Source organism: Gymnoscopelus braueri (genome assembly GCF_963280865.1).
Source record: "Gymnoscopelus braueri genome assembly, chromosome: 18".
In the NCBI taxonomy this organism is placed as follows: domain Eukaryota; kingdom Metazoa; phylum Chordata; class Actinopteri; order Myctophiformes; family Myctophidae; genus Gymnoscopelus; species Gymnoscopelus braueri.
Genome location: NC_137618.1, coordinates 23680388 through 23752476, shown reverse-complemented (window position 1 = coordinate 23752476; position 72089 = coordinate 23680388). Strand labels below are relative to the sequence as shown.

The following is a 72089-nucleotide window of genomic DNA, read 5'->3' as shown; positions in this document are numbered from 1 at the left end:
TTGAAATATTGTGTAGGACGTATGGTTAGGGACACAGTACTGTACAGTTTAGTTAACGCGCAATGTAAACAATAAACATAATACATTAAAACCATAAGATTAAAAAGGAACCATATGTCTTGGTGAAGCTAAATGACTTTAACAGTGAGTTAGTTCCTGAGTCACGTATATGGGTGGCCCGTCATGTGATGGGCTTCAAACTCAGTAGTTCCTCTTCACAAACATGTCTCTCTTGTCACGAGATTAAAGCCTTCATTCAGACCTATGGGTAGGCTATTTGTTGACCAAGATGGTATTATTAGCTGTTTCTGCTCATTAACAAGTTAGTGTTAGAAAACGCCAACACTGTAGTGACATAAAAGATCATGACTTCTCTCTCCCTCTCCCTCCTTCATCCAAGTACAGTGGTGGTCAGAGCAGCATATGACTACAGTTAGGACAACCACCCTGTCTAACCACCAGTAATACTAAATATGAAGATATATGCTGTGGAAATACCAAATCTGATTCACTACACTTTATCTTATATATACCTATTCTATGATGTAGAGCTAGTATCACTGCCACACACTTCATCGTGCAAAATGAGAGTGACTTCATACTGATGGGTCCCTTTTTAATGAGAAGTCAAAATCTAGAACAGTGGTTCTCAAAGTGGGATCCGGGGACCCCCAGGGCTCCTAGAGGGGGTTCCAGGGGTCCCCAGCTAAATGAGAGGTATTTGGGGGGGAGTCTGTGGCCCTAATGCGTTGTAAACTGGGGGTCCTTGAAATGGAAGAGTTTGAGAATCACTGCTCTAGTACTTACAGTCTGTCTGTTATGTTTTTTCCCTTGGGGATTCATTTCATGCCCACTTCTCCAAAAGAACTGCTCACAGTTAAAATATATATTTGTACACTACACATAATATATTTCTCAACCGTACCAAGAAGAATATGAGGACCTGAATGTTAAGCCTATATGTTTATTCATTCTGTATTCATGCAACCTAATGAGTTTATTTGATTTTGCTTTCCCCAGGTGTCAAAGGGGACAGCTTAACAATATTACAAGCCCCAGAGTTTGTGAACTTCCAGAAAGGAGACTGGCCAATCTCTGGAGAGAAGATCCCAGACCTGGTGGCTCTGACAATGGGTTTTTCTATCCAGGAGGTACTGTACAGTATATTATTTAACAAATTCCTTCCTTTTGTAAGTAATCTGTGTTGCAAATATCTCAATGTGTTATTCTGTTGTGATAATCACATAAGCAAATCTATTAATGTCACAGACTTAGCTTAAAAGGTGAAAATTAATCTGAACTAGTGATTACATTTTAAAACGCATTAAATGTAAAAAGATAATAATTGTGAATGCAAGCAGGATATTACATGGATATAGCAGAAAAGGTAAAACTATAAGTCAAGAAATGTCTGCAGGAATGTGGCACTAACAAAATAGTAGCATGCAAACTACAACAAAGCAAATTTAGACACTTGCAGATTAAACAAAAGACCTTACAAATGCATACTGAATGGCATTTAACCCATTGGTTATGATTCTCTTGGCATTTTAAAATATGCTTCTTTGTTCAGGATCTCGCTTGGCCAGGTCTTTTGGCTTCTCCATTGTTCCAGCGTCCCAGGGCTAATGTGCTGGTTGTGGTGAGAGGAGTTGATAGCCTGGACCTGCCTCGGGTTAAGGCCTCCTACCCACTGGAGAATGTGAGTCAAACTGCGTTTTGGGGTTGTGATGATAACATACTGAAATGCCATGCAATACGTTTCAACATGGAATTTCACATTCTTCCTAATGGCAGACAGGCTTATTATGTACACTGTAATACACTGTAGTAGAGCCAGACCGATTTTGGTGAGTTCTAGACCACCGATTACCGATGTTTTGACCGATATTTTGTCCAAAATTGCAAAGATTTTTTTAATCAATTTGAAAAACATAGATTTGATAAAAGGTTTCCATTTGAGAATAATTCACTTATAAGCAAACGAATACACAAAACACAAATAACCACTTAAGCCTTATTCAAACATTTCAAAAATAGACGATCTACAACCACACAACGTGTTTCATTGAAAGCTTGTAGATCGGCTATTTTTGCAAATGTTTGAAAATTATCACATAATGATTTGGACATATCGGCTGCATAATTAAAGATACTGATGTCATTAAAAAAGTCAAATAATGGCCAATATATCGGTCGGGCTCTAGTCTACACTGTAGTACATCTTGTCAAATGCTTGCTGCAAACTGTATGCATGATTTTGAAGACTGATCTGATTCAAGGGGTTGGTTGTTTTTTTTGTCAATGGCTGATTTTCTACCTACTAGCCGGTGCCCTTTACCCTGGACAGTGTTGCAGAGACGGTACATTCTCTGTTTGCTGAAGACACACCTGTGGTGCTGCAGCTGGCCCCTAGTGAGGAGGTAAGGCGGGCTGTACTTTAAGGGTGTAATCGTTTATAAAAAAATATACATTTCAATAAAAAAATTGATTTTTGAAAACATCTTTTTCATAATTAGCGGAAATAGTCGTACTGTACTTATGACCAGGGGATAGTCCCCATCAGTGTAAATGTGTGTTAGAATTTATGGAATGAGCCTTGTGTTAAACGTGCATCTCTAATTGGTGACCATCACTGTGGGTTTTTAGAGGCTGTACATGCTGGGCAAGGCGAATGCTGTGTTTGAGGACCTCCCCGTTACCCTTCAGCAGATCCGCGCTCGTCTGTCCCAGGATGGCTCTGTGCTCACCTCCCTGCCTCTTAACAGTCTCAGTCGCAATGCAGAGGTCAGCTCCTTTCAACACCATCATAACACATTTTTGTGTCTGAAATTAAAGGCGCTTTATTTGCTGATACAAATGTCTTTGTAAGAGCACAGTGAAAAAAAGTAACATTTCCTCACATTATACCTTTACCTTTTAGCTTAAAAGTTTGTTTGTTTGTTTTTCCTCTTATATACATGTTGTACCTGTGGACAATCAGCAGAAGAAAGCGTTATGAAATTATGTTCATGTTTGTGTTCATCATTTTGAAGACTTTGGCAGATCTTTTCCGAAGTCTCTTTTGTTTGATGTTTTTTTTTGTTTTTTTTTATTTAATAGGCTGATTTGCTCTTCCTGTCCGAGGTTCAAGTGCTGCATGACATCACAGCTCTGGTAAGGGTGTCTAAGTAGATGGCAACCAAAACCAGTAATTTGTATCCATTATAAGTGGTATCTCTTAGTGTTCGTGTCTCACTCTTGTGATTTTTGTCGTGTTTGTAGCTGCAAAGACACAGGCATCTGGCCAAGGACCACTCCCCAGACTTGTACTCCTTGGAGCTGTCTGGCCTGGAGGAATTGAGCAAGCGCTATGGCCAGGACTCACCCCAGTACCGTGATGCTGTTGCCATCCTGGCAACAGTCCTCCAGAAGGTAAGGCGGTAGACTCATTCATCTTAACCTCCTCAGTCAACCACTTTAAAACGAGCTTAAACGACACCGAACCGGTACATCACTGCCACCCGGTGAGTGCACAGTGTGATGTAGGACTACTCTAGACGTGCGGAGGAGTACAGTGGAAATGGGGAGATTGCTTATTTATTTATTTATATTTCCTTTGTGTTGCAGTTTGGGGAAGATGTGCATGGTCTCTATGGCAACAGTTCCGTTGTGGAGGTTGTAACTGTGAAGAGCTTTGAAGTTCCTTTGACTAGGAAGTCCCGTTCCATCCTGCAGTCCAAACAGATTGTAAGTGTGTGGTGCACATGGCTGTTTATTTACATACCAGTCTGGTGAATTTAGCACGACATAGTAACTCTAGTGCCTGTCTCATTATTTTTCTATTTATCCCTGCAGAGTAACCCAAACAGCCCTTATAACCTAGCCTACAAGTACAACTTCAACTACTCTGTGATCTTCAACATTGTGCTGTGGCTGATGATTGCTCTGGCCCTCGCCGTCATCGTTGTCTCATACAACCTGTGGAACATGGACCCAGGATACGACAGCATTATCTACAGGATGACCAATCAGAAGATCAGGATGGACTAAGTCCTGACCATTACCACTCGGATCCCCCCGTCTAGTGAATGTTTGTAGTTTTTTTTTGTGGTTTCTTGTTTTGGTGAGCAAACTTAAAGTTGTGGGGTTGATGGGGTGGGCATGATACCAGATTATCCCCATGCCCCTTATTGCTGTGGTTTTGAACAAAAATGGCATCCTAACTGCAGTATTAACCATATCAGGGGCTAGGAGATGGACTGATATTGGTAGCAGTAGGGCATAAGACTGCAGGGCTCTTAAGATCTTGATCAATATGTACTGCGGTGTGAACTCTTAAAGTTCACCTTGGTGTGGAGGTTACTAGTTTACTGTCTTCCATATGTTAGATCCACATGTGGTACATGAAGGTCCTACACCTTGCTTCAAGGTGTTATAAGGTAAAACATTCTTAAGAAGGTCCACCCTTCAACCCTACTGATTACATCATTCCTTTTGATGGAGCTCTAGCTTTTGTTTCATTTAGTTCCCTGGTCATTGACGTTTTATTTTTTATTGTGAAAATGATGGTTATTGTCATGCTTTGTAAGGATGAGAATTGTGTGGCCTGTGTGTGTGGTTCTTGTGCTTGTCTTGCTGTATGAAATTGTTTTAAGTTAAATGAAATCTATGTGTATATATTGAAGATAAAACTACAACTGTTGAAGAAACTGCTGTATTGGTATTGTGATAAGACTTGTGCAATGTTTATGCCAGGTAGGTTTAAGCCCTGCATGGACTGATTCAAAATGGTGAAATGCAATACTGGATGAATACACATGATCAAGTTGTTAAGATTGGATAAGCAGAAATACTATGCTGTAAATTGCAACAAAACAATAAATTATTAAATGGATCACCCCTTATTTTGTCCTTTTAAGCAGCACTGGCATAGGGAATGTTATTTTGTATATGCTACAGGGAAAAGGCTTTATTGTGAGCATATACATTTAGCCAGACATTAGACATTTGGAGAGATGTTACTTGATTTGTGGTCTTTACATGATGTTGATCTTAAAACTGTAGGGCAGTGCTTCTCAAAGTGGGGTCTGGGGACCCCCAGGGGTCCTTTAGGGGGTTTCAAGGATCCAGCTAAATTAGTTTATATAGAGGGCATCAAAACCTGTTTAACCACTTTCATCGTATTCTGTACTTCGGCTATTACAAAATAGCAGAGCTTGTAGATCTGCTATTTTCGATTTTAAAAAAAACTTTTAACAAGACTAAGTTTCTCTTATGGCTTATGGCAAAAAAATATTTTGAGGTGGAGGGGGGTCCATGGCCAAATAACAATGTTGGGGTCCTTGACATGAAAATGTTTTAGAACCACTGCTGCAGGGGATGTGTTGTGGGTCGGTAGCCATGGTTCACATGACGCTTAAGCGTCATGTGTATGACAGTCATGTTTCAGGGCTAGTGGGTCGGTAAATTGTTAAGGACTAATAGTTTAACAACGGCAACGTTGAATAACAGGTGATCCTATTTCGAGTCGCATTATTTTCTTTTTTCTTGTAACAGGCTATTCCTATTTGACATGCTTTGTTGTGCAACAGCTATTTAAGCCAATCAGGCTTTGGATGTGGAGACTTAAGGCCCACCCACCCAGAGCTGATCTGCTTTCATAACTGTTGGTATTATAAGAGGTTTCACACGCAGATCGACTTTACTCAGAAGAGGAGGTTAGAACAACAAAAGAAGATGGTATGACTGCTGATTAAAGGTAGGCTTTATATTGAATTTAAACAGCCTTGTATCCTTATCGTATAACTTGATCACGCCCGTACAGATGATAGACGGTCAATGTTAGTTTGTCACTGCGCCTCTCGAGGAACATGTTACAATGCTAATATTACAGTAAAAGGACAAAATATCTTTGAAAGATCTTCGGTCAAATTTTAAAGGGATGACGTCGTTGTTTCTGTAGCACCACTCAATGTCACAGATCAAGCCTTTGTTGTCACTCTAAAGTGATTTTCAGGCATAGGCTAGGCTACTGATGTAGGCATATACCATTGTAAAGATTCTTGTTTAAGATCTCATTTGATCAAAGTGCTTTTTATGTTGACTGTACGTTTGGGTTTGAAACGGTGCATTTTCCCCTATTTGTTTAGTGTTTATCGTCTTTCCTTTTTCTTGTCTCTGTCAGCTAGCATCTATGTGGTAAGGAAGATTCGGGCTTCCATTGCTGAAGGAGAGCAATCGGAAAAGCCCATCCTCACACCATGTAGTGCTGCTATTGGTAAGTAAGACTATAATGACAATTCCACCATGTGCTTAGCCAGCTTACTTTCTAAATAAGCAACAAATTCAATTCAAGATATGGAATAACATTCATAATATCATATTGTTAATTACCAAGTAGGCTACAAAAATCCATTAAGATGACAAAAAAATACTAATATACTGTAACACATGTATATTGATATACAGACATACAACATCTATTTTGTTGGCGGTCTGCAGCAACTGTTTCTTTCTTTAAAGGGGAATTTTGGACTAAAGTTTTCTTACCTTTTCTATGACGTTATGATATCTTAGGATGAATGGTACAGTAGAAGTTTTTCATAACTCCACCCCTGAGCCGCCACAGCTTAAAAGGTGCGCGGATAGGCCTTAGGTTAGATCACATATTTTAATAGCTTTTTTTGAATATTTTTTTGATGAGATCTGACGTTCATAGTGACTGAACACTATATAACCAAAAAAAAAAAAACAGAAGTCTCGCTAGACGAGATTGAAATCTCGAGATTTCAATCTCGTCTAGCGAGACTTCTGTTTTTTATTTATTTTTTTTATTTTTTTGGGACATTGTTCTGTCACTATGAACGTCAGATCTCATCAAAAAAATATTCAAAAAAAGCTATTAAAATATGTGATCTAACCTAAGGCCTATCCGCGCACCTTTTAAGCTGTGGCGGCTCAGGGGTGGAGTAATGAAAAATTTCTACTGTACCATTCATCCTAAGATATCATAACGTCATAGAAAAGGTAAGAAAACTTTAGTCCAAAATTCTCCTTTAAGCCTACGTCATTTTCTCTACAGCTGAAACAAATAGCCCAACACGATGACAGCCTTGTTTAAACAAATTTACTGTAGGTTCTGAGGAATAATGATGATTCTAGTGGCTGGTTTATTGACTTTGGTTTTCAAGAGAACATGACACATTTGTTAAGGGTAACTGTGCCTGATTACTAATTACATTTCTTCCATTCATATTGTGCTGCACAGCTGGTTACAGATGAGCCAAACTGTAATCCATTTGTTTCTAGCTAATGTTGTCATTATCATTTAAAGAAGTCTTTTCATTATATGCTTGATTGAAGCTGATCCAGTTTCTAAATAGCTGCTCAGTCCTTAGAACTGAAGACGCTGGAGATTGTGTGGCGGGTTCTTAACCTTCCTGTCTATCATGTCATAGAGTGAACCCATCAGATTATTGATAAGTGTAAGTTGTGGACATTACACCTGTATCCTATATACAGTATATAAATGTAACTGACTTTGTACACATTTCTCTTTTATACTTAGCTGGGAGGAGAGATGAACATGGACCAGGGGCCATTTTGACGCCTGGCCCTGATGAACAGGTCATGGAGGCAGACGGTCCTAGGACACCCGCAGATGGAGCCGTGGAGAAATGTGGCTCTGGCTCCTGACGACGTTAAAAATCACACAGAAAGATTGGGCTAGGACGACTCCACAGGAAACACAATAGCACAGTAATTTCCAATCTGTGGGCTGGGACCCACTGGTGGGCTGCGAGGGTATCCCAAGTGAGCCCCCAAATAATTGGCAAAACACAAAGATTTCAATGATAATATAATATTAATAACAAATTAAAAACAACAATGTTAAAAAATAACATGATATTTGTTTTCGCCCACCCATCTGATCACTTATCGGCGGTATCGGCTGCCGTGTTAAGCGGTCAGATGTGTGGGCCGCGAACGCTCGCTTTAAAGATTTTCAAGTGGCAGCACTAGCCCATATCATGTGATTGTGGACATGGTCAAAATTGTCCAGATCCTCCTGACCACAAATGTACTGTACATTTACTTGCTGCAGTGTTTGAAGGCATGCTCACAAACCCCTCACACAAGGGCCTGAGTAAGCTTGATGTCTGTGCTGCAGCTACACTGTCAACCAATAAAAAAAAACTGTTAAAAACAGTTATTGTATGTGTCTAAATATTTTCAAAAATAAATGTAGGATTGCATAAATGTATGTATGTATGTATCAGAGCTCCATATTCCACACATTGGTAGGACATAAACCCATTAAGACCTACCTGAAGCCAATTCTACAAATGTTTTCTATATCCCAACAGTTTTCTGAAATCAGTGGTTCTCAAACTTTTTCATGTCAAGGACCCTAAAAAATGATATGTATTTGGCAGCCGACCCCCATCTCAAAATGTTTTGTTCCAGGGACCCCCAGAAGCAAAGAAAATGTTCGCTTTAAACAATATATGTTTTACCATTTTTCAAAAATAGCAGATCTACAAGCTCGTAGCACGGCACTCGGTGCCGCGCTATGAGCTTGTATATCTGCCATTTTTGAATAGCCAAAGTGTAAAATAATGCTTTTTAGCTCAAATGAAAAAGTGACACAGATGCGTTCCAGGTCTTAATGGGTTAAGAGATGATGATATATATATTTTTAAATATACTATGGTTTTAAATTTTTCACATATATCTGTATTTATTACATTGTCTTTCACTCATGCATCAACACAAATTGCATATTAGAAATTAATGGAGGTGTATGTTCTTCCGGTATATGTAATTCGTGGTGGACAAAGTACTCAACCCCAGTACTTGAGTCAAAGTATAGATACTCCAGTTCAAAAAAAGACTCCAAGTGAACATTGCTCAGTCAAATTTGTACTTGAGTTCAAGTACTGGAGTACTTGTTTTAAAAAAATACTTAAAGGAACACTCCTCATTAATGCTCATTATAAGATGGCACCTTTTCTGTCTACCCTGTGTCTCAGAGGAGGGCTGTGGACAGTTTAGAAACCGGCCAACCAGTGACATCATCAGTAGGCATGTTTGGTCATTTTAAACAAGATTTCATTTTTATTTCTTATTAATAAAAGAGTAATGGCTTATATTTCAGTGTACTAACTTTCCAGGAAGAGAAAGGTTGTAGTTTCTGTTAGCTTGGAATCTCCATCGATGATGTCACTGTTAGGTTAGGTTTCTGAACTGTCCTTAGCCCACCAATGAGACACAGAGTGAGTGGACAGAAATAGTGCTATGTTATAATGATGAGCATTAGTGAGGACCAATTATATGAAGATATTGAAAATGGGTGAAGTGTTCCTTTAAGTATTCAAAAGTACATGCTCAAAAATACCTAAGTCCAGAGTAACAGTGCAGTTTGCGTGTCAGGAGGAACAGTCCGTCTGCACATTTGAAAGATTATGACCTCTCAGGCTTCAAGCGGACAAGTTGCCATACTTCGCCTCATACGCAACCTCTTCATCAAAGTGAGTATGACAGTGAGGAAGAGGAGGGTGCTGATGGCAGTGAGCGACTGGGCGTTCAATCTCATCAGTCAGGAGGAGTTCCACTTCCTTTATCCAGAGCAGACTGTGAAGGAGCAGTGGCGCAAGGAGAGAGAGTCAGGTCAACACGGAAGACCGAAGATCAATACGGAGAAAGCAGCTCTGCTTCAGGAGTTGGAAGAGCTAAAGCAGCAAAATGAGAGACTTTGCTGTAAGAGAAAACATGAAAAGTTTAAACTGGAGCGACTTAACCGTCGTCAGAGTTCCCCTTATACTCACCAGCTCCGTGAGCAGGTAGAACACTTTGGAGCTCTAGTATGTCAGCTGCACGTAAGTGACTTTGCTGCTTCACCCACGACACCCAGTTCCCACCAGACTGAGCAACAGCCACCGAGCTCGGAACCCCAGTCAAGAGGCGCTATTAATTGCTGACTCTTAAAGCCACTTGCGTCATTCTTTTACTGACACCATGGCAGCTCTCAACCTGCAATATGGAGAGCCTCATCAGCTGGCCTTACAGCGGATCACTGAATTAATGGATTAAGGGTAATTAAGGTTCCCAGTGGTAACAGCCAAGCCTTACGGATGTTTGCCCTCTGCACTCTTTAGTTAGCATGTTGGAGCAATTGGGAAGAAAAGGCAATATTGAACTGGAGTGTGGCTCCCATGTGTCAACAGTTTTCACCATTTCATTCATCTCCTCAGGGTGCCTGTGCCGTCCCTCCTCGATCTAGCAGACTGGTTAGACTAGAGTATGAGCTCCAAGTGCAGGAAGATAACATCCGGTACAGCAGCAGTTCTCGGAGGGAGGGCATAACCAAAAGGCATTGAAAGATGTAACTGTTCTAATGAGCACAGCAGCCATGCCTCAGAAGGAGGCAGGTTCCCTACAGTGACATAACAAGCCAACACTGGGCCCTAACATGGTCAATGTGCCCCCCCCTCCCCCCAGCTGATGACAAATTCCAATGATGAAACACAGACCAAACCTCTACATAAAGTAGAAACGCTAATAAAATTCTAATAGCAAACTCTGATTTTAAATGCAGATTAATCATGTTTGCATAATGCATGAACACAAATAAGATTGTTATTTGAATATTATATTTAGGATGATTTGGCCTTAAAAATGGAGACAGAACCCTGGCTGCCTATGCTATATGGATGTGCTGCCATGGCACAATGAAAAAGGCCTGTACACCAGGACAGACGCTCTAGCTCTGCTGGATAGCAGAACAATAAGAGTGGAGATGGATGGTGTACAGCGATACGCTACCCCAAACAACATGCCCCAACTCAAGGCCCCAAAGGAGTCAGTCCTCCCTCAGTGAAACTAGCAGTTTATAGTGCTGAGATTACGAAACTCACCACAGCAGGCAAGAAGTTGGAACCAGGAGAGGAAGACACCCCAATAACTGGTATATTCCCCATCACATCATCACATGGTGGCGCACAATGGGAAGAACAGGGTGGTCTTTGATTGCTCGTTTGAATTCAAGGCTGAAAATCTAAACCGGCTCCTGATCCCTGGACCAACCTTGGGCGCCTCCCTAGTGGCTGTGCTATTGAGATTCCGAGAGCATGCAGTCGCTATTAGCAGCGACATGCGTGCCATGTTTCATCAAGTCAGATTCTTGAAGAGCAGCACATATGAATGGAGAGTGCTTCCATTTGGCATGACCAGTTCTCCCTGTTGTACAACATTTTCCCTCCAGAAATACGTAACTGATCGCAGCTGTAAGGGTGATGACATCAGAGAGGCTGTCTTCGTCTTGAAGTCATTCTTTGTGGACAAATGCCTGTGAAGTATGCCATCAGAGGAGTAGGCAAAGAGCCTCCACTGGCCACTGGAGGCTTTGAACTAATACCCAGTAGTCACCATACTTATCATATCATAAGGTGCTCACTAAACAATATTATCCCCTGGGGTTTATTGTTCCTTTTACCACTAGAACCAACATGGTGGCAACGACTGTGAGACAAGAAGAGGAACTGGGATCACCCCTCACTCCCTGAAGAGCTTCTTCACGTCTGACAGGAGTGGGAGAGTGAGCTCCCAGCCCTGTACTGCAAACCATCAGCCTTCCAATGAGCTACGGAGGGAGTTGCACAAGAGGATGGACTCTGAAAGCATCCACAGAGAAGTCCACATCCTCTGTGATGCCTCAGAGGGAGCTTGAAGACTGCTTTTCTCACTGCTAGATCCTGTGTAGCCCCAAAAAGGCAACAGTCTATCCCTCACGTCGAACTATGCACAGCACAAACAGGGGTACAGATGTTCAAGGTGTTAAAAGAGGAGCCCACCCTTCATGTTCACCAGACCACCTTTGGACTGACTCACCTAGCTGTATTCAGATGCAAATAACCCAACAGATGATATCACCTGTGGCAAACACCTCCAAGAATTGATAATAGTTGCTGGTTCCAAGGTCCTGCCTTCCTGTGAAAGAGCTCAGACTAGTGGCCAAAACAGTCACACACTATGATCCTTGATTCTGAGGCCCTGCATCCAATTGTCCTGTGTGATCGGATAGGATCACACAGCTCCTCTTTAAACACTATGATGACCATGTTTTTTCGGAACTGAGGCAAAAATATTGGATCCCCTGAGGAAGGGAGGCAGCGTCATTGTGCCGAATCCAGGAAGTGGCAAGGGAAACCACAGGTACCCCGAATGGCAGATCTTCCCCCAGCCCGGCTACCTCTCCATTATTCTGCCTTTTATTCGACCTGGGTTTATTGCTTTGGTCCCTACAACATAAAGATTGGCAGAAGAACTGAGAAGAGATGGGGATCATCTTCAAGTGCATGACCACCAGAGCGGTCTACTTGGATCTGCTATCAAGTATCGACACAGACTCGTTTCTGATGGCTCTGAAAAGGTTGGTAGCTCACCGTGGCAAGCCCTTTGAGTTATTCTCTGAACTTCAAGGGAGAAATATGGTCCTTAAAGCAAGTGCTCCAAGTCACCATTGGCACACAGTCCGTCAGAAGCCAGTGCATACTTAATTCGAAGCCACTGGGCTACTCTTCTTCAGACGGGCAGACCCTGATTCCATCACACCCCAACATCCTGCTGATGGGGTGGCGGGATGCATCACTGCCGCAAGTGGTGTACCCAGAGTCACAACTCCACAGCAGACGGAAGTGGCACCACAGCCAACTCCTGGCTGATCACTTTTTGGAGCACATTTGTTTCTACCTACCTGGGCTTCAGACCACAGAAGTGGTCACCCAGACAGTTCCTGCACCTGATGGCAGCGTAAGGACCGCTGAAGCGAAAGTACGAGATCACTCTTACACCCAGCCGATATCCCGAATAGTCGGCCTTCCTAGCTACCAGACTCTTAAGACTGTTATAAAGTAGCCCATGTTTGCTGGCCTTTTGGTTTTGTTGTAGTAACACATTTCTTACAGACATCTATGAGGGTAGCTATTCAAAATGCCAGTTGGTACATGTCCCCCTCCCCCCTACTAGTGGTAGATTCTGCCAGCAGGTGGAGCTAATTTAGATAAATTATCTAAATCAGCTCCACCTGCTGGCAGAATAAAGCCAAACTGTGTGTCACTACAATTCACTGTGCAGAGTTGGTTAAAAATTCAGATACTTCCATTTGAATGTTTAATATTTCTTCACCCATTTAACAGCTGCACTTCTAATGTAGTAATGTAGTATTATGCCTCTGTTTTTGTTTTGTTTTAACACTGCTATTGTTTGAGGAAGTCCTAGCCTAGACATGTGAAATAGATAGGCTAGGCCTAACGTGTTTTGATTTCACACAGTGATCTAACAGTGGGTGGATTATTTGAGCCTACTGTTATTCACTTCACCCCAACAGTACTCAAATAAACAGTGGTGCGTGTAAACTAAGTAACTTAGTACATTTACTCAAGTACTGTACTTGAAGTATTTTTTACTTTACGGGAGTATTTCCAATTTTCAGTACTTTTACTACTCCACTACATCTCAGAGGCAAATATTGTACTTTTACTTCACTACAATTATTTGAAAACTTTAGTTACTAGTTACTTTGTAGATTTTGATTATTATTACAAAACATACATTACCATTACCCACTTTAGCCATTATACATTTCGGCCATTTGAAAATAGCCGATCTACAAGCTCGGGATGCGAGCTTGTAGATCTGCTATTTTCAAAAGTTTAAAAAACAACAACATTTTATACATTTGAAAACTTGTGAAATGTGACCTTCTGCATAATGAGTACTTTATACTTTTGGTACTTTTAAGTACATTTTGATACCAATACTTTTGTACTTTTACTCAAGTAAATTTTGAATTCTGGACTTTTACTTGTAACAGAGTATGTCTACATTGCAGAGTATTGATACTTTTACTTAAACAAAGAACGCGCGTACTTTTTCCACCACCACTGCAAAGTACTTTCGTTATTGTCCACCACCCTCCACAACCACAACTTTCACCGGAAGTTCCTCACGAACCCGGAAGCGCCAGTTTATAAATATTACAAAAGCGTTACTACCCACAGCGTGCGTTTATTATTATGCTTTTACCTTTATCTCTATCGTGCTCAGCTCACCGCCGGGATTTAACGAGGCCGACTGTCAATGTGAAGATGACTTACTGATAGCATTTGAGGATCGTGTTTTGCGCAATCAGTAAGTTAGCTTTTGTTGGACAATGTATGCAGCTTCTTCTTTAAGCTAATGCTAAATCTGGACTGGTACAGCATTGTGTCTGTCTTTCTATAAACACTGTGAGGGGAAAACATGGACCATCATTGTGGTTTGCGTGATGCAGGTGCCTTTATAACTGGACTGCATTGGTGTGTAGACCATGTATATTAATTAAATAAACAATGGCATCAAAACACATTTTTGTGTGTCCTCAATGCTACCGACTAGCTTAGCATTTTAGCTAGAGAGATGTCAAGTCAGCCATTTATGCACACGAACACAATGCAAACTACACTTGTTTTTGATTCTGAAGTGATGTGGAGAGTTGAATTGAACTGCAAATGAAATGCCAAGCTTATGATGAGCATAGCTTGGTTCAATGCCACAATCGGAGTAGCCCAAATGAACAGAGGTCCATTTGGTTCCATTTGTAGGCTATGCTCTGCTCACTTGAGAACCACTGCTTTAACACAGGGAGCACTTTTCAGCATTGATTCATTCTAATCTTTGGGCTGTCAATAGCCTTGGATCAAGACTATCATAGATGTCTTTTATCGAGTCTGACTTATACTTTCGTATCTATGATATGCAAATGACAAAATCGATAAAATACATCCATGATAGTCTTGATCTAGCTGTAGAATACAACTCTCGTAGACGTATTTATGATTCTGACGTTTTCAATCTACGAGAGTTGTAGGGTTCACGCCCCATGGAGACAGGGACTTTCTGCACTATGCCCCGTAGACACCCCAAACATGTTCAAATTGAAAATAAAGGTGCTTACCCCCAAGCCCCAAATTCTAACTGTCTCTACGCGGTATTAGTTTAATGTAATAATCCATATCTTTCAATAAAGAAGTGTTTTAATACCGTCTGTGGCCGATTCTGTCGGAAGTTCCCAATGGGCGGTATTGATGGGTAGTGACGGGGCGCATCCGGTGAAACCCGGAATTACACTAAATGTAAACAGGAAGTAAACGAGGGTGAAAAAATGGCGTTCGGCCACAGACGGCATTAAAACACTTATTTATTGAAATATATGGATTATTACATTAAACTACTACCGCGTAGAGACAGTTAACATTTGGGGCTTGGGGGTAAGCACCTTTCTCCATGGGGCGTGAACCCTACAACTCTCGTAGATTGAAAACGTCAGAATCATAAATACGTCTACGAGAGTTGTATTCTACAGCTAGTCTTGATCCAAGGCTAGACTGTCAACCTCTTTGTTGGCTAGTTGGCCTTTAAGCATAGTTAGTAGTGTCTGCCACCACAACACCCATGCTGCCAGTATGATTGTCACGATTGATTGGTTGCTTATTTAACCAACACAGTGATAAGCATTTTATAACTTGTTTTGAGTTACACAGGGGTGCTTTTATCTTCTTCAAAACACCCTTTCCATTAAGACGAGAGCAAATTCTGCTGGTTTGACTTCAGGGTGCAACATTTAATCAAACTAATCCATTTAATTGTATCAAATAATTTATTTTAATCAAATTAATAATAAAAAAAAGGAAGCCTATTTACAAGGTCACAATACATCACATTGTGTTGCAAGCTTGTAGTTCAACTACCTTCACTATGTGCATGACACTGTGAAGTACATACCAGATAAGAATGTTTGTAAACAAACCTGTATTTCCGGCTAGGATGTCTATTGGATGTTTCCACAATATAAAATTAAGTGTCCAAAACATTAGCTATGTCTAGTTTGTCAACCTGTGGATATTTATAACAAAAATAAATAATATATTTCTAAAGGTCAATTACAATATCTTAAGTGTTGTTCTTCCAGAAATAAGGTTAATGAATAATACTGCTCCAATGCTACGCTGCCGGAGTTATCAACCCGGAAATACATTTTTGGTTGTGGTGATGAAACAATGATTCCGCTTAAGTGGTTAATCAGACAAATCTATTTAATCGATTGTAAACAATTATCTATAAGAAATGTTCACGTTAATATATAAAGACATAAAAACACACTTGAAGATTATTCGAAAAATGTATAGATAGAATCATTGATATTTGCAGCCCTAGGTTGACATGCTTGTCATATTGTTCGTCAAATGTGACCGCTATTACATGTTATGTGATCATCTTGCAGAGTCTTCCTTGCTGTGCCCTGCCCAACCTTGAACTATGATGACGTCGCATAGAAAAGCCTTAACCATCTCACTTGCTGTTGACAAAGATAAATCGATGGTAGGTATGGTTTTATCCTAGTCTTCCAGCAGCTTCATCAATATATGTTGAATGCTGTATGTATACATACGATTAGAACAAAGAAAAGCCCCTATGTACAGGTCAGTTCATGTTTTTGAATCTCTGCATCTAATAGTAGGGTGAACAGCATAGGCCCATTTATGCTCCTGTAAAGTTTGTATGGGGGGGGGCGCAGCCATCCGTGCTTTATACAGGTCCGCTGTATCAAGCCCAGAGCTTAGAGCATAGTAATGTCTGCAGATCACGGAGGGCCCCTTCTGTGTCCGCCTCTAAACTTTGCAGAGGTATAAATTCGCCGTAGGATGTGTATTTCCACAAAACCATTCTGTAGTAATCCCCCTTGTGATTTTGTAGATGGGAAGTCCTCTCAGAATCCCCAAGATGCATCTCTCACCAGGGTGTGGTGAGATGGAGACACAGGTCACCATTGCATGACTACTCTTTTTACGCTCGGCTTGTGTTCTGATCTGGTGACATGCTTTTGTCAGAACTTGGCAATGCTGTAGAAGGGGCTGTTGCCATGAAGGAACTTCCCCTGCAGTGATTTAGTGTGTCTCACACCATTCTTTTGGTTTTTGCAAATTAGTCCCGATTTTAGCGCTATATAAATAAGCTTTATCGTTAGGCTATTGTATTACTGTGTCTAAATTGGCTGGCCCTCCCTTTTCTTACGGGTGAAAGCCAAACTGGCTTACAAAAATGTTTCATTTGGGGGAGGAAAATATTGCTGCAGCTTTATTTAAATTTCTCCCTACAGAAGTCTATGATAGAAAACAAAATGTGTCAAATTTCACTAACTGAAACTGCATCCGTAATCATTTGTTGTCTGTTGTCTGCTTCCACCATGCTGAAACACACTATCTCCTATGCACAACTGAACTTTAAAGGACAAGTCCGGACTAAAATAACATAGCCTTTTTTCCTACTTATATTGATCCCAAATGACTGGCCATGAGGTCTATAATATTGCAGAATTGCCCCTGTCGTCCAGTTTCCCCAGCAGCCTCCATAGCATAGAGTGGAGCCCATAAGCATATATTATTTTAGTCCGGCTTGTACTTTAAGACATAGTTAAAAAATTCATATCTTCGGTGTAGCATTGCCTCACTCACTGTTTTTTTCATGGACCCCAAGAAGAAACGGGAGGTTTTTGTTACAAAACTAGGGAAATTAAATAGATTTTGTGGTTGATTATCTTTTTTATTTGGACCTGACATTAAAGGAATTAATGTTATGATACTGAATGATTGTATAAAAACTGACTTTACATGATCAGCTGATGTGATCTAACAGTCGTGAAACAGTGGAGGACTGGAGGAAGTAATGTAGTTGTGTGACTTTTAGGTTTACAGTTTAGGCCAATACTTATGTACTTTTACTCAAGTAAATTTTGAATTCTGGACTTTTACTTGTAACAGAGTATGTCTACATTGCAGTATTGATACTTTTACTTAAACAAAGAACGCGAGTACTTTTTCCACCACTGCAATGTACTTTCGTTATTGTCCACCACCCTCCACAACCACAACTTTCACTGGAAGTTTATTTAGCAGACGCTCTTAATCCAGAGCGACTTACAGTAAGCAAGGACACATCATATTACATCAATAATACATCAAATGCATAGAAATAGTAATCTAATAATAAAGTAATACATAAGTAAACAAATAATCTAATAACTAATACATTACAGGTGAAAGTATTTGAAGATTCAGAATTGTTTTGGACCAAAATCAAATGACACACCATTTATTTGATGAAGAAATGGCATTCAATACACACTCTTTGAATTGCAAAACAAGAAGAGCCTAGTCTCATGAAAAATAAAAAAGTGAAAACGTGAACATAGCTGTAATGGTGGTTGTTTGCCATCCCCTGTGGTTGGCACAGTTTTTCATTATTTTGTTTTTTGCGACAGCTCTAGCTGTATGAGTGTGGATGGAACCTTACTCTGGTCCTCTTTCCAGCAGATTCACTGGACCAAGATCACAAAACACCAAACCCGATACCGTCATTCACAACACAACAAGAATGGTCTTAACCAGGACGCTATGATGCGAATTGCAAGGTAAGAAATGAAAGTTTAGAGCATAGTAATGTCTGCAGATCACGGAGGGCCCCTTCCCCTGTCTGTCTCCCTATCCAAACGTTGCGGGAGTATGCATTGGCCTTATGATGTGTATTTCCACAAAAGCATTCTGTAGTAATCCCCCTTGTGATTTGTAGATGGGAAGTCTTCTCAGAATCCCCAAGATACGTCTTTCACCAGGGTGTGGTGAGACAAACTGAAAAGAAACATGTGGAGAAAAAACCCCAATATATATACACATTGCATAAAAAAACATTAGGTATGTAAGTGAGGTTAGACATAAGGTGCAATCAGGGATGAGCTGTAGGGGGTGCTATGGTTATTAGTTCTGGCGCTGGCTGGGGGGCTGGGAGCTCCACATGCACGCGCGAGCACGCACCGTCAGCTGCGGTCTTAACACCTTAAAGTTTAAACAATAGCCTCTCAAGGTTCGCGCCGTCAGCAGCGAGCCGTTCTCAATAGCGTGTATAACATTAGGCTACTCGAAAAAAGCCATGGACTTGAATTGAATGTGTACATTCCTCTCACAATGAGAGACAACAGACAGTCTCTGCACTGCAGAGTGTGAAGGGGATCGCTTAGAAGACAAAGACAAGTTGTCTGATTATTTTAAGTACTTATGTGTGGGTGAGTCTATGTAAAGGGCTTTTATATAAAACTAAAAGGAAAATAAAATAATTAATTAATTGAAACAAAAATAAAAACAACAAATTAACAATGCAACTAAATAATAAGATATAATTACATTAAAAATCACATGTTGAATACAGTATTTCAACTAGCACTGAGCTGATTGGCTATGTGCACATGCGCGTGCACGTGACGTCAGAAAATATAGCCCCCCTAGTTCAAAAATCCACAGCTCATCACTGGGTGCAATAGAGTAGCAACTCATCGGTAGGTCCACATAGCAGCAGTTATGTACCGACACGTGAAGTTCGCCATGAGTTGCAAAAAGTAGAAGCAGAAGGGCAGGTCCACATAAAAAAGTAGTCCGCATATGAGCATTTGAATAGATTCTTGATCATATTTTTGCTTAGATGTTTTTCATTTTTGTATTTTTGAATTCATCATAAAGTAAAGTAATGTTATACAAACAGAAATTCTCCTTGTGTTCAAGCCAGTAAATGATAGAAAAAAGTGTCAAGTTTAGGATTGAATTGAAGTACTCTTTAAATGTGCCGGTCAGTGTTATATGTTAAGTCTAAATATCAGCCTGTGTACATCTTTATGAAGGATCACCAGCTAGCTTCTCAGAAATAATAAATGATTTAATGTAACTAGTTTATCAGTAATTCCATTGTGGTGTTTACTGGCACAACTCATTGCAGTTTCTTTAACCACAAGATGGAATAGAATGTGTTCTCAGAAATGAATGATTTATAAGTAGGTTATCAGTAATTCCATGGTAGTGTTTACTGGCACAACTTAGTGCAGTTTCTTTAACCATCACAAGATGGAGCACTCTACCATAGTATTTATTTTCTCACATATGTGACATACAGGTAATGTTCATTATAACATTTCAGAGCTCAGAATAAAGTAAAATAACTTGAGTACTGCTGTGTGCCAAATGTACAGTGTAGACGTAAAGTTTTTCACTTAAACAGTGGTTGGTTTGATCATTTAAGTTGAAGAACTCTAATAATTAACCTTTCAGAATTCGTAACCACTATAATGTATTTTTTTCTTGTGATCATATCAAAGTAGGCCTACATTTCACTGTCAGGGTGAGTTATTATCTAAAGTGTTTTTTCCCAACTGAAGACATAATAATAAATAACGTGGTTGTTCAATGAATGTGCCAAACAGTGTTATTTGCCCTTCTCAAGGCCAAATACGGATAACTGTATGAACAGTGGTCGAGGGCAATTTTGTTTCACTCCAACTCCTTTTACTTAGCTTTAAACCAAGTCATTTTGTCAACTGGTCAGAGGGAAAGTAGCCTGCTACCAGTTTGCTTTTCTCCACACGCATTAAGTCTACATTTTTTGTTTCATTTTATAAAATTAGGGTAGAAGCTGGAAAAATAGCATTTCAACATTTTGTGTTTTAACACATTGGGTGCCAGAGGTTTATTAAAATATTATACTTTGAGTGCCAGGACTTTTTAAACATTTTGAACCTTTTTCAAGTAGTCACAAAATATTTTCAGTGATCACCGTCCTCACGGTGATCCCCTCATTACACACATACAGGTCTCGTACAATCGGGGGGAAAAAATTTAAAACATTCGGAAATCCATTCCATAGTTGCAGCCAGTTCAAAATAGTTAAATTAACATTGTAAAAAAAAAAAGTGCACAGGAGCCGAGATACAGGTTTTTGAAGTCATAAGTTAACCAGGAGGTGGATTGGAGTCTAAATCTTGTAGGAGTGATATTTCCTGTTGCTTTTTTCAAAAACCGTATATATACGGTTTTGGCACTCAACGTTAGTATGCGCAAAACCGTATATATACGGTTTTGGCACCCAATGTGTTAAAACCATACCTCTGCTCTAGTGTAGTACACAAGAAATGGTTTAAAACCAAGTTCCAAATTCAATTTAAGGTAAGACAAATTCAGTTTAAAGTGATATAGAGAGGTGCCGTGTAGAGTAGAATCAATCAACTCCACCAATTTTAAAAGGTGTCGGGTCCTTTAAAAATATATAGATATACAGTTGCCGTCATTTCCCAGATTTTCAAATCTGGCAATGTTATATTATAATAACTTAATTTGTCTAAAACTTTCTTTTCTGCTTAGCGCTCCACACTGCCCTACTTTAAGAGGACATTGTTTACTAGTCTCACTGCTCCTCCTCACCAAGCTTATCATGTCCACACACAGAGCACATTACTTATCTGCCCCACTCCACTCCCCCCCCCCCCCCCCCCTCTCTGCCCTGACAGTCACCGTCTCGCTATTGGACACTAGGAGTTAATACATAGCATGATCAGACATGGCAGGGGTGATAGGAGTCAGAATATCTTCAAGGGCTGCAATGAGGCGACGGGGGAACCATATCGTGAAGCTTTCGACCCACTCTGTCTCTCCCCTTATCCACAGCAGGAAGCCCTGTCTGGTCCTTACGGATGTTCTGAAGACAGAGAAGGGCAGAGCGTTTCTGGATAGCCAGAGGTGGAGCCGGGAAAGTAAGAAAAGCGGACAGACGACAATGACTGGTGCTCAAAGGGTCAGTGGCGGGAAGAGAGTGTCTCAGAGCTGCCGAGACAGATCGGGTGGGAGAGAGGCCAGGACCATGGGGTCAGCACGGAAGAGCTCAAGAAGACTCAACCAGGAAACTCTCTCCACTCCCAAACGCAACCTGGAGAGACTCTCTCTGTGCTCCCGAAGGTAAACAGCTTTCTGAACTTAGACAGTGGCAAAGTCTCTCCCGACGACCCACAATGCCCTGCAAAAATCACAAGGTGACTCCCAGGTAGTTGGCTGTGGAACAGTCGATAGGACTCTAGTCATTAAACACCAGACTGCGAATAATGAGCTGGAAAATGATCCACAGTCACCCAAGAAACACGTCGGTTCATTTCATTTCAGAAAATGTGTTTTGAGTGGAACCGTGTCTCTTTAATCTTTTTGAGTTTAAGACAGCGTGGTGGGTTTTCACTCCTCAGACCAGAGAATAATGACTAAAAATAGCCATAAAAAACTCTAGGAGGTACACTTTTATTAAGGGTATTTCTGCTGTTTGTTTTAGATGTTTTGCAAGAAACGACCTTTTAATGGCGTTTGGCTTGGCCAACAATGCCGCGGGCTCTCCACTTTTTCCAGGCAGAAAAGTTGAGTGATTTTATTTGGAATAATACCACACAGTAGGGGTTCGCAACTCTAGAAATGCTAGGTCGACTCTTCGTTTTGTGAGATTTGTTTATCTGTTAAATCTTTCTTTTCCATAACCAGTTTCCTTATAATTAAGTACCCTTTTACTATATAAAGTTCTACTCACTGAACTTACTACGTTTGGCATAGCCAATCAGGGTGTTGTAATAATATGACGGATCATTACGTTAATTCTTGTTTTTCTTTGAGGTTAAACGTTGAGACTGGTTCAGCAGAGGAGAACGACAAAGAGGGAGATGCTGAAGAACTGGAGGTGGTATTAGATGAAGACCGTTTTGAAGATCAAATGTACACAGCAGATGGAGATCATTTATCAGACGACGAAGAGAGAGATGCTGTAGAAGAGTTGGAGGTGGTATTAGATGAAGACATTGGAGAGGACTGCAAATACACAGCGGTTGTAGGTGGGTTTGCACAGTGGTTTTCAACTTGGGGTCCAGGGACCCCCAGTGGTCCTTGAGGGAATCTCAGGTGGTCCTCAGTCCCCAGTATTTTTGTTTCACTAGAATTGTATTCACTTGAAAATATTACAATACCAAACAATATAAGCAAGGCTATTCTAACATTGTTTCAATATCACCACGATGAATCAATTTCTCAAGTACAAAAATTATGACAAAACATATGTTTTTGGCTTTTCTGCCTTTTATTGATAGTTTTTTATTTGAAGACGGACAGGAAAGAGGGTGAGGGAGACGGGATTCGAACCCACAGCATGCTATCAGAGCCTAAGTGCCGAACTTGTGGCTAGGCCAGCGGTCCGGGCCAACAAAACATATTTTCATATGAGGATCCATAGGATGGAATACATTTTGGGGGTCCTAATGAAAGTAAATTTGGTGTTTTGTGATAAAGTTTGAAAACTCCCTAGGTTAGCTTGTATGAAAACACAAACATGCACATGTACACAGGTATTGGCAGCCACAGCTGTCTTTCCTTCTTTCACCTATATGCCTGCCCTTGACCACTAATGGGCTCAATTGTGTGGTTCGTATTTCCCAGCCAAAACTGCTGCTGAGACAGAGGGAGTGGGTAATGTGTGTAGGGAGCGCTCGTTTAGTTTAATGTGATAACCTATACCATCCACCACAGCTTGCCAACTCAGACGGCGTGGCCATTAGCTGCTAACTCGGGAGCATCTCGCTAGCCTCAAGGCCTCACTGTCAGCATGCCTTGCCTGGTTCCCAAGTGATTTGAAAACTCATGCATTTGTTGTAAAACCTTCCACATATGCGAGACATTGCGTGAACCAAAACTCCCCCCAAAGTTTCTCTTGGCAATGACATGCACACAGTTCTGACTACATTGTTTTCCTTTTGGGGACATCATTAAAGTCCTGGAGATGAATCCCCATCTCCACCATCCTTCTTATAGGGTTCTTCCCTGCCCTCTGCCCCTCATTCAACAAGCTCTCCTACTTGGGAGAGGTATAGTGACACTCTTGGCCTCACTCCCAGGGTAAATAAACAAAAGAAATGCTGCACTTTATAGTGCCGTAAAACCTAAATGTGCTGAATTTATTCTGCTTTCCCCCCCGGACACCTATGGCCTCATCTGAACTTTTGGGCATTTTGTTTTTCCACTGCTGTGTTCGTTGTTTGTGCAGTAGATTAATAATGGTGTGTGCTTCTGCAGACTGTGGGTTGATGGTGAATTCGGGGCCAGTACAAGACCCAGTTGGACATGTGCCCTCAGTACACAGCACCAAGTTGAAAGACCCTGGAGATGAGGAATTCCGTGGCAAGGTGGGTTCTATGCATGGAAACGGGAAACGATGATCAGATTAAAATGGTACAGCATGGCATTTGACTCAGTTCCAGCATTATGTAGGCATTTAGTAGATATTCTTATCCAGAGTAGGGCTGTGCATAGGCAATATGATGCGTGCCACTGTGCAGGGGTTATGATTCAATATGTTGAGATATATTGTGATTCTGTAAGCAGGGTGATGTATAGTGATTAAAAGAGAATATTTCAGGAAAACCCATATTATTAAAACGCACTATATTCATAAATGGGAAAGTAAAGGAAAGTTAACTTTTTAATGTGATCAGAACAGTGGGATGGGCATTTGTATTTAGATCAGTCCCTGTAACATCTAACATTTGCATATACAGTATTAGTAGTAATGCCGCCCAGTCTTACAATCCTGTCTGTTTATTCTCATTATGTGTCTTAAATCTCTTTCAACTTCATCATGTGGTGTCGTCTCAAAAGAAGAGGAAAAAGGAGTCTCCGGAGCTCAACTGCAATGGCAGAAACACCCCTAAACGCAGCAGGGAGAGCGTGTTACGCCTCTCTGGGGAGGTGAACGGAGCTGAAGGACCAGCCAATAAACCTCTCTGTCCGGAAGACAGCGGGGGAGACGGCGAGTCTGAGACTCCGGAAAGCGGGTTCGTGCAGATCACAGTAGAGGCAGCGGAAGGTGGTCTACACCCAGTCGGCAGTCCTGTTTTGGCGGCCAGAAAGAGTAGAGGAAGCCTTGGGCTTTGCCCCTCCCCCAGCCAGGATGATGTGGTCAGAACTGGTCACTCTGAACCAAGTGAGTATAAGTCTAATTGTTGATTTCACTTCAATCATGCACAATTAAAATGTGATTTTAAATACCTGCTGCTATTTTTGGGCGGTGAAACCGCCCCTATATGTGAGGTTTGGATTTTGCACCCCCCCAACCCTGCGCTGTGATTGGCCACCAGTGTACCCCCCTAACCCTGCACCGTGATCACAGTCTATTCAGGACTGTGATTGGCTAGTGAAACATGACACATGTGCATAGCCCTATAAATGGGACTATGCACTTAAAAAAAACACATTTATTGTTTTTTTTTTTTTAAAAACACATTTATTGTTTTTTTTAAGTTAGGGGTGTACAATGGTACAATAAAAAAAAAAAAAACACATTTATGTTTTTTTTTAAGTTAGGGGTGTACAGTGGTTGGTCCACAATATTACTTTTCTTTAAGTGAACTTCCATCACTGTGATGACCACTGTGACCACACCGCCCACTTCACACTGGGTGTGATTTTTATATGCTGGATATGTTTTCCATCTGCACAAGAAGCATTTGTGCCTTCCGTAGTGCTATTTATCTGCTATTATGTTTTTTTATCATGCACCTTTTGTACATTGAACTTTTGTATTTTATTTGACTGTGCCTTCCTGTTATTTGACTTGTTCTGTGTTCCCTTCTTCTCTTTTCACTCTTTCCCTATTCTAACTTTCCAACTTCCTTGTAACGGCAAATGTTGAGCTTGCACAAAAAATGGAGAAATGGCGGCTTAACATTTTTCATTATAGATACAAATTCTCAGTGTTAATTTACGGTAACTCTTGAGAGTGCATCAGTGGAACCAAATGGTCCCAAAAAGGCATGTGTGTGTGTAATTCTAAAATGAGCAAGTGTGTGTGGACGTGTGTGGACAGTGCTTCCTGCCTTTAGCGCACCCATGTGCCCGTCAAGGCTTACTGTCCTTTGCTCTCATTCCAAGCCCGTTAATCCTCAGTCATGCAGTAACATATACGAGGATGTCTCTGCTTCTGTGTGTGTGTGTGTGTTATCTTGAGAAGGAGCAATATAGCACCAGAGTGTGAGAGGCACGCAACAAGCTTAAAGTGTGCTTTATCTGTTTTTCAGTTGTGCTGTCCAGTGACGATGAGGAGGGCGGTGCAGAGTGCCAGCGCCACAGTGCGGTCTTCTACCCTCCGATTAGCACTGACAAAGACCCAGATATGGTCAGAGCCAAAGAGACTCCGACAGAGCTCACACAGGAAGATATGTCCACACAGGAGCTACATTCTGACATGGACGAGGTGGGAGGAAGATCACCTGTGTGCTCCTTTTTCACCTGTATTGTCCAAACACAGACATGGTGTAGTTCATAATTATTCTGAGCTACACCTTGTCTGTGTTTGGGTAAGGATCCTATTAAATAGATAAAACATCTATTTATCACCAGAGTAGGGCTGTACAAAATATTGATATATTGATATTGTGATTTTGGATATCATTATACTGTTATATCATAACAGTATGTTAATCAAAAGATGTCCATACTTTAAACACTTTTCAAAAATAGCAGCTACAAGCCAAGAATGCGTCACAGTGCACCGCGTTTTGAGCTTGTAGGCAATTTTTGGGGGGCAAAGTTTACCAGAATTATATCGTCGCAATATTGATATTTGGTTCAAATATTGTGATATTTTATCCCTATCGCCCAGGCCTACGTCAGAGTACCAGTGTTTTCAATATTTTAGCGCTAAAACTGAGGAAATGTGTGTCTGCAGATTTGTCTACTCCACTGACCTGGCATTTCTGACCCCGAGTTCAGTTTGGCATACTTGGCCTGACTCTGTTGCTTGTGTGTGTGTTGCAGGTGGTGCGTGTGGTGATCGAAGACCCTAATGTGGTGGTTCCAGTCCTCACAGAGCCCCACACTTCCAGTCCATACTCCCCATTGCCCTTCTCTGCCTTGCACTGTGGAGGTTGTCGGGCGGAGGCTAATGGAGACTTCATGGTAACCCACAGAAATGGCAGTCCTGTGCAGTGTACTCAAAGTGTCACAAATGGTGGTGGTGTGTAACACGTTGTTTTATCCCCTATAGGCATCAGACCAAAGAATCCTCATACCTTTGAAAGGTAATGTTAATATTTTTTTCAATCAGAACTGACAATACTTGAACAAACCATGTGCCCAGACTAACTCGCACTATTTCCCTCGCACTAGTTTCCTCTGGGAGATGTTTTTTTAACCTGCTAAGCTGCCAAGAGTATGCTTGATTTAGCAAGTGACCTGTCTGTAACCTTTAGTGTGAGCTTTATAAACTCTGACCCTAGATAACTCCTCAGCTCATTCTGTTGTAAGAACAGTGTCTGCAAACTATCCCCTCACTGAAACGGTACCAAACAGTTATGTCAACGTGTGTGTGTGGATTAGACCCTCAGGGTCTTAGTTCACTTGTTCAACCTTGAGCACCTGAAATCTTCCTGTAAGGTGCTTAGTGTGTGACCTATGATTTACGGTGTAAATATGAAATGAATGGTTATCTGTGTATGGAACTAAGCTACATCTAATGTTACAAGGTAGGGGACCTTGTAACATCTTGTACTGACTGAGAATTCATGTGTACAAGTACCTTTTCATTAGTTTTTACGATTTTGAACGTAATAAAATAAAAGTCAGTTATGAGCTGAACATCTGAAGCAGGCCCACTTACAATTTTTGTTTTAAAGATGCATACTTTTACCTCCTTACGGGAAGTGGGAACCCATTGAATGTCTTTATGCTAAACGTATAAAGGCTGCAGTATACCTAAAAAGAAGTCAACATTTTTTGGGGGGTTGCTGTTCTCTGAGTACAAACCGCTTTGAGTGCTGAATGTTAGACCCCACTATATACAGTGCTGGAACAGTGATTTTGACACCTGGATCTGATAGTGGAAATAAAACAAAATAAATGGCAAGCATCTTGATTTTCTGACCAATGTTCACATTGGTGTCTCTGTGGTGATGTTTGGCTAGTCTATTCAAGCTATTCTTGGAGGTGCAAGAACTGCAAAAATGAACTTCGGCAAGGCAGTGCGTTTGTTCATTTTCTCCGCAATGATGTAATTCTGTTCTTATTAGCACACCAAACGTCTTTTAGGCAAGAAGTATGCAGTCCTATTACTAGGAAAGAGAGTGGAAAAAAAACTCACAAGCAACTAAGCATCAGATTGCTGGATGACAGCAGTTGTAAAATTCAGCTTGTTGCCTTCTAAGCAGTTCTCCGCTTGTAAGTACAGTAATCCTAGTCTTCATAATTACAGTTCTCATTTTGGGTTAACAAAATGTACATATTCTGAAATGTGTATTTGAAAATGCAACATTTTGAAAATGTAATAATTGAGCTTCAGCTATGTCTGACAAGTTCCTTTCATCTAGTGGTAAAAACATTGAGATGGAGAACACTGGATGGTTGTGATGCATGAATGAGTTTAGGCCGTTTACAGTTTCCGTAGCAACGGTATTGTCGCAGTCTCTCTGGGATATGGGATATAAACAGCAGACTGGGCCGTCCCTAAAACTGGACAGTGTCTGACATCAACAGGTGCATCAAGGTGACGAGTGGAGATCATTTACCGTTTCCATAGCACATCAACCTATTATATTATACTGTATATTTTGTGTACTCGTATTCGTATATAGAAATGTTAAATAGCTATACCCTCTCCATTACTTTACTATTATACTCTATTTTTCTCTCTCCCTCTCCCAGGCAAGTGGGTATGGGTAAAAAAAAGAAAACAAAAAAGATGGACCCACGCATCACTACTACTAGACTGGGAATTTGTATGTGTGAGAGATCGAGGGAGGGGGGGCAACATGTGCATAACATTACAATGGCAGATTCATATGAACATGTGTTGCAACTTGTTGCTTGAGGTTAGACAAGTTGAATCTCTTGCAACTCTGTCAGACAGCATCAGCCAACCTACAGCGGTGTGATTCAGGCCGCCACAATGGTTGTTCACAACCGGGGGAGTTAGCCTAGGCTAAATGTGCCTCCTCTTGTCCACAGATGTGAGTGGTGAGGTCGAGGTGATGCTGACCCTGCAGTGCGAGGAGCTACTGCAGTATAGTGTGTGGGATCCTCTGGATCTGATGGCCCTGGGGCTGGAATTTGAAGACAAGGGGCCCCCTCCTGCTGCTTTCCTCTTGCTGTATGTGACAGACTCTCTGGCCAGCACCATAGAGAGTGACATGCGAAAGCTATCAGGAGAACAGCAGGAAACCTTTTCCACTGGTAAGACTCGCCGCAAAGGTTACACAGATCAAACACCTTTTGTTACTAAATTTTGGACTGGTGTGATCTATCTATCGCACAGTGGCACATGCACTTTTAATGCACATCAGACCTCATTCTAAGCAGTCTTATGTGTGTATATATTTTGTTTTCTTCAGGCGAAGCCAGCCCATTCCTCCTCCTGTGCCTGAAAGATCCTTTGGTGGGTTTGCAGGGTTCCATCCTGCGTTCCATCCTGGACATTGTGTGTCTCAACAGCCTTGCACAGCTAAGTGGCCCCACAGAGTTTGAGGACATCCACACACCTCTACTTTCTCTGGATGACAGTCTGCAGCTGATCAGAAGAACAGGACTAGATCCCCATTTGCTCTGCCTAGTAGGTCAGGACAGGAAGGAGCCTGCAGCCAGCATGGCCTTGGACGGGGACGTAACTGGGCTAAAGATGGAATCGGTGCCAGAACCAGACGCAGTGCCTCATGACAAGCCAGACGAGGATGAGAAAATAGGACAGAAGGAACATTCTGCTGAGGTGAGGGGTGTGTGTGTGTCACCAGTTGGAAGAATGTGATCACAATGCGAGTGTTGCTTCAGAAGCAAACCATCTTTCCTGACACAAATTTCCTCCACCCAGGAGAGCAGTGCGGAGCCCATACCCATATACACTGTGTGCCATCGGAGGACCAGAGGGTCCTACTCTGTGTCCCTCTCCACACCTGACTCCAGCTGGACTAAATATAAACACCAGGGGCTGGCCCGCAGGCATGTAACCATAATGCTGTTGTCGTTACCCACATTCAGCTTCTCTATGAGTATGACCTCCAAATCTGGTACTGGAGGCTGTGATTTTGTTCCTTTTGAAGATTTGGTCATTAAAGCTGCACTATGCAAGATTTTGAACCCAAAACGTATTTTTTATGATCTTGTAGGGGGTTGAAAACTTAAAATCAGCCCGTCGCCTCTCATGAAATCCTTTGACATTTACAGCAATGTCTGGTCTTCTACGACTAGTCTGTGCAACACCCCCCCCCCCCCAAAGAGTTGCCTCTCAACGTACACAACGTGTGAAAATTCTAGAGTGCAGCTTTAAATTCAATTATTATTTTAAAGCTTTAATTATGACAAATCTACTCATTAACCAGCACACACATTTCTGCTACCAGTTGCACATAAAAAAAGCTACTTATATAATTTATTACATTCTCCTTGTCACTGCTGGTGACATGGTTAAACTCACAGCTCGGGACGGCTATTACCACAGCTGTTAATACTGGCTCAGAACAGGATGTTATAATATGAATATAATCGCTTATGAGTCAGAGGCAATATTTTGCACATTGCGCAACAAAAAAAAATGTATGTTTCAGACTTACACGGTAAGCCTTTGTACCTTCATTCGTAAATGCAGATCAAATCAAATCAAACTTTATTTATAAAGCACATTTACAACAATCGAAACTGACCAAAGTGCTGTACATGGTGAGACAAAAAACATCAAACAGGAAAGTAAGTGAGTGTGACAACAACAAAGTCACACATCACATACAACGGACAGGTGAATCCGCTCATGTCTGAAATTCTGAAAATGTATCTACACCATCCCCTTTGAATTTATTCTTCTTATAACTTCGGCCTTGTTGGGTCACAACTGACAGCTTCATAGTGTTCCCCCTCAGTCTATAAACATTTTGTGTGGCCTTTTAACATCGCAGTGTTAATTCAATAGGCGGTCAGTGATTTTCATATGTTGAGGAATGTCCCCTACATTAATGGTAGTTGAGCTTGTTTCTCTTCCTTCACTCCTCAGGTTAATCCAATTTCCTCCTCCGCCTTCAAAAGGAGGAATCACCGTGACAATGGAGGACCTGCAGTGTCTCGACAGTGGACAGTTCCTCAACGATGTCATCATCGATTTCTACCTCAAGTGAGTGGCGTCATTTCGTAGACAGGAAGCAGGGGTTTCATCGGGTTCTGGAACAACATCAATATTGACCTGACCGTATGGATACTGGTAGTAAATAAGAATAATTGTAATGCATTTCATTCATTAATTTATTGTACTGATTTTTCCATCAGGCAAGAACTCTCATGTCAGTCAGGTTTTAAAAAAACGTTTCAAAGGTCGTGGACATGTGTGTTTCTTAATCAGATACCTGATCCAGAATGCCCCTGCCGAGGTTGCCGAGCGCTCGCACATCTTCAGCAGTTTCTTCTACAAGCAGCTGACGCGCAGAGACAACGCCAGCGAGGACGGCACCAGTGCCTCGTGAGTAGTGGCCCATCTGTCTTTCCCACATTTGCTGATAAGAGAGAGAGAGGAGTGTATTTTGAAGGTGTTCTTGTTAACCACATGAACCCTACGGTAATGTCATAATAGGTGAATATTCAGCAAAAATTGTAGATCTACAAGCTCACATCATGTTGCGACATGTGATGAGTTGTGAGCTTGTAGATCGGCTATATTCGCTATTTGACATACAACAAAGTATGTAGGGTTTAAAGACGCGATGACACAGCCAGAAGTCAATATATCTGATTCTGCATATCGCGTGATTGACAGCCTGTCAACCGGTGTCAATGGTTGTCTGCTATTGAAGTATATAAAAAGTGAAGCACAAGAAATTGATACAAATAAAATGTAATCATTGATTTATTATGTCATAATGTCTATAGATGATTAATGTTTGAACTGTCGTTTTGCTTTCCACCTGCACTCAGAAGTCAGAGACAGCGGCGTCACCAACGAGTGAAGACCTGGACGCGACATGTCGACATCTTCAAAAAGGACTTCCTGTTTGTGCCTGTCAATCAGGAGTGAGTGCTCATGCACAGTACAGTATGTTAACACACTCAGAACTTACGCTTAAACCACTTGATGATTCATTTGCCTCTCGTTCTTGATACAGGTCTCATTGGTATTTGGTAGTTATTTGCTTCCCTGGCTTGGAGGCACCCCGCTATGAACTCCAGATGAGCCCAGCCTCTCCTAAAGGAGTGCAGGACGGCATGTTTGCCGAGCCCCAGGCCGAAGAGGAGACCCATGAGTCTAAAAAGTCAAATGGTGTCACGGAGGCATTGCACGGATCAAGTCTCACAGAAAACCAAGACACTCAGTCTGGTATGTGCGTCTTTAATGCTATACGCCTTAACATTTGTCTGCTCTGAGATGAATGCAGTTGTTTGTGTTGAGGATAATTTACATTTTTTTTTGCACAATCAAGCAGTTTTTTGAATCACAGTAGGATGATGATGGGCGGTGACTGTTGGGCTCATGACGTGATTATACATTTTTTCAAAGGTGTTCCTGAAAATCAAGAAGACTCTACCAAAGAGCCACCACCCGGCCCACTGGTAGGATCTCCTGAATCTTCACTGTCTGTCCACAAATTGTATTATTATTATTCTTGTGGCCACTAGAGCGAATACAATACAATACATGGGGCTCTCCACTATTAAAATCATAACTCACTGAAAACCAATTTTCAAGTGCTTTGGTTTGTTACAAATGTTAGTGCAAATCGGTACACATTATCTCTATAGTCAAGTGATCATATTCCATCCTGATTGGTGAATTCCGAACATTGCTGGCCCACAACAACCTACCTGACCTGGCGGAGACCTGTGCTCCGAGGAGCACTTTTTCTAGTTATGTTTTGATACAGGATACTTGGTTAAATAAAAAAATTGGGTTTTCATACCAAAACAGCACACCTTGCATAGATATTAACTCTGTAATGGTTATAAAACAGAGGAAACGTTTAGTCTCAGATAGGTATATACGACTCAGGCATATTTCTTGCAGTGGAGTTATGGCAAGTTACCACTACCAATATGGCGGTGGCGTTGACATATATGTTCCAGTGGCCTATGTGGCGTCTACGTATATTGTCTTCAGTTCACGTTAGCTCAGTAGCACAACATTGGGGCTCTGTTCAAACTGCACACCTAGTAACTTGCTATCCATAGCAACAGATTGCACAGGGAAGCCACGCTGTTATTAGATCCTGTCTTGTTTGTGTTGTTTTCCTATGTGACGCACAATAAATTCCTCATCCTTTTATCCTTCTGATTTATTTGTAGAACTGCACAGAGCAGACCTGCAAAAGAAAGACTGTTTGCAAGAGGTGAGTGCAAGGTTCTGCATAAATACACAGGGCTGAGTGACTGAATTTGCTCCTGCACTTTGCTCAGTATGGCTTTGGCTGGTGAGTGTGAGTTTGTGTAGCATGCCATGCTAATTAATATCAGCTGCAGACGGAATTTCAATGTGTTGTGAGGCTTACTGCGGGGTGTGTCTACCCCAAAAGTTTTAACTGCAGCTCAGAGCAGACGTGCAAACGTGATTTGCTTTTAATCTCAATCCTGTTATTGGTGCTCCGGTTTTTTATATTTGCCAGTACTGTTGCCAAAGCTTATATCCTTTGGCATATACTATCATTAATCTCTGTATGAAGTGAATTATACTGTGTAAAATTCCATGTCCTTCTTCAGTCCCTCTTCAGTTTCCTACTGAAACATTCAGTAGGAAATAATAAGTGGTAAAAAAGCAACATATACAATCCAGATTTCTTCGTGTAGTTTAAAGACTCTTTACACATGTCCCCTGGTGTGGTTTTAATCTCGGATCAATACATACTAGGGGTGTAACGATACGTTTTAACAACGATTCGATACGTATCACGATACTTGGTTGTCGATACGATACATGAACGATACAGGTTAATTTAGAACGATACGATACGTTTCGATTCAGCGATTTAGTCGATACGATACATGAACGATACAGGACAGGTTAATTTAGAACGATACGATTCGATTCAATGATTTAAAATCGATATAGTAACTATTTATTTACCCAAAAATTCTGTGTGAAAAATAAATACCTGGATACTGGATATAAACCCCTCTTTCTCTTTTCTTCTTCTTAAAAGTACTTAGTATTGATATAATTGATTATTTGCATTGCAGAACGATTCGATACGATTATTTGCATTGCAAAACGATTCGATACGATTCAAAGTCAAACGATACGATATTTAGCTGTTTGCATATCGATATAGTAGATCGTTGAAAATTCAAAACGATGCATCGATGCAGTTACTGTATCGTTACGGGCCTAATACATACATGTCAAGTACATGTATTTCTCCCCCCAAAACATCCTTAAAGGAGCTGCTTTGCAGTACCTCTTTCTTTACTCTATCTTTGCCCCTATTGAGTTCAGGGAGTGAACTCAATAAGGGCAAAGATAGAGTAAAAGAAAGATTGAGTTCAGGGAGTGCCATGTCTGAGGAGCAGCTTTTAGTTGTAAAACACTATATTCATGCTTTGGAGATATAGTGCAAGAAAATGCCATTGTATTCAAAGCTTCAAAAGGACTTTAACCAAACATTTTTTTTGTTGTTGAGGAAGCAAGACTAAGTAGTAGTGGGTAGTAGTCACGTCCTCCTTCAAAATGTATTTAGCTTGAATGTCCCTTTAAAGGATATGTATGATATATACCGCAGTTTGTCATACCGCAGAATAATGTGTTGTTAATACCCTGGCCAAATTTGAATGATTCAAAGAAATTGCCAAGGATATAGAATGTGGTTTCAAAATCATGAAAAAACGAGAAGTATTTTTCTGCTCTGAACACTGGGGGGGGGGGGGGGGGGGGCGTGTCTACCGGATATATAGAATTATTATTTGTGAGCGTGAGCATGCTGGTGTGGCCCGTTCCGCACCGAGTACTCCTCCAGTAAAACCGAGTGTCACACTGGACCCCCCCCCCACAACTTTTCAGCCACTACTTTTTTTTGTGTAGAGTGTTATGAAACAAATCATTGAATTTTATTTAAATGCCACTTTGCATGTAAAAACAACTGTTTATTTGGAAGGGACGATGCACAATAATGGGCATTCAATACACAAACGTGAAATCAATCATCTGAACATTATCTTATGAAATACTTGTTTTGTACTGCTTGTCTCTCCAGACCCTGCATTCTCATCATGGACTCCCTTAAAATTTCCCACCATGAGCGAGTCTTCAAACTTGTGCGGGAGTAAGTACGATTATTCTACTAGTGTGTGTGGACAAAGGACATGTGCATGTATGTATGTATGTATGGTCTATATAGTATACAATAATCCACTTTGTGTGTCAGTTACCTGCAGTCGGAATGGGAGGTGCGAAGGGGCTCCGTGAGGGACTTCGGTGCTGAGCAGATGAAGAGCTCACACTGCCGGGTCCCCCTGCAGGACAATACCAGCGACTGCGGCCTCTACCTGCTGCAGTATGTTGAGAGCTTTTTAAAGGTGAAGTACTAACCTTAACAAAATATCTCTAAGCTTTCTTAACCGACGTGAGTTTGTTTCCGTTTTCTTGTGCTAGATCAAAATGTTGAATTAATGTGCTCACATCACTGTAAAACACTCTTTTACTTTTAGGACCCTGTGGTTCACTTTGACCTTCCTCTATACCTTCAGCGTTGGTTTTCACGGCAGCAGGTGCGAAGGAAACGAGACGAGATCAGGGACTTGGTACTTCATCTGTGCCGTCAACAGAACCTTTGAACATTATAATCGTATCATGTTCCTGTAGCAATCGCCAATTACTGCTCATACTGAGCAATAGATATTAAAATGTGAATGGAAAATATTTCCTTTCCTTTTTTTATTTTTTAGCTGTATGATGCATTAGTGTTCTTGAAATTAGAAGAGTTTGACTAGCTGCGGTTTGAATTGGTGCAGTCTCAGATGAGAGTAATCTTTGACTTCATGATTTCTTGAGTATGTGAATATGAAGGGACAACTCACTGGTGCGTTGTCAAATAGAATTTACTCAAGCGGTTCGTTTTAAAGCCAAACAAATATGTCTGTCCACTGACACATCCATATATTTTTTTATCCTGTCATACAGTCATGCGTGTGTGCCCCATTGCCTTTAAAATTGTACTACAAACATACCTTTGCACACACGATTTGCGGGTGTAGAATTTATCTGAAGGTATAAAATGTATTTGATGGTATACAATTGTTGGTCTTAAAGATGTCATGAAATGATGGAATATATGATTTTCACACATCGTAATGGAGATTCTTTTGGTGCATTATGTCTAAAGTCCCTAAAAGTCCAATCTTAATTACTTCCCGTCAAACAAAAACATAATGTGTGATTACATCAGCAATCCCTTTCATTTCATTCACCAGCTGTTTATCATTATGGAGACACTGTTGGGCTGCACTCCGTTGTGGATCTAATTCCAGATGACAGCAGGCGCATTACAAACTTTCAAGTTTTAAACTTATAAACAGTACACTAAAATATGTATCTGAAAAGATATGAGGTGAGAAATAGGCAATGCAGTAACAAACATCCTTCGGCACTCATGCTGGGCAAGACCTAGCCGGTTGAGGAAATTACGTTGTGACACTTCACAAATCTGTTAACATTCTCTGTGAATGAAACGAGTGTTGTGATTGGTCGAAAACGTTTTTTTCCCCGGGGGAAATGCGTACGACGGAAGTCCCGCCCCCTATAGACTCTCTCTGCATTAGGTCGTGACCAAGCTTTTCTCTTTGCAAATGAGTGAGGCTGGGAACGAGGCTATTCGGCACTGCATCTCTCTCTGCCTCGCAATGTGATTGGCTGAGACAAACAGCCTCTGTTTTTATGACATCTTTAAAATATTTTCCATTCACAAATTTGATTCAATGATAAATCTCTGTATATATAGTTTTTAATGCAACTATTGTTTACTAATACAACTAGTATTTACAATGTTTATGGCTGCATATTGTCTAAAACAGCCACTGTTGCCTATTCAATGCAGTCTTCTCAGTTTTATTGGTTTTGACCTTTTATTTGGGTATTTATTTTTTATTTTCCGATGTTCAGAATTTTTATATACAGTACATGATAGATGCTAAAGTCACCAAAATGATGGATTTTTTGGAAATTCATTAAAACTTGTAGAGTGAATTACATTTGTGTTATGGTCTTTTGACAGCCATTTACCCCTGTACATCCCTGAACAATGGTGGGTGGATAGTCTGGATACTATATTATTTTGTTGTATGACACAAAAAATACTGATTGGTCAATATTCAGGTATAGCCCAGACCACATTTCCTTTGTGGCGGTTGAGAATGAGATAAGAATTATTCAGATAACATATAAACAAGGAGGTAAATTGTGCAATATACGACCCTGTTAATTTATACTTTCCCATTTATTGGGAGATTGTCAATTTGTCATTGCCATCAATAGTAGAAAGATTTCCCATTGCCATAATCTTTCAGATGTGTATTTGACTGAAATATTTTCCTTGTTTTCCATAAGCAGTACTGTGACCCTCTGTTCCCTTCCCTGGCAGAACAGTGTAAGAAAATGGGTAAAAGGTGAATGTAAAACCAATTTATTTTCCACCTGCAGTATTTCTCATAAATGTTCCCTTGTTGTAACGTTAGAATCAGAAGTCTACTGTCACTATCACTCATCCCCATAGGGGTGACCATAGTTCTGTGTATTGGTGTGGTTGAGGCTGCGTCATGTAGCGAATTTTGTTTTATCCATTTTTCTCCCCAATTTAGGGTGCGTTCGGATATTGCGCACCGGAGCGCACTCGCCTATTAGTTTGTATTGGCCAGTGCGCTCAGTGCTGTATTTCCGAACGCACCCAATTGTCATGCCAATGGACCCTTCGCTAAGCCCCACCCACCCCACTCTGTGACTGGTGGTGCGAGGTAGTCACACCCAGGCCTGGCACACTCTGCTTCTCACCCATTGACTTGCATGTTAAATGACGGCTTTTCCCCTTAAAAATAATCGATCATTTCAGCAGCAAGAGCTTCAAAATCTCTTCTAAATCTAGTCAACAAGGCCTGCAGTAGGCTATGGACTGGAAAAATGTGCATGACATTATTTCAATAAGCTAAAAACACGGGAAATGTTAGAGGGAGTAATGGCCATGGATACACGTCTGTCTCGACCATCATGGATGAACTTCAACCTGGTGTTTGCACTTTCTCCATTTACGGCCCGTACATCTACAGAAACGTTCATATTTCAAATATAAAGTACTTATCCCATGGCCACGGATGTTACATTTATGCACGGGCTCTCAAAATTAACCGTATCATCCGTATAGTTCAATAAAAAGTATTTTAATCTGATCGGTGGCCATTTTCTCCATATGCTTTCAACTGCGTGACCCTATCGGTTGGTAAGTGTATTGCACTCTGATACATTATAACTCCATGAGAAAATGGCCACCGATCGGATTAAAATGCTTTTTATTGAACAATACAGAATATACGGGTACTTTTGAGAGTCCCGTGCATAATTGTAACATCCGTGGCCATAAGGTAAGCACTTTATATTTGAAATCTGAACGTTTATATAGATGTACGGACCGTAAATAGACAAAGTGAAAACACCAGGTTCAAGTTGATCCATGACTGTAACAGGAGTTTTCATTCATTTCAGACTACAGTAGCAGTTAATAAATAGACGAACAAATGAATGAATATACTTTCACGTGCGGAATCCGAAACAGGCAGCGCTGTGATTCTGAATTTTGTTACGATTATGGTGATCTGTATTATAGACACCACCTGGGCGAGTTTGTTGTGTAACTTTCCTGACATTAAGCTGTTTATGTGTTCAACAACAATAAGTGCAGATTTCAGCTTGGGAAAAGCAGCCTCCAACGGTTTTGGGTACGTGGAATCTGTTGCTGGTTCATATAGTCACCATTGCGCTATCGTGGTATTCTTGCTATTATGTTGCAAATGAATGTGTGTGTGTGCGGGCGAAATAACATTGACAGCTATGGCAGGTGACGAAAGCTTGCCAGACCTATGCCAGGCTGACAACGGTTGCTAAGCTGGCATTGGACAATCGCTTTTGGGGTGGGGTTTAGCGAAGGGTCCATTGATTCCTCCCCACACACATTTCAGTTGTCACTGCTGCCAGTGAGGAGCCCCCACCAGGAAGACGTAGAGCCTTTGTCCTACTCCTCCCGTCCAACACTCCCCGCTGACAGGTGCCGCCCCAGCCCTTTTGGAGTACGTACAGTGACACCCAGCTTCTCTCCCCTAAACACAGGCCAATTGTGTTCGCATAGACGCCTGACAAAGCCGGATGCACCACGGTGGATTCGAACCCAAAACCTCTGTGATGGTGGGCAGTGACTTTACCACAGCGCCACCCAAGCTTGACATCCCTGCTAGCAGTCATTTAACTCAGACTTTTGGGATAAAAAGCTCATTAGTCATTCCAAAGTTGGGATTTACATGATATTGTCCGCCAACTGCGGACTCAGCTCTCCAGCTAATTATTTGGCTGTAGGCTTAAACCATGAAGTATTGCCAATCTGTCCCTCTTTCTAAGAGGATCGCAAAATGTTAAAAAGAAGCAAGAATACTGTAGACATCGAGGAGTTGGTGGTAAAGTAAATGAAGTGCCAAGAAAACAAGGATGTGTTTATGCCAGTAGCTAAGTCATGCATATCTAAGTACTGTACTCTGCTTGTACAGTGAATCTGCAAGAGCCTCATTAAATCAGAACTACTGTAAGTTTTAAGTAATAGCCATGGCAGTTAGATATCAAGCCTATAGCATATATCTGTGTGGACTGGACTGTGGACACTGGACAGCCCACATTAGCACACATATCTGAATATCATACTATCATCTAAATAGGCAACAAGATACTAATAACAATTTAGGCATTGAGCAGATACTCAAATCCAGAGTGATTTACAAATTGCAAGATCGTAGTAAACGTCATGAACTCTAGTCGGCCAACAGCAGTGTTATAATAATGCTCAAATGAAACAATGGTGCATAAATGGTTTCTAACAGGTCAGGTTTTTTCACTGGATCCTTGCCTCCACAGAATGGTTGTATTTTCTATTTGTAGCTTTATACTGATATGTTGTGGACTACCCTAACGTATGAAAACTGAGCAAGCCGGGAGTGAGCCTTTGTGACTCACACACACATTAACCTAGCCGCAAGGAACTATTAGATTCTTTTTTTAATTACTGGAATCTAGAGTTGCAATACTAACCCTTGACAGCCCATACATCCAAACAGAAAAGTCCTATCTGATTGTATTAAACGACGTTAAACTCACCAACATTGCAGCTGTACGGAAAGCTTGAATTATCCTCTTTCTATCTGCAAAGTTTTTGTTTCATAAAAATCCACCGTAGATATGTTATGAGCTACTTTCTGTCATGAAATTCTGTGCTGGTGATGAATTTAACTCTGTGTATGTATGTATGTATATACATTACACACACACACACACACACACACACACACACACACACACACACACACACACACACACACACACACACACACACACACACACACACACACACACACACACACACACACACACACACACAGTGAGTGTGTGTGTATATATATATATATATACATACATACATACATATTTAAGTGTTCGAGTTTGGAAGCGCTTGTTGGAATTCACTCAACGGTCCTGCGTACCACCTGTTTTGAAATTGCACAATGCAGGAGGCACCTACTGCCTCCTGCGTTATTGAAAACGAGCGCTTCCAAACCCCAATACACAAAAATTATCACCTGCACAGAATTTATTGACAGAAAGTAGCTCATAACATATCTACGGTGGATTTTTGTAAAACAAACTTTGCAGATAGAAAGAGGATAATTCAAGCTTTCCATACAGCTGCAATGTTGGTGAGTTTAACGTCGTTTATAATTAGATCAGACTTTTCTGTTTGGATGTATGGGCTGTCAAGGGTTGGTATTGCAACTCTAGTTATCAGATATCAAAAATTGAATCTAAAGAGTTGCTTGTGGCTAACATTAACCCTGCCGTCCCCATTTTGGGTATGTCATCGGTGAAATGTTTCAAGAACTTACAAAGAAGTTTGAAAATGGCAGCTCTACAAGCTCACAATGCGTCAGAAATGACTACGCCACCCTCACATGTAGGAGTGAGGGATCCTACAAACACATTAACCCTGCTGGACAATGTAACTGAACAAGGTAAGGGTCCCCAAATAGGCACAGGTTCAGAATGAACAGAACCAGAGGCTGATGTATCAATAGTGTCAGTATTAAGTATTAAAATGAAGGTAGGCTACCAATGAATCAGGTTAAAATATAAAGGGAAGGGGGGGGTACTATAACCCAAGTCAAGATCTTAAAATGGTACTAAGCCCAAGGGCCAAATAGATGATTGGGGGCGAAGGCTTCAGGGCATACTAAAGAGGCCTCTAACCCAGACCCATAGAAAGAGAGAGTTAAGACACTAGCGTTCACTTCTTTGGGCCAGGTCTTCTACATAGCCGTCTATTGGCGAATAGTGACAAAGCCCTAAACCGGAAGTTCATGGAATGCATTGAAGTCTACGGCTCCTTGTAACTATTTCCAGTTTACATGAACCACGTGACTGGCACTGTTTCTGCCCCCTCATTGGCGCAACTCTAATTCAAGGCTCTGCTCGAACCTACAGTAGTCCTACACAGCAAACAAGAAAAAAAAAAGTCTGTTGAGGGATGTTCTTGATATCTTCATAATGAATAAATCTGTCTTTTTTTTAAAATATATTTGATGAAAAACTGCTTATCGTTAGATTTCCTCGATTTGGTAAACCTTTATGTGTGTACCTTGAGGTTAAGATAGTTGAGTGGATGCTGAACTGTAAATAATTATGTAATTAAGCCTTGATAAAGTCGCCTTACACTAACTTTACACTTACTAGCCATTCAAGACGAATCAGTTCAAGCAACCGGGGAGCTGGGTTTAATGATATGGACTTGGGTCAATTTAAGTCAGTGGTGACAGTAAACTTAAATCCTCAGTATTCAACAACAGGACAAGTCCAAAAATGAGAGTTGGGGGGGGGTCAACTTTAGCTTAAGCCTCTGACTCTCACTGCTGTGAATACATTACATTACATTACATTACAGTCATTTAGCAGACGCTTTTATCCAAAGCGACTTACAATAAGTGTATTCAACATAGGTAGGGAACGAAAACTACTAATCACCAGAAGTCTTTAGTGCATTATCTGCAAAAACAAGCAACCAAGAGTATACCTAGCGCCAAGGTAAAAGTGCAATATATCAGCTACCTATTTCCTTAAACAGATGAGACAAAATAGCTAAATCAAATGAGTGAATCGACTAAACAAGATCCAATAAACAATCCAATAATCCAATAAACAATACAGCAATAGAAAACAAGCGTTCGTACAACTAGTTAACAACAAGTAGGTCAGGCAGAGAGGAAGGGTAGTGTTTCCTGAAGAGGTGAGTTTTCAGCCTGCGGCGAAATATGGGCAGTGACTCTGCTGTCCTAACATCAGTGGGAAGTTCATTCCACCACTGTGGGGCCAGAACAGAAAAGAGTCGTGACCGTGTGGATCGGCCAGAAGGACCCTTGAGTGACGAGGCAATCAGTCGCCCCGAGGTGGCAGACCGAAGTGGTCGGGCAGGGGTGTAGGCATCGACCATAGCCCGGAGGTAGGAAGGAGCTGAATACATACAGTTTGAGAGGATTCATCTCCAAGCCACTACACGTGTGTGTGTGTGTGTGTGTGTGTGTGTGTGTGCGTTAGGGGTGGGACGATATATCGATATATCGATATATCGCGATACTTTCTCCCGCGATAAATAATCGATATCCTCCCGAAAAATATCGATATTAAAAAAAAAAAAAAAAAAAAAATGTTGGTGCTATTTTATGTGTTTATGAATTGAATACAAGGACTATCGTGATATATCGTTGGTGAATTTTCATGCAATATATCGTGATATCGCAATATATCGATATTTTCAGATATCGTGATATATCGTTGGTGAAATTTCATGCAATATATCGTGATATCGCAATATATCGGCATTTTCAGATATCGTGATATATATTGTTATCGTGGGCCTAATATCGTGATACATATCGTATCGTGAGGTACCCATATCGTCCCACCCCTAGTGTGCGTGCGCGCGTGCGGGATACATATATGTAGACATGGGCAACATTACTCCAAAGAAGCACTTTGATGTTGTAAGTAGCTGTTTGTGACTTAAATATCATAGACATTGGATTACGGTTCTGGAACATATAGTCCATGAGCCAGAGCCCCAAAATTGAGCAAGAGTGGGCAAAACCAAACCTATATTAAATTGTTCATAGGGTCAATACGAGTAAATAAATATATGATAACCTTTCCACAGGAGCAGCTTTTTCATGGTTATCACACATTTTGTTATTTTCCCCATACGTACAAGACAGGTCAAAAAATAAAATAAAATAAAAAAGAGTTATCATAATGAAACTTCCTGAGTTGATTACTTACATGCAGACAATGATTTATCGTATTACAAGTTTTCTGAAATTGTATATTTAAATATGCAAATTAGGCATTAAGAAAATATGCCCACATTTGCATAACTTTCCAGAATCAACATTGGAACATTGGACAAAGCCAGAGTCAACATACTTATTTCATTTTGTTAAGATGTTGGAGTCAAAGGTTTTTAACGAGGGAATATTCAATATCTGGCTCAATTTTGGGGCTCTGGCTCATGGACTAAATGCCTAATTTGCATATTTAAATATACAATTTCAGAAAACTTGTAATACGATAAATCATTGTCTTCATGTAAGTAATCAATTCAGGAAGTTTCATTATGATAACTCCTTTTTAAATTTAGTCATTTTTTCACCTGTCTTCTACGTATGGGGAAAATAACAAAATGTGTGATAACCATGAAAAAGCTGCTCCTGTGGAGAGGTTATCATATATTTATTTACTCGTATTGACCCTATGAACAATTTAATATAGGTATGGTTTTGCCCACTCTTTCGATAATGAAATCTTGTCTGGCTCATGGACTAATATAGAAACGGTCTCTTGAGCTGTTTGTACAGTGAAGCAGATGGATCAGAGAGGCCTTATAAGTGAACCCAGATCAGCATACCTTCAAGGTGTTGTGTGAAGAAGACTTATCCACAGAGACACACGCACGTGCCTTTTGTTCCCTGAAATATATATATTTTTTCAATCAATACAAGTGCAAGTGATGTCATCCTGCAACAGCCATCATGACCTAGAAAGACTGGGATTGAGTGACACCGTTACTGCACCCTTGATTAGCCAATGTCTGTATGGATTAGTGCATCACGGTCAACTCACTCTGCAGGTGGCCTTTGCCCCGACCCCTGTCTACCTTTTCCTCACTCTACTAAGCACGCACCATCCCCTCCCTCCCAGTTTTACACCTGTAACTTCTTGGCGAGCTGCTCTAAAAGGCTTAAATAGTAAACGGGATTAGAGGGAGAGGGAAAAAGATCCTCTCCAAATGCCATCTGTGCAGTGCACAGGTAACTGAGGGAGCTGTTATTTCAGCACCACGGTATACGCCTCCCTTCAGTCTACAGAAGATAAGAAGAGAAGAGAATGTAATTATAGTATATATTAATTATTTCTGTATATGCGGACTACTTTAATGCACCTGTAGAACTCCTCTGTTACACATGACTTGAGAGGAAGTTTCCGTCGACGTGACCCTTTTCTCTGGACCCTTTTGTCTGGACTTACAACATATCAAGGATCTAAGATGTCCAACATACGGTGGAAATGTGCTTTTTACGCTGCCGTGTTCGGTTTTGCCCTCATATTTTTGGATATAAGGACAGGTATGTATCAACAGCCAAATCAATAAGCCTGTATACTCGTATTCACATTTATCGCAAGGCAGCGGTCTAATTGTGCTCTACCACAGGTTCAGCGTTTGAAGGCTCTGCCATGGGTTACACAGACCTCCAAAGAACAGAGAAACCTAATGGGACCACTGGAGTATCACTTGAGGCGTATCCGCACATTGTCCAACTGTCTGACCCCATGGTCCCTCGTGAGGGCCACGGGGTGATCTCTCGTCGCAAGCGAAACATCCTCTTCCCGAGTGGAGTCAAACTGTGTTCACAGGAGAGCGCTCCGCAAGTTGCCGCAAACCATCTGAACTACTTCCACCTCAGAGGTAAGCCGACATGGTACTGCCATGAACATTTATGATGGTGAGTCAACGAGATATGTTTTGATCAATGGCCAGGCCACCCAGTTGCCTCCAGGTTACATTACATTACATTACATTACATTACAGTCATTTAGCAGACGCTTTTATCCAAAGCGACTTACAATAAGTGCATTCAACATAGGTAGGGAACGAAAACTACTAATCACCAGAAGTCTTAAGTGCATTTTCTGCAAAAACAAGCAACCACGAGTATACCTAGCGCTAAGGTAAAAGTGCAATATATCAGCTACCTATTTCCTTAAACAGATGAGACAAAATAGCTAAATCAAATGAGCAGGAGCTAAAACAAATAATCGTATCGACTACACAAGATCCAATAAAACAATACAACAATAAAACAAGCGTTCGATAGGTTCAGATAAAGGGTGAAGGAACACTACCGGATAGCAGACAATGCGATTAACGGTAAAATAAATCCCATAAAATATAGAATACAATAGATTTTATTCCAACGTCCTTTCTTGTCCCAGCCCATGTCACTCTCCCTACACCTTCCACCGCCCAATGAAAACACTGTAGTCATGATTAATATAATTCCCTGCCTTTCCCATAAACCTTAATTTACGTATACAGGGTTTATCCAGCATTGTTGTTTGTCAGCAACGCCCTGCCCTGGTTAGGTGCCTTGCTCAAGGACACTTCAGCGGTGGGTACTGGTGAAAGTTGTTCATTGTCTCCGCCAGAGGTGGAGAGTATGTTTTCGTTCTTGTCCTTCCGTGTGTCCCCCCATCTCAGTCAAGCTAACATTGGTCAAGCTTCGCGTGACACGTGACAATATGTTGTCACCAATGCTTTTGATTGGCTAGCGAGACGCATGACGAAATAAAAACCTATAAATAGGTGTGTCACTTCAAAAAATCATTTATATTTTTTGAAGTGAGCTTCCATCAGCCAAGCTAACATTGGTCAATTGACACGTGACAATATGTAATATAAATAGGTAAGACAGGATTAATCAGGAACAGTACTGGCGGAGACCTGTGCTCCGAGGAGCACATTTTCTAGTTAATCTTTCCTGCCAGTCCGGTGGATCTCACCGGAAATCTTTGGGCCACAGGCCTGCTACTCTACACTGTCCTTTAATTAATTCAATGCGAAAAGTGTGCAGGGCATGTATAGTCCAATGACAAGAATGCTACATGACGGCCTGGACAGCTGGTGTAGCGGTCCAGGCACCTAGGCGTAGTGTAGCCTGACACCTTAAAGGAGAATTTTGGACTAAGTTTTTCTTACCTTTTCTATGATGTTATGATATCTTAGGATGAATGGTACAGTAGAAAATGTTCATAACTCCATCCCGGATCCGCCACAGCTTAAAACGTGCGTGGATAGGCCTTGCGCTAGATCGCATATTTTAATAGCTTTTTTTTTTTTTTTTTTGTGTGAGATCTGACGTTCATAGTGACAGAACACTATTTTTGTTTTTTGTTTTTTTGGACAGTGTTCTGTCACTATGAACATCAGATCTCACAAAAACAAAAACAAACAGAAAGCTATTAAAATATGTGATCTAACGCAAGGCCTATCCGCGCACGTTTTAAGCTGTGGCGGACCCAGGATGGAGTTATGAAAATGTTCTACTGTACCATTCATCCTAAGATATCATAACATCATAGAAAAGGTAAGAAAAACTTAGTCCAAAATTCTCCTTTAATGTGGGTTCGAGTCCCGATCCCGACGGCCTTTGCTGCATGCCACTCCCCATCTCTCTCCCCATTTCCGGTCAGCCTACTGTCCTATCAATAGGCATAAAAGCCTATAGTATAAATACATCTTTTTGTTTTTATACTATAGGCTGAATGAATGCTACATGACATCTGTGTGTAAACACACTCCCAGGGAGTAGGTGCTATTGTGTGAGATTCTGTTCTGGATGCTCTGCTACCTCTTGCTCAAAGGCAAACATTTGAAGACGACGTTTGCAGGGTGCGAAAGGTCTAGTAATCTAGTATCTTCATATGGTTTTCATACAGGCTGGAGCGAGAGGTAGATGGAGAAAGACTTAGAGCTCAGAGTCAGAAGAGACTTGGAAATCTTTGGATCTTGGAGTCTGTGAGCTTTGATCTTTGATTTGTTGAGATCAAACTTTGAAGTCTGCAGGAAGTTTTAGGGTTGCATGTTCAAAACAAGCTGCTGGGTGGTGCAAGATCTGTGAGGGTTAAATGATTTACTCTCTTATGTACAATAGATTTGGCTGACATAGTGGCCACTAATATGTCAGTCAGGCCTCAGTACCAATGTTGTGGTACAGATTGTGCAGATTATCTGGCTTTGGCATAGTGAGTAATAGGGTGACCCGTCCAAGAGAGTCAGGTCACGCACTTGGCACGGAGGTGGATTTGGTCATCAACTTCCTCTGAAGTGGTGTTCCCCAAATCTGCCTTAGTTTGGAGGCATCATTTAAGGATATTTGGTATATGCATTTCTCTTATTAATGAACCACTGTGCCCACAAGAGTCACCACCAGATGAGAGGAATTTAATTTCACCTATAAGAGATTTAAAGGGATATTTCACTTTAAAAAAAACTTTGGATCATTGTATGGTCTACTCAGGCTTTTGTTAGCCCCCCAGACCGTTTTTAAGTTGCTTGATTCAGTATATAAATATTTGATATTTATCAGACACGCCCCCTTCCTATAGAAACCCATTATAACTTCAAACTCTATTTTTATCATGTTAGATTCATCAAAAACACCCGTCCTTGGTTCTGGTGACTCACCCTGCCCTCCTAATACGTGAGGGGGCTGTGTTTTTTCAATTACTTTTTTTTTAATTGTAATTTATTTTCTTCATTTTCCCCAAAAAATATTAAAAATAAATGAAAAAAGTAATTGAAAAAACACGGCCCCCTCGCGTATTAGGAGGGCAGGGTGAGTCACCAGAACCAAGGACGGGTGTTTTTGATGAATCTAACATGTTAAAAATGGAGTTTGAAGTTACAATGGGTTTGTATAGGAAGGGGGCGTGTCTGATAAAATTTATATCAAATAACTAGATACTGAATCAAGCAACTTAAAAACTGTCTGGGGGCTCACAAAAGCCTGAGTAGACGATAAAATGACCCAATGTTTTTTTGAAAGTGAAATATCCCTTTAACATCTCATGGAGGGAATGCTGTTTCAGTGACTGTTCCTCTCCATAATGGAAAACGTCTGCTGAGAAACATTCATGTAGAGGGCTACAGTACAAGTCTAATTTTCAGTACATTGACTGTGCCTCTTCCTGGTCTTGTGTTTTGACCAGTGTGCCAGGAGACTGTATGGGAGGCTTTCAAAATCTTCTGGGACCGCCTTCCAGAGCAGGAGGAGTATCAACGCTGGATGAGCCAATGCCAGGACGGCGAGGTTAAGGTGCACGATATTGGCAACTACTTCAGCCAATCACAGGAGCACCAGGCTCTCATTGACACTGTAAGTGGATGGATGTGAGAGTAACACTGACTTTAACAACATACAGTGTATATTTTACACGCAGCTTGAATGGCTCATGGCTTCATCCACTTCTTTTTCTTTTTTCAGAGAATGGCATTGCAAGGGTCAAAAAGGTAAACAACAACCGCCTTTTTCTCAGTTTTAAATCATTATCTCAATAACGATAGCTGGTGCCTGTGTGTTATGTAACCATGTGACATTATCCCCAATGCCTGCTCTGTGTTCTCTCACCATGATGACCTCCAGCATTGGCAGTGAGCCCCCCACGTCCTTCGAGCAGCCCATGTGCAGGTGCGTAAGTTTGTCGAGGCTATTCAAACAAACTGACCTGTTCTTTTCTGTGAATTAGTGTCTTAGAAAAGATCACCAGCACTCACTTTGCTCCTTTTAGGATTTCTTCTTTATTTCAGTCATAAGCCCCACCAGCAGTGAAACGCTGATTCACGCTGAGGAAGGCCTGCGGGCCGAAAACGTCCATCGTTTATGATCTGCTGCTGGAGCTTATGACTGAAATAAACAAGAAATCCTAAAAGGATCAAAGTGAGTGCTGGTGATCTTTTCTAAGATACTATTTCTGCCAGAACCGTGCACCCGATACACGCAAACTGTGAACTATTCTTTAAGTGTGCTCGCCTCTCTCTTTTCCTGTTCATATGAATGACACAAATCTCTCACTCTTTCAGTTGCTTCGTCCCATTCCGTTCTCATCTCTTTCCTTTGTCCGCTTTTGAGCTACAACATGTACCTACTAGACTAGGTGTACCTAGATCCCCTATTTATATATATACGTAAATTCCCTTTGCTTCTCACCTCATTAAGTTATTCATTGAGCTGACTAAGAACACCCTGTTGCCCTTCCACAGCACTCCGTCCCCGGAGGACCCTGAAGAGGCCAAGGCACTCGAGGAAGGTCAGTGTCTATGACGTCTAATAGCAACTATTTATTAGCAATTATTCTATTGATTACTTTTTTGATTAATTAAATAATCAAGAAGCACGTTTAAAAAATAAATAATCTTTTGTAGTTTAGCGCATGGGTTTAGTGCATCGTTTCTTTTTATAATCGACTTCATCGTATATAGTCTGATTCTTCTATTTAACCACTTAAGCCTTATTTTATACTTCGCCGTTCAACAATGTCACGCAAAATTCACAATTTAACACATAGTGAGCTTGTAGATCTGCCATTCTCACTATTTTTGAAAATCATTCATTTTATTAAAATATTTTTGTTAATAATCAATGAAAACGATTAGTTCGATTAACTGTTACACCACTAAATCCATGTTAATGAGCGGTATAGGAATAGCAGCCAAAGTTTTGTCCTGGCTTCTGCCTCCTCCACATTATGACCATCTCCTTTCTCTCTCTCCGCCTGACACTCCAGCCACAGCAGAAGCCGTTAGTGATGCTGGCGAGGAGGCAGACACAGCAGCAGAGGTGGAGGCAGCAGCTGCTGTCCCAGAGGTGGAGGTGGTGCCTGTTGTCACCGATGCCAGTTCAGTGAGTACAAACTCAGGCAAACATGCACACAAACAAACAACACACAAAAGAAGCAAAACATGAGTTTGATATAAATGTAGTATTTGACAGTGGTTCTCAAACATGTCAAGGACCCCAAAATATGTACAGTATCTGGCCGCAGACCCTGATCTGAAAATATTTAGTGCCAGGGAACCCAAGATTTTAGCATTTTAGCATTGCAGAAATATGAAATAGGGCCAATTCAAACTGTTCCTCATTTTGCTGGGGATCCCCTGGAACCCTGTCAAGGACACCTAGGGGGCCCCACACACACACACACACACACACACACACACACACACACACACACACACACACACACACACACACACACACACACACACACACACACACACACACACACACACACACACACACACACACACACAGTACAGATAATATTAAGTTGCCTCTACTTTACTGTATTTAAAAGCAATTTCTTTCCACAAATGCCGTTCTGTGGTAACCTCTTAGCAACCCTGAGGTTTAAATAAAGGTTGAACGAATTCATGAATTGTGAACACATCCTCCCTCGGCGTGTAGGTGGACAACGACATTGCCATGGAGCCTCCCACGCCTCCTGTGCTGGAACAGGTGGTGGAGCTGAGCATCCTGCTCACTGGGGAGAGATACAGCGAGCAGCTCAGAGATCCTACCAGCCTCCAGTACCTGACCCTCGACAGACAGATCACTGAAAAGGTTAGTCTCTATTATGTTATTGTTACGGTTTGCGTGTTCTCTCTCTCTCTCTCTCTCTCTCTCTCTCTCTCTCTCTCTCTCTCTCTCTCTCTCTCTCTCTCTCTCTCTCTCTCTCTCTCTCTCTCTCTCTCTCTCTCTGCAATGCCTCCCTGTAGTCTTAAGCTTAATTTATATTCCCTCCCACGATGGTGTTGCTTGCCGACAAGAGCTGATTTACAAGCTAACAACGCGTCAGGACGCACTGCGTTGTTAGCTTGTAAATCAGTTCTAAATGTGATTTAAATCAGTTCTTGTAAATAACTTTTTGTAAATCAGTGCTTGTCGGCAAGCAACGCTGTCATGTGGCGGTGTAAAACATATGTTTAAAATTGTACATGATTCATGACGTGCAGAAGAGGTACGGTACCTCTGTGGGTCTGTGTCAAAGTGTATTTACAATGTTGGAAGGAAGAAGTGCTTTAGTCTTAAGTCTCTGACCTGGTTTCTAGTCTGTATGAGATCTGGTTCTTTTTAACACACACACACACGCGCGACTCAAGGACATTATTTATCCGTTTTATTGTTGCATATCGGCACTGTCGGGCAAAATCCAAAACACTTGCTTTTCAGGAAATGAGTAGTTAGTGTAGTTATTTAGTCACAAGTGTCATTGGTTAAATATTTATGATGCACAGAGAAAAACTTGACCACTCTCACCTGGTGTCCTGATTTTGGGCTTGTCATTTTCAAATTTTTATTGATTGAAACAAATACAATAAAATGGACTATGCTAAAAGGATAACACAATAAGCCCCGGTGGGCTTCTTTCCATTGTGGTCCATTATACTCAATTCATCAACATGACATACATTACATAGCAGCAGCAACACTAAAAGCAACAACGGATATATTCCGACAGCGCATTATTACGACGGCCCGTTGGTCCGACTTGCCCCATTACTAACCCTATCCCTAATCCTAACCCTAACCCTAAACTGCACGTGGAAGCCACGTAGTCGGAGTAATGGGCAGTCCCCGAAAAGTGGGGTGGGGGGGGCGGGGGAGGCAGAGGATGCCACTTCCGTGGAGCTCACCGAGCTGAGTGAGTTAGTTTGCATCTCTGGGGGCAAGCTAGTAGGGGATCAAATGATATTTTGAGGACAATCATGTTTTTAGGTCCGCTTACAATTTGGATGGGGAATGGACAAGTTTCGTGGCATTCCATATTTTGGTGGCAGTATAGTAGAGTGCATTTTTTCTCATGTTTGCACTTAATTTAAGGGAAACAAGGTCAGCGGAGCTCCCTCTGGTGTTGTGTCCATGGGCGTCTCTCACTCTAGAGAAGTAGTTTGACAGGTATTTGGGCACAGTTCCTAGTGTTTTAAAAGACTAGCAATGTTATGTTATAAGTAGCTGTCTTCCACCTTGAGCCATCACATAGCGACACATTATTTGCTTGTAGATTGACTATTTTTGCTACTTTTGAGTGACACTGTCAAACGACAAAGTATAAAATAGGCCATTAATTTACGACAAAACATAAAAAGATGAAATATGGTGATGAACGTTTTCTGCCCGACAGCAACGATTTACAACTTTCTTTCTCGTACAGTGGAAAAACGTAGGAAGGGGAGTGTAGGGGAGGATGGGAACTCTTGAGTAGGTCTACAGTAGGGAAAGAGGAGAGCTGGATAAGCCAGCAGGATGTAGGGGCCCCAGTGGGCCTTGTCTTTATGCGCCTTTTGCCAGGTTGGATCATAAATTGGGTCAGTAAGTCAGCAGGACAATATGCCTTGCAATATTTTTCCAAGAAGGCAGAAGTTATAAAAGGCACCAAACGAGAAACACAAATCCTTTCATCTGTTTTCAACAATTGCTTCCATTTTTGCCAAGATGCAAATTTTGTTCTAAATATCAGTAGATATAAGCTTCGACATTGGCCGTGCTTATTAAATGCCAGTTTTACAGCATACTTGGTTGGGCATTGTGACACACCAAAGCTTGTAGATCTGCTATTTGCATTTAGGGGGCTGACACTGTCACTCAAAAGTAGGAAAAATAGCTGATCTGCAAGCTCAAAACCGTAGTTTGTTTTCCAGTTCAGGTTAAAAAACTGCAGCTGGGTAAAAACATGGCAGGCTGCAATTATAATAATGATAATAATAACTTTATTTATATAGCACCTTTCAAAACAAAGTTTCCAAAATGAAAACAGTGGTGTGAACCCCGCATAAAAAGTGCACTTGTGAGCTTGTAGATCAGCTATTTTCAAAGATATTTGGCGTTTGATGTAGAGGGGACAAAGAAGGGCGCCTAGTATAGACCCCTGGGGGACTCCAGTCAACAAAGTATGTAGGGTATGGTTAAGAAAATATGCTCTGTAGGAAACAAAAGCTTATGATATTCCCAAAAAATATATTTTTTGTGAAATTCACAACAACAACAAAAAATTGTCCCACAAATCAATGCACTTTTTGGACCGCACACGCAATTAATTGAAAAAATATATATAAATAATTAGCTGCAGCTGCATTGCTTACTAGCTTGCCATGGTTTTAATCTGCTTAATTTTTTACCTAAATTGGAAAACAAACTACAAAATCAGCGTAGGGTTTCATTCCCCTTAAGTATAAATCAGGCTTGAGTCTGATGTGTATTTCTTTTATTGTTTTTTAACAGATTGATGATGCTCTAGAGGGACTGCCTGGCTTTAAGAATGTTGCTGTGCTGGACTTCAGGTAAGTTTCTTCTCTCCAACACGGGTCCTTGCATTGCAAAGCAACCGCACTTCATTTACAGCAATTGAACCACTTGAACCCCAGCATCCGTATACGTGGGAAAACTCTCGCTGAAAATAGCAGATCTACAAGCCTACGAAGTCGCAACCCGTCGTTGTGGGCTCGAAGATCTGCTATTTTCAGTGAAGATATTTGATGAAGAGTGAAAACAAAAAAGTCACTTGCATAGAGCCCTGAGGGACTCCAGTCAACCACGTATAGGGTTTAAGTGGTTGAACAAATTACGGAACGTAGCGTGGTAGATAGATGCAACTCACTGAAAGAGTATCTCTGTGTTTCTTGCAGGCCTCAAAAGGATTCTCAAAGGTGAGTGGTCAAACCACCAGCTGTGTGTGTGTGTGTGTGTGTGTGTGTGTGTGCGTGTGCGTGTGCGTGTGCGTGTGTGTGTGTGTGTGTGTGTGTGTGTGTGTGTGTGCGCGCTTTGTTTACCTGTGAGCATGTGTGAAGGCGTACGTGAGCACATGTGAAGGTGTGTCAAGGGTGGAGCGTCTTAACGCTCGCTCACCTGATAAGTGAGATCAGGGCTGATTGGACCCAGCAAGCAGCTGCTCTCCCATAGAGACGATTACCAGGGCTTTGTGCCCACATCAATAAGCCCCCGGAAGAAAGATGGAGAAAAGGTGAAGGAGGGAGAGATGGACAGAGATAAACATAGAAAGAATGGGGGAAATGGCGAAAGAAAGGATAAAGTGGATAGATGTGAAGGAAGGCTGAGTGAAAAAGGGTGGGGGGGATCTCTTTCTATAGTCACTATGCTTTTGCTTAAGCCCTATACTTCATTGTACAACAAATAGCGAAAATAGTACATATTGTACAAATGGAATTTTCTAAATGTTTTCACCTATAATGACATGCCCAAAATAGGGATGCCATGTTGACCGCTTTCAAGCGGTTAAGCTCAGAGAGGATTTTGTACTTGGCACATATGTAGCATTTTGTCTCATCTTGTAGATAATTCATTATTTGCCCTGTTGAAGACATAAGTCAAAACGTTGCCCATATTTTTGCATCGAGGCTAGAGTGTGTGATTATTTTATTTTCCTGTTAGATAATTGTGTGTCACAAATACACACTTACACAGTTGTACAAAATAATATAATGTATCTGTATGTGGCCATGATGAGGCTGGAGGGCTGCCTTCCTTGCTGAGCATGGATCCCAGGGCACAGCAGGGGCAGAGCTGCATGTAGGCTATGCGTGCGTGTTTATATACAGTATGTGTGTGTGGCTAACGGGGAAAAACGGGATCTGCTCCTAAATAGGGCCGATTATAGGCCAACACGTGCTCAGCCCTGCGCCAGGGCCCAACAAACTAGGTCAGAGTGGAGGGCTCCCAATAGTCAAATGAAGGCTGATAGATGTTTTTTTCCAAGGTCTAGAGTCTCTTGTGGGATTTCTATGTTTATTATTATGATATTGATCACTCTGCTGACTCTGCCATTTTGGACCATAATCACACTGTGCGTTCCAAGCAGGAGTAAATCAGTCGAGCCATCAGTCATGTGCGAGCGCTCTACAACTCTTTTAACAGGTTGGACGCTAAATCAAAGTAATGCTTGAACAATTTTCATCCTCCTAGAAAACGACTCTGGCCTCCAAGAGACATACATCCAGTCACATTTTTTGAATACAGTAGCCGAAATGTAAAGCTGGACCAACTGGTGCACCGTCCGTATAAAGTAAAACAGTTGAACGTTGCATAGATACAATGCGAAGCCATTCAAGAATGGTTTTCTGAGGGTAGACAATAGACATCCTACTGTAAATGCGTGAAATATGTATGTATGTGTGTGTGAGTGTGTCACCAACATATCTCGAGAACTGGCCAACCGATCGACATCGGGTACTATGAATAGTAGAAATAGTAGAAAGTAGAAAGGGTACAACGGGTGTTGCATAACCGGGTGGGGCATGCATTCCCAAATTGCATTGTTCCCGACATGGCAGGTGGCCAACAGGCATCGGTCTAGTTATACTCAATTACAATGTGCATAACCCTACAATACGACATGATGAAATGATAACATTTAAACATTATGATGAATCTATCTATTCTAAGTGGGAAAAATAGACTGCAATGCAATTTTGAGTGTGTATGTGTATATGTATGTGTGTGTGCTGTCCTTTGTCCAGACTGGATGGTGTGGTGGTGGACTATGCAGTCACAATGCTGGTGGATGGAGCTGGGGTGAGCGCTGAGCAGCTTGACTACCTGACCCTGCAGTCTAACCGGGTGGAGAACTCCTACCGTGAGGTGCAGGAGCGCCCCACAGTGGTCTATACCGTCAGCGAAGTCCGGAACTACGGCACCGAAGCTCTGCACAATGAGGCACTAGAGAGCGGTATGAGAATAGAGTTCTACAGGGGTGTTGTGTTTCTGTAGGCCAACCACAAAGTTACCTACACCACAGATTTCGAATGGAATTTTCCACCACATGAACCCTAGTGTCCCTATTCTGGGGGTGAATATTCTGCGAATATAGCAGATCTACAAGGTCACAACTGCAACACATTGTGACCTGTAGATTAGCTATTTTTGAAGATATTTGGTCATGGGTTTGGAGGGAAAAAATTAGGGGGCCTAGTATAGACCCGTGGGGGACTCTCTGTAGCAAACAAAAGCTTATGATATTCAATTTCTTTGTTCCCAGAGATCAACACACCTACCAGTCCCTCCCCCCCCCCCCCCAAACGGTGACACAGACAGCACAACATATAGTAGGGGGTACTAAGCACAAAAAATGGCCAAATCGTTACGCGGCGGATAAAAGCATGAAATTTGATACAGATGTCCCTTGGGTCATCCTAAAACATCCTAGAAGGGGTGCCCAAAAAAATCTTAAACAGGAAGTGACTTATGGACATAATTCAAAATGGCCACCTAAACTGTTGACCATTGACTCAAAAGACACCAAAAGAATCTCCAAAAAGCATAAAATTTGGCACATATGTCCCTTGGGTCATCCTAAGACATACTAGAAGGGGTGCCCAAAGGAATCTGAAACAGGAAGTGAGTTATTGACTAAATTGAAAATGGCCGCCTAGTGTTGTCGATTGACTCAAAAGACAACTAAAGAATCTCATAAAAGCATACAATTTGGCACACATGTCTTTTTGGTCATCCTAAGACATCCTAGAAGGGGTGCCCAAAGAAATCTTAAGCAGGAACTGAGTTATTGACAAAATTGAAAATGGCCGCCTACTAGTGATGTGCGGGTCAGGTTTTTTCATGACCCGCCCCGCCCCAACCCGCGACGGAACCCAACCCGCCTCAACCCGAGACCCGCGACCCCATATAAATCTATGGCTCAACCCGCCCCGCGACCCGCGGTGGGAATATGAATATATATGATATAGCGCTCTTTTAAGTACCCAAAGTCCCTTTAAATGTCTACAGTAGCACAACATTGTCATGGGCTGAATAAACAAGCATGTTGTTCAAAATAGGGTTTTTTTTTTTTTTTTGCGTGTGAGAGCGGCTGACCCGCTCACCCGTAGCCCGCATAATTTCCTCTGAAATCCTGACTCGACCCACCCGCGCCGCGGGTTGACCCGCGGGTCCCGCGGGTTACGGGTCGACCCGCTCATCACTACCGCCTACAGTGTTATCTATTGACTCAAAAGACAACTAAAGAATCTCATAAAAGCATACAATTTGGCATACATGTCCCTTGGGTCATCCCAAGACATCCCAGAAGGGGTGCCCAAAAAAATCTTAAACAGGAAGTGAGTCATTGACAAAATTGAAAATGACCGCCTACAGTGTTGTCGATTGACTCAAAAGACAACTAAAGAATCTCATAATGGCATACATGTCCCTTGGGTCATCCTAAGACATCCTAGAAGGGGTGCCTGAAATTATCTGAAACAGGAAGTGAGTTATTGACTAAATTGAAAATGGCTGTGTACAGTCTTGACAGATGATGCAAAAGACACTCATAAAAAATAATCTCATAAAAGCATGAAATTTGGTACAAATGTCCCTTGGGTGATCTGAATGCATCCTAAGGGGTGCCAAAAAAAGTTTGAATAGTCTCTCAATGGAAAACACTCCTCCCACACGGGCTGCACTGCTACAATATTCAAATCGAGCAGCCAATCTAGCATTTGGTCCAGAAGCCTGAAAGCTATGCAATCTCTACCATCTCCTGACAAATAAATTAAAGTCGCTGATTCGTGGACACCTTTATGGACACTCTTGCCAGAGGCTGCTTAAGTTTGTAGAGAACTCAAGTGTGGCTGCAAAGCTGAGCCCTTCTGTTCGAGAAAGTGTAGATGCCGGGATGCTGGGTTACCTTGCAGAGCATTATGCCAATGTGCTGGTAATTGCGAAATGGCACACATGAATACATGTAGTTACTAAACACTAATCACAAAAAAACAGTAATGATCAAGAAGAAAATACATGAGAAGATAGAGTGTAAAACAAGCAAGAAGATGTAGAGTGCAAAATAAATAAGATGCAGAGAGTAAAATAAGAATATGCAGAGTAAGATAAGATGCAGAGTAAAATAAATGAGAATATGCAGAGAGTTAGATAAATAAAGAAGATTCAAAGAGTACAATAAAAAAAGTATGCAGAAAGTAAAATAAATAAGTGATGTAGAAATGAAAACAGAAGGTAGACTACAAAATACGGCAAGTTATGCACTGCATAACCTGTCGTATTGAGTCTGCATAATATGCAGACTGCCATGGTCAACTGTTTAAACAGCCATTTAGAATTTCTTCAACATGGTCCCTTCCTAAAAAGTTTAATAAACAAGCAAACAAATAAATAACCCCTTCTAGGATATATTAAGAAGCACTCAATGTACGTACCAAATTATACACTTTTATGACGTCCCCTTATGTTTTCTTTTGTGTCAACTGCTTTTAGGCGGTCACTTCCTGTTTAAAACCTTTTTGGGCACCCCTTGTAGGATGCGTTCAGATCACCCAAGGGACATTTGTACCACATTTCATGCTTTTATGAGATTCTGTAGGTATCTTGCATCATCTTTCAACACTGTAGGCGACCATTTTCAATTTAGTCAATAACTCACTTCCTGTTTCAGATTATTTTTGGCACCCCTTCTAGGATGTGTTAGGATGACCCAAGAGACATATGTGCCAAATTGTATACTTTTTGGAGATTCTATAGGCTTTTTGAGTCAATCGCCAACACTGTAGGCGGCCATTTTCAATTTAGTCAATAACTCACTTCCTGTTGAAGACTTTTTTGGGCACCCCTTCTAGGATGTCTTAGGATGACCCAAGGGACATGTGTGACACATTTTATACTTTTTGGAGATTCTTTAGTTGTCTTTTGAGTCAATCGACAACACTAGGCGGCCATTTTCAATTTGGTCAATAACTCACTTCCTGTTTCAGATTTTTTTGGGCTCCCCTTCTAGGATGTCTTAGGATGACCCAAAGGACATGTGTGCCACATTTTATGCTTTTTGGAGATTATTTTGGTGTCTTTTGAGTCAACGGTCAACAGTTTAGGTGGCCATTTTGGATTTTGTCCATAACTCACTTCCTGTTTAAGATTTTTTTGGGCACCCCTTCTAGGATGTTTTAGGATGACCCAAGGGACATCTGTATCAAATTTCATGCTTTTATCCGCCGCGTAACGATTTTTCACTTAGTACCCCCTACTAATAACAATAAATGTCAGATCTGGTGCTGGCATTACATCACACTACGCACACTAAACCACTTGGTAAAACAGTCCAGACTTTTAGCATTGTCATCTGTTTCTTTTTCATATGCACTTTTTCCAAATGCAAGGACTGGCATAATTGTAATAGAGCTAAAGCTCAAAAGTGAACAAATAACAGTGAACCAGTCATCAGTTACAGGAAGTGTGTATTTTTTCAGTGTGCAGTAAAGCCCTCATCACTAAATGGTCTGTCTAATTGAATTCAGCCATGAGGGACTTTTGCTATTTGTACTGTATTCAGTCCATTGCCTTTGCCTGGCAGTTTATATTTGAGTTTGTTTTTCACTCACATCTATGATAACCATGAGAGGGTACCTCTGTCACTCATTTTTTCCCTTGCTTTCTGTCACTCTCTTTTGCACAAAATCTCCCTGGGAGATCTACATCACTGCTCCATTCATTTTAGCCAGGCATTAAGTAGGTTAGCTAGCTCTCGCTTCTGGCATGGGCCCTTCTGCTGCAAATGGAACAAAGTGGAGGCGATGATAATGACTATACCATTTCCTCCATCTGCGGGATTTATTCTCTGACCGTGTTTTTGAGAGAGCAAGTGTCATTAGTTTACTGTGTTAGCAGCCACTCTGAAGATGGATGCCATGTGACACTGACATTAGTTATAGGTCGGGACATGTGATAGGACGGTTAAAAACATTCTCATATGGCTTCCTGGCACGTCCGCCTGGGGACTTACAGGCACTGCTTGGCTACAAGCAGCAGCTTTGGTGGTAATACAGTAATAGTTTTGGCCCTCAGAGGATGATATTTGGGCCAGGACTGAGTGCTGATTGCTGGGGTTCCACTTAGGTAAATGCACAGTCAGCACGACAACTGTCAGCGCTATAGCCACAGAAAAGGGGGCCTGTGTTTAGCTGATGATAAAGCTGATGGAATGAGACAATACTGTAGCCACTGATAACAGGATTTGTTGGACTGGTTTGGTTGGAGTATCTGCCTTTGATGTATCTGCAGTATTGGTTGGAGTGTCTGCCTTTGGTGTATCTGCAGTATATCTTTGTGCTGACTTTTTGCATTGTTTTGTTGCTTCGCAGCTCCAGAGTTTCATGAAACTGTGCACTCCATCAACGAAGCCACAGTGAGTCTTAAGCCTAATTTATAATACAATATACACATGTTAGCCATCTGTCATAAGATTCTCCATTTATGTCATGGTCCATATGGATCAACTCAACAAATGGATCAACCCCACACATTTCACTTTCCTCTGTGGAAAAAGATTGACAACGACTTTGTAAATAGTAATTGCTCGAAATACATTATCCACACCTTACCAGAGCAGGTAGGGGATGAGGAAAACTTTTGAGGATTAGTTTGGCTCTTGCTATAATAATCCACTGCTATTCTGGGGTCAGGGTTAGAGTAAGCACCACAATGTGGTGAGCCAAGAAGGGAGACAGCATAATGTGTGTGTGGTGAGAGATCAAAAATAACAATTTCAGCATACTGGACACCATAATTTGTCTAGATCCTTTCACATCTTTATTTGTACAGTCTCAAGGGGCTGAGCGCGCTGTATGACAGTAATCAGACATTCTGGGCCCGTTCTGGGTCTGCTATTTCACTTTACAGCTCAGCTCCTAAGTGATTAAATGGAGCCATTATATAGATTGGGGGAAAGCTCCCCGTCAGTAATTGATTTACTGGCAAGAGCAGCATGCTGCTACTGTGCCACAGAAGCACCTTGGCCATACTGCCCCGTGATCATTATGGAATCTGGACCTTTTCAGATTCAGCTGTGTTTTTTGTATTTTGTTTAATGTATCCATTTGAGAATAGTGTGAATAGTGACAAAGAGGGGGGAACTTCTCCTTTGGTGTAGATGTTGGCCCATTTACTGTGGAGTGATGCCAGCAGGAACTGGATGCTAAACTGTGTTTGTGATGCAGGGTAGTAACACTCAGCCTGATGAGACAGCAGAGGTTCTGGAAGTGGAGGCTAGCGATGTGACCATGGATGAACCCCTGTCTGAAATGTCTGAGGTCGAGGTGGTGGCGGCGGGAGGGAATGATGTCATAGTTCTGGAGGAAAGCGCGACCGAGGCCCCTGCTCCTGTACTGACCACCGCTGCCCCCCAGTCTGATAGTAAGTGTTGATGTTAGATGGCGGCCAGTTTGTTCTTACGCCATACTCGGAGGCGAGTGGGTGGGGTGGGAAGTTATACCCACCCCCTGACTATATCAAAAAGAGCAAAATGGCTACTGTGTGAATATTAACATAACATAATTTCCCATGTCTGCCATTTTGTCTTTCTCATTCTAGGCATTGAGGAGGAGAGCCTGATGCTGGAGGAAACTGTGCAGAGCCCCGTTGCAGAGGAGCTCCCAGCTGAGCCTACCTCCCCTGTGCAGCCAGAGGACACCGCGCCTCCTGAGCCGTCTCCGGCAATCGAGGCATCTGGGTCGGTGCCAGAGGAACTGGAGGACCTGCCCTTGACAATCACAACAGAAGATGACGAACCTGATGCAGAGGAAGATGAAGCCGCAGAGGGTGATATCATCCTCGAGCAGGACTACATAGAGGAAGAGGTCATTGCAGAGCCTGCTGTAGAAGTAGAACCAGTGCCCATGGAGGAGGCAGGTGAGGTTGTTGTGGATGTGGACGAGGTCCCGGCAGAACTTGAGACAGAGACAGAGACCACTGGAGACGAAGACACAGATGAGGTGGTAGAGCAGCTTGAGGCCGAGGTGCCGGCTTACCCTCAACCTTCTGAACATGAGGAAGAGGAAGATGTTGTAGAGGAAGCAATAGAGAAGGAAGAGGAAGCGATGAAGGAAGATGTTGCCCTTGACTCGCTGGTTGTGGAGGAACAGGCACCAGAAGCTCCAGGGATCTCAACCGAGGACCTCACAGAGGATGAGATTTTCTTGGTCGACGGGATTGTGCCGGCTACAGATTTTCCAGGCTCCGCCAAACCAACTGTTCTGTCTCCAGAGAGGGAGTCACCCTTCACTCGAGTGTCTGACATTGTACCTGCGGGCTACGGGCCGCCAGTCATGGAGGTCTCCATCGCTGTGGAGGTAGATAGACACAATGGAACACAATGCGAGACCACAAAATGACATATTTGCACTTCAGAACAAACTGTAACACTGCAATTGCATGTTTGGTAACGCTCTGTTGTTCTATGTTCTAGGTGCAGACTCCTGAAGTCGACTTGGCTGATGTCACAGAGGGAGACTTGGGGTATGACGTGATTCACTACGGCTTTGGCCTAACGAACCACACAGAGGAAGGAAGCAGTGGGTTTCCTGCTGGTGTGGTACACGGCACGGACCGGGCCAGCATCGCATTGCCTGTGAACCCTGGACGAGCTCTGATGGTGTTCTTCAGTCTGAGGGTGACCAACATGATGTTCTCAGACGACCTTTTCAATAAGAGTTCAGCTGAATACAAGGCCTTGGAGCAACGCTTCATAGAGCTGGTAAACTATAGTCTTATTACCTTTTTTGCTTGGCATTATTCCTAGTATTTGTTTAGCAGAGAAATACAGTATATTAATGTAGTTATTTACAATGGTGAGTTACCATCTTGCAATGAGTGAGCATCTAGTTGTTCAGTGTCTTGCACAAGGACACTTGGCGGTTCTGGAACCGTTGCAGTATTGGATGCTCACTCTTAACAATCAGGCCACCCTGCCTAGTTTTTACCGGTTGAGTTTTGGACAACTCTTTTTGACATATTTCCGTCCTCCCACAGCTTGTCCCCTACTTGCAGTCCAATCTGAGTAACTTCCAGAACCTGGAAATTCTCAACTTCAGGAACGGGAGCATTGTGGTTAACAGCCGGATGAAGTTTGACAAGCCTGTGCCTCGCGGCGTCAATACGGCTGTCTATCTGATCCTGGAGGATTTCTGCAACACAGCCTACCAGACCATGAATCTGGCCATCGATAAGTACTCGCTGGATGTGGAGTCAGGTGCGGGTTCTCCGTTGTGGTGTTGTGGTGTGATGCAAACACATCTGTACAGTGTTTATACGAAGTGGTGCGAACAAGAGAACACTTATGCCTGATTTATTCGACGTCGTACATGGGTGTCCCACGCCAAAAACAGCCGATCTAACCTCACGATGCGTATTGAAGTATCAATCAGGCTTTATGAAAACATCAGTTGAGGCTATCATCAGATGTGTTTTAATGGATGTCTGTGTAATCTCACAATATTACGTGTGTGTGTGTGTGTGTGTGTGTGTGTGTGTGTGTGTGTGTGTGTGTGTGTGTGTGTGTGTGTGTGTGTGTGTGTGTGTGTGTGTGTGTGTGTGTGTGTGTGTGTGTGTGTGTGTGTGTGTGTGTGTGTGTGTGTGTGTGTGTGTGTGCATAGTTGATTGGGCCTGGGAAAGCAGGTGTTTTATTCCTTTGGGAAACTTCTCAGTAGAACTGTGCAAATGCCATGGTCACAGAGACTGGGCCTAGATAATCAGGGGTTCTTGGACAGCAGCCAAGGTAACACAAATCATCAACTATCCTTTGGTCCAGACAATGAGCATTCTCAGGCAGCTCTGGTGTTAAAATGTGTGCATAACATACACAGTAAATCCCCAGTGTTCATTTAGTGTATAAATGTAACCTTATACTCTCGGAGTAACAAGGGGGGAAAGGGAGTATTTTCTGGTTCCCGGCGGATGGGGAATTGCTATTACAGCTTCACCCAGCTGATGAGTGATGACTGCCCAGATGGCTCTGAGGAGTGCACGGGGGGGGGGGGGGGGGGGAGGGGGGTCATGTGTATGATCTCTAAAATAATACTTTTTGCCCCCCCCAAAAAAAAAAAGAATAAAGAAAATGTAGTTAAGGATATAGAAAAAGGATCCTCGTACATTTATTGTTCTCACCTCACATGAGACACACTAGTGTGCAGGATGGACATATCTGGCCGCTTATTACATGGCTGCTTGTGAACAAAATCGGTTATCACCTTATATGCTTCCACATCCATAGCAATGTATACAGAGCATCAGTCTGTTATTGAGGACAGCAGTCCACTGTCAGGAAATAACAGCCTGTAGAATGCCTTGATTGACCAATCAGAATCGAGTATTCAACAAAGCTGTGTAATAATGTCAATGAATCATCGTGGTGCTTACAATTATACTGTACGTCATAATCTGTCTAAACTAGTCACTGCTAAATCATAATGCTGAATTCCACCATGTAAGTACTAATGATGTGTGCGCGCGCATGTAAATCTGTCTGTCTGTACAGTATGTCTGTATTTTTAATTGGCGCCAGCCGCTTCAACAAGTGACTGTGTGCGTATGTATGTGTGTGTGTGTGTGTGTGTGTGTGTGTGTGTGTGTGTGTGTGTGTGTGTGTGTGTGTGTGTGTGTGTGTGTGTGTGTGTGTGTGTGTGTGTGTGTGTGTGTGTGTGTGTGTGTGTGTGTGTGTGTGTGTGTGTGTGTGTGTGTGTGTGTGTGTACAGTATGTCTCCATGTAGCATGATCACCTGCTACTGATTACAACACAAACAGGACGGCGCAGCATGCATGGCACTCACACGCGGCACTTACAAAAGCACGCCTGCACACACTGGCCGGCGCTGCGCGTGTGCGTCACTTAAATGATAATAAATGCGCGCACACACATGGGAAGGCAAAGCGCGAACGAACACGCATGATGCACGCACACGCGCGTGCACAAACAGACAGCTCGCACGCACGACACATGATGCACGCTATAGACTTCTCTGTCTCAGTGTCTTCTGCTTCTGGGTACCCTGTCAGCTATGACATTGGCCCCACTGTTATACTTGCACCGCTTACTTCAACACCTGGGTGTGATTTGCTTCAAGTGGCGCGGTTGAGCAGTCTATTGAAATGAGGGCAAAGGGATTCAACATTGTTCCTATATAGCTCAATGAAAAAAAAACTCATCAAAGGCACCACTTACTTCACACTGGGTGTGATGTTTTTGTCACCAGTGGAATGCTGTGGGCAATAGAGATTACATCAGCCTATTTATAATCCTCGTGTTATTCATAGACAGATGGGATCAATGATTGTATTTGTCTATTAAAACATGCAGTATAACTGCGTTGCAATTTGCAATCATTACTTAACAAAATCAGGTTGATAATTTAAAAAACAACAACAAAACAGTTGTAATTAAATCTTTCATGGTCTCAACTCCCATTTGCAGGTGACCAGGCGGACCCCTGCAAGTTCCAGGCATGTAATGAGTATGCAAAGTGTAAGCCGAACAGGTGGACGGGTGAGGCAGAGTGTGTGTGTAATGCCGGCTACTTCAGCGTGGAAGGCCTGCCTTGTCAGAGCATCTGTGAGCTGAAGACTGACTTCTGCCAGAACGATGGCAAGTGTGACATCATCCCTGGTCAGGGAGCCATCTGCAGGTGGGTTTCACGGGTACTGAGTGTGTGTGTTGTGCGTGTGTGCATTCGTAAATGTTCAAATAGCATTTGAAAATAATTATTGTTTAACCCGCCTTGAGTATCAAAGGGCTTGGGATTAACATTGGCAGGAGAATTGAGAGTCACAATAAAGTGTAAATGACTAGAAAGTTTATGGGAATGTTGTGGTACTCATTGTATTTGTACCATGTGACACAACAGCATTATTTTGTGGTATACTTCAACGAAGTTAAACAAATGCTAAAACTGATCTCCAAACAGACTTTGACTTGGATCCGGTGTGTGTGGGAGTGCACGTGTGAATTCATGTGCTTGGATATTTTTCAGAATGTTTTCCCATATGCGCGTTGGTGAATGTGTGCTTGTGTGTCAATGGAGCGCATCGGCGACAGAATACAGTTCTTACGGTTTTCCTCAGGCTATCTGATGTGGCATGCTTTGTAAGCAGTGTGATTATGAACAGACGCACAAACAATATAGTGTTCCAAGATGAGCGTTGGACCTCTGCTTCACACCCACCACGACATTAAAACTAACAGGCACGGCCAGATGCTGCTGCATGGGTTGTTTACCTCACATTGTCCAACTCAAAGGAGTTAACACTCTCCATGGATACAGGAAATAAACATTTACACAACATGAACTTTACCTTTTCATGCATTTAGCAGAGGCCCTCATCCAGGGCAACTCAGATAGATGTAGTATACTGTAGGTAAAATAATACTGCAGGAATTCACTCTTATTTGAGTATGAGAGTGAGGAGGTACGGCAGAATCTAGAATAGGTGGGGTCAAATCCATGACCTTTCCGTAGCTCTATTTCTAACCATCTGGCACTTTGCTCTTTTAAATGGAAATTTGATCGCCATATTAAAGAGCTACATTATTTTATTTCAGCAGCTGTATAAAATCACAACCCAAATCACAGAAATGTATTAAATACAACATAATTATGCAACATTATATAAAAATTAAATCCACTATTAAACAGAAAAACTGCTATTAAATCACCATGGCTTCTCAGACTCAAACTAATCACATGCCTCCATCATCACATCCTTTATGATGACATTACGCATCAGTGGATGTAATTGTCAAACTGTCAAAACCTGGGGTATATTAACCACTTAAACCCTCTATACTTATAAGTAAAATAACATGTAGCTGGCCGGGGTCGGCTCTGTACTTCTCTTCCCCGAAAATAGCTGATCTGCAGAGGGACAGCGAGTGCATTTTCCGGCAGCGGCTGCTGCCGGTGGCGGCTGGAGCTGCCGGTGGCGTCAGCTTTGGGAGTGTGCTGCGTTTGTGTAACGCAGTCCCCACCAATATTATTTACGATTCTGTGCCTATCGGTACATAACTTGGACGGCGCTTAGTCGAATAGCAGACCATCGGCCGGTCGTCGCGGGCACTCGCGCCTGGAGGCGCTCGGGCGCGACTCCTTGGCCTCAAGGTCTGCTGATTCGGCGCGCCTCCGTCATGGTCCAAAACTATACTTTATCGGCGGAAAAAAGAAGTTGACTGCCGCTCCTCCATCGGCAGTTCCGCGACTGCCGCTCCTCCACCGGCAGTTTCCGCGGCAGTTCCGCTGCTCCACCTGCAGCTGCCGCTCCACCGCCGGCAGTCACTGCCGGGAGCTGCCGCTCCTCCACCGGCAGTTCCGCGGAAGTTCCGCGGCTGTTGCCGCTGCCGGAGAATGCACTCGCTCCTTCTGGATCTGCAAGCTCTCAACGCATCGCAATGAGCTTGTAGATCTGATATTTTCAGCAAATATCCCAGAAATATAAGGACGCTAGAGTTCAAGTGGTTAAAAAGAAGCCACTTGGAGGAGCGTAGCCGGTATCTACCAGAGCTGGGACAGAGAAGGGTACAAAGTGGGATTAATCACTGTGCAGTTTTCTCTGTTTATCTCTTTGGTTCAGTGTGTGTGTTGTTCTGACAGGTGTCCTTTGTGGTTCTAGGTGCCGCGTCGGAGAGAACTGGTGGTACAGAGGAGAGCACTGTGAGGAGTACGTATCAGAGCCTCTGGTGGTTGGCATCGCCATCGCCTCTGTTGCCGGCTTCCTGCTGGTGGCCTCTGGAGTAATCTTCTTCCTGGCCAGGACGCTACGGGATCAGTATGAAAAGGATGAGGCAGAAGACCCTTTACGGTGAGAACACACTGCTGCAACTATCGATTATTTTCTACGCGATTATTCTACCGATTACTTTTTAGAATAATTACTTAATCGAATAATGGAGAAGCGTGTTAAAGCATGTCATTTTTTATATATCGAGTCAACATGAAAATATTCTAATAGCTAAATTCACATTTTATAGTCAACTACATTGAGCATTATTTTGTACTTTCTCATACAATGGTGTGTGAAAATAGCCGTATCTCACGATACATTGTTAATTAGCGATTAGTTCAATTAACTATTTCACCCCAAGAACACACTGCTAATGATATAGTTCAGATCCAGCCAAAAGGCTATATTGCAATCTTTTCATCCATATTTCTAATGAATCTGAAATTGCCAACCCGGCTAAATGTAAGGGTGTTTTAAGTAAGAGGTGTGTTCAGGAGTTTTTTGCTGACAAATTATTTAATAAGCACTGTGTAATGGTAAAGTGTAATTTTCATTGCCGTAATCAACGGTAATATTTGAGTTCATTGGTGTGTCTGCACAGTTTCTCTGCTCCGCTCAGACAGCTTTAGATTAAAGCCATGGAGTCTGGAATATTTTCTTAGGAACGGGGAGGCAGCATTAACTGAGACACATCCTGTGACTGCATGCTTGAATAGTCAGCCAAAATAGCCACAGCACCATCTCCTACCCACATAATATCTTAAAAGACTTAACCCACCCACCTCCCAACCCACTGTCTCACTCATACGCTTTCTTCCCCTCTCCCTCTGTCCTAATATGCTCCTGCTCTCTTTCAGCGGAGCGCACGCACGCACGCACACACACACAATTTGCCCGCTAACTTAGACTAGTGTGTTCCTGTGTCTGGCTGGGCTCAGAGAACAGCCTATCATGGAGAAGAGTTACGTTTAGACGGCGCCAAGTAACCATCGTATATTACGTTGCTCTATCACTAAACACCTACTACAATAGGTTTCCTGACATCAAGACTCTCTCAGACTCTGAGGTTGATAAAGGAAAAGCATGCGCTAAATGCCTTCATCTATCTGACTGTGGAGACCCAAAATGGTCTATCATCGCTTCCAGCTTCTTTAATTTAGCCAAATTTCTCTGTTCTTCCACTCTAAATGTTCCCAATCTCGTTTGTGTTCCTGTGTAGACGAGCTGAAAGTCTCCCGTCTCTGGAGAGGGCAACCAAGTACAACCCCATGTATGAGAGTGAAGCCACCACGGGATATAGCCACTACTACCGCCGTTACCCAGAGGCCCCCGTCTACAGCAGTGCCAGTGCGGAGGCCTCCACTGACTTCAGCAGTGAAGAGATACGACACATTTATGAAAACAGTGAGCTGACAAAGGAGGTACGTGCGGATGTGCGTGTTTGTGTTTGTGCCTGATAGTTTGTGCACTATATTTGCATGTTGATTGCTACACATCTGGGATGGAGGTCGTGTCCTCCTGACCACCCCAATATTCCACATTTAGCAAAGCTTTCATCTTATGCCAACATTCCTGTGAATGAAGTGTCTAGTTTTAATGGATACTTTGTATTGCTCTGATGTGACATTCTCTCCTGGTTTATTTCACGTGGCTCTGCAGGAAATCCAAGACCGGATTCGCATCGTTGAGCTGTACGCTAAGGACCGGCAGTTTGCAGACTTTGTGCGACAGCATCAAGCGTGAGTCTTCCTCCTCCTCTGCTTCTTTGTGGGTTTTTAAGTATGGTAACCGCAACGACATACGACATATACTGTACCAAACGAGGCTATGTAAAATAAATGTGAGTTTGAGTGACGGGAGAGACTGGAATGAAGAAGATTAGTTTGGCATTAAAGAATTGGAGGTAACAAGAGAAAAGTACCATCCCAAGGCAGTGGGGAGACAGATATCTGATTCCTTAAACCATATTCAAGGCCTGAGATGGACCGAGTGTGACAGGAACCATTAGGATACACAGATACTCCACTCTTGTCTGCCCACAGCCTGGCAATAACTGTATGTCAGCATAATCAGTTGTGACTTTATTACGCATTGCCTGGCAGAAGATGTCCCAGCATTATCAGATAAAGCTGAATTAATGATGCACTAGTTGTGCTTATTTCTTCATGGTCTAAAGTGATCAAATTAAGTATTGTGTGTTGTGGCGTTAGATTGATTTGCATGCCACAGTGATGCCAAATCTCTTCTGTCTGTGTTGATAAATTTAATAGATTATATTTGCATGTATCTGTTACAGAGTCCTGGATACTCGCAATGAAAGCTCCTCAACGGCGCAGACATGAAACTGAGTTTTAGCCTGTGTGCAGCAAGGTAATACTGCGTTCTAGTAGCTATGGTGATCTTATGGATGTGTATGTCACAGCCCAGGGTATTCTGCAAAAAGAAACATGTGTCATATATTTATATCAAGCTGGTCTCAATATACTGACTCCTCTCTCCCCCTGAACAGAAACATGCCTTTATGTGACAAAACTGAAGCTTCCTGTCAAGACTTTCCCGGCCAACTCCATTGCAGGCAAAGCTTGGACTGCAATGTTGAAGATGGACTGTCATTTAGCAAGGGTTACCTGTTTAGCCCCCCATTTGCCTCCATGAATATTCCTGTCGTATGAGAGCCGATGCCCTTCATCCCGTCTGTGTCTGCCACCATGTCACTCCCTGTGCCTTCTCTTGAATGGGTAAGCTGTGCTAAAATGAGTGTGAGGTTAAGGGACATTTTTGCTGCTCATCCACTGGACGTCATTCTTTAGGATGGAGCAGACTCCCTCATATTCATTACTTGAAATGTTGACAAATCACAATGCTGTCTCTAGTACTGTTAGGTGGCATAATATTTTCATTACATATCTGTTAATTCTAAGAAGCAAGAACATTGAACATGAATGTAAATATTTGCAATATGTGTTGTTTCCATTTATGTAGTGTCCACTCTAGTGCTCTAAGCCTAATGCTTTGCTCACTCACTTGTCAAAACTGATTTCCAAACAATAAGTGCTATGTGTCACTATGTGTCATCATGTTTATGGCTTGGAAATCCGTTGGTTTGTTTTTTACCATGAGTGACACAATTGGACCAAGTCTCTTGGGACATCTTTGCATCTTCACATGGCATCTCGACCAATGGTGGGGACTGGGGTTCGATTCCTCCACAATGCTTCTGGCTTGGCTAGGTGCTCCTACGAACACAATTGGTGTTCTCGGGTGGGAAGCTGGCAGGAGAGGGCGAACACTGTTGCTGCACTAGCGACTTGTACATGGTCTGTTCAGCAGGGTGTGGAACTGGAAGGTATAGCATTACAGACTTATGATGAAACTCCTCCCTGTCAGGTGAAAAGAAGCGTCTGACGACGTATCAAAAGAGACATGATCATCTGCACACACGTAGGAGTTGGCAGTGCATGGGAGAATTGGCAATGACTAAAATTGGGGAGAAAATGGAAAATCAACTAAAACAGTTGATGAAAAAAAGGATGTTTGCAAATTATTGATGAGGCAGACATGAGAGGGCAAAAAAAAAAAGTGGCTGTGGGAGAAGGAAAGAGCATGAGCCGTGTTTAGAACAGAGATCCAGATATGAGTGAAAACACATTTGGGATGGAAAAGTCTGAGGGCAAGCAGTCCAGGGATTTGATCAAGTGTTTTTAGATGTAATGCAGTCGAAAACATTTGAAATAGAACGGAAAATCTGAAAATGTAAGCTGGTAAACAAGTGGTGTTTGGATGTGCAACCTCAAGGATGTCCTTTCAATCTAAACAAAAACAACCAAAAAACTTTTGATTATACCTGCACCTCAAACAATGCACTTGAACTACTTCTTTGGCCACCACCCTGCTTCTCAACTTGAAAGCTTTTGACAGTGTAATTCCAATGTTTTCTTTGGTATTCCCTTGCGTTCCTCTGTGGACTTGTTGTGTTTGACCCCGTTCATCTCTTGAGCGGGTCCTCGCAGCTGCAGCTTATTATGAGTCGTAGGTTTCCGTTTTGCTGTCTGCCAGTGTGACTATGAGCGTTCTTAGCAGGTCAGAAGCAGACACATAGAGTTTGCACTAGATTCTTGTTTACGTGCTTCTCATCCCTCGTGTTCATCTTTTATGGCTCTCTACGCAAGGGAAATGCAGAAGTTACTCTGGCTGGAGCAGAGTTCTTGTGACAGTGTCATGCCTTTGCAATCTGTGTATTTGGTTTTATTTTTATATGCATAATTTTTCATGCCCACA

At 42.0% G+C, this 72089-nt stretch overlaps 3 protein-coding genes and 1 long non-coding RNA gene across 10 annotated transcripts in view; all 4 read left to right on the top strand.

Moving 5' to 3' along the window:
• Positions 1 to 4876, top strand: part of atp6ap2 (ATPase H+ transporting accessory protein 2) — a 5576-nt gene extending 700 nt beyond the window's left edge. The window contains exons 2-9 of the mRNA XM_080457156.1: positions 1021 to 1151; positions 1574 to 1702; positions 2328 to 2423; positions 2650 to 2787; positions 3103 to 3156; positions 3265 to 3414; positions 3610 to 3729; positions 3838 to 4876. Coding sequence (XP_080313282.1) covers positions 1021 to 1151; positions 1574 to 1702; positions 2328 to 2423; positions 2650 to 2787; positions 3103 to 3156; positions 3265 to 3414; positions 3610 to 3729; positions 3838 to 4032 — 1013 coding nt within the window. The 3' untranslated portion in view covers positions 4033 to 4876. The remainder of the gene's footprint in view (positions 1 to 1020; positions 1152 to 1573; positions 1703 to 2327; positions 2424 to 2649; positions 2788 to 3102; positions 3157 to 3264; positions 3415 to 3609; positions 3730 to 3837) is intronic.
• Positions 4877 to 5617: 741 nt separating this feature from the next.
• On the top strand, positions 5618 to 8188 carry LOC308073504. The gene is made up of 3 exons (XR_013931995.1): positions 5618 to 5740; positions 6167 to 6259; positions 7550 to 8188. It is a non-coding gene; the product is annotated as an uncharacterized lncRNA (long non-coding RNA).
• A 5822-nt stretch (positions 8189 to 14010) lies between these two features.
• On the top strand, positions 14011 to 37101 carry LOC308073587 (sentrin-specific protease 7). Of its 7 annotated transcripts, none has more exons than XM_080412581.1 (23): positions 14011 to 14172; positions 16304 to 16401; positions 16777 to 16842; positions 18393 to 18490; positions 21564 to 21848; positions 22542 to 22756; positions 23988 to 24097; positions 24570 to 24894; positions 25988 to 26163; positions 26727 to 26867; positions 26956 to 26989; positions 28911 to 29135; positions 29294 to 29664; positions 29767 to 29894; positions 30940 to 31056; positions 31282 to 31398; positions 31851 to 31946; positions 32039 to 32250; positions 32431 to 32483; positions 33213 to 33256; positions 35111 to 35179; positions 35282 to 35432; positions 35565 to 37101. In XM_080412581.1, the coding sequence occupies exons 2-23, from the start codon at positions 16339 to 16341 to the stop codon at positions 35688 to 35690; spliced, it is 3222 nt and encodes a 1073-aa protein (XP_080268707.1). In that variant the 5' UTR covers positions 14011 to 14172; positions 16304 to 16338; the 3' UTR covers positions 35691 to 37101. The 7 variants fall into 7 exon arrangements, with proteins under 7 accessions (XP_080268707.1, XP_080268706.1, XP_080268710.1 ...); XM_080412580.1 differs by having other exon boundaries at positions 21561 to 21848; XM_080412584.1 differs by lacking the exon at positions 16777 to 16842.
• Positions 37102 to 44743: 7642 nt separating this feature from the next.
• impg2a (interphotoreceptor matrix proteoglycan 2a) lies at positions 44744 to 70532 on the top strand (the record flags this gene model as incomplete). Its single annotated transcript, XM_080412159.1, has 20 exons — positions 44744 to 44822; positions 44909 to 45163; positions 48466 to 48632; positions 49473 to 49563; positions 50041 to 50156; positions 50721 to 50876; positions 53535 to 53593; positions 53939 to 53959; positions 55787 to 55995; positions 60410 to 60453; positions 61265 to 61460; positions 61638 to 62395; positions 62512 to 62799; positions 63075 to 63294; positions 65512 to 65722; positions 67701 to 67889; positions 69031 to 69232; positions 69471 to 69550; positions 70108 to 70181; positions 70321 to 70532. The coding sequence occupies 19 exons, from the start codon at positions 44744 to 44746 to the stop codon at positions 70151 to 70153; spliced, it is 3387 nt and encodes a 1128-aa protein (XP_080268285.1). The 3' UTR covers positions 70154 to 70181; positions 70321 to 70532.
• Between the last annotated feature and the right edge of the window lie 1557 nt (positions 70533 to 72089).

What these genes read in the sequence shown, in the direction of transcription:
- LOC308073587 (XM_080412580.1), top strand. Translation starts at nt 16,339, where the DNA reads ATGATGACGTCGCATAGAAAAGCCTTAACCATCTCACTTGCTGTTGAC. An exon ending in ATGAGGAATTCCGTGGCAAG is followed by an intron (nt 24,098 to 24,569) that starts GTGGGTTCTATG and finishes TCGTCTCAAAAG; the next exon opens with AAGAGGAAAAAGGAGTCTCC. An exon ending in TTTGTGCCTGTCAATCAGGA is followed by an intron (nt 31,947 to 32,038) that starts GTGAGTGCTCAT and finishes TTCTTGATACAG; the next exon opens with GTCTCATTGGTATTTGGTAG.